Consider the following 72,089-nt stretch of genomic DNA (forward strand, 5'->3'; position numbering starts at 1 on the left):
TGATTCATTTGTACTCTCCTACTAAGAGCATTTGCAACCATGCTCTCCTTTCCCTTAATTTACTTTATCTCAAAATCAAACTATGTTGGGCATGGAATCCCCCCACAGCATGGTTTGCGGATCAAAGCCCGAGTTTTCATCAAATGTATTGTATGACTCTGCTAATTGCAGGAACAGAGAAAAAAGTATAGGTTAAGTGATAGGGATGTCCACCCTAAAGTATTGTAATGTAATGTAAAGTCATGTCGGCCTACCCATGGTCTGCAGACCATGGGATTGTATAAATAGAGTGAGGCACTAAGTTATAAAGAGAGGGAAGGAGAGAGATGAATAGGAATGGTTCAAGCATAGAGTAAGAGTCTAAGTGTATTGGGTTGTAGTAGTAGGAAGAGGCTTTGCAGCTGAGTGCGTAGAGGCCTAGTAGAGTCTGTAGCTGAGTACACAAACCCCTATAGTTGAGTGTGCAGGGTGGTGTTGAGTCTGTAATCTTGAACGAATAATAATAAAGAGAAGTTGATTCCAGTTTCGGTGCATCTAATTGTGTATTGCATTCTTTATAGTTATGTTGTTTTGTTTATTGCGCACTTATATGATTATTGGATATAGTGTTAATTATCACTAATATTTCACTGATTACTTAAATAATTGAGTAGTAAAAGATTAACTAGAAATTTACTTGAGTATAACACAGATTGCACCCTGGGTAGGGTTGCGTAAAGGTGGCCTTACAGGTTGGGAAGGACTAATAGATGCGCATAGTGACATGACCATAGGGTCAAACCGCGGACCTCCAGAAGCTCATCAAACATCCCCAGGGTGCGAAAACTTGGTTCTAGCACCCTCCCATACTACTTCGGGTGAGACATTAGTCTGCGCTCCACAAACTGTTGCTAAAACGGCCAGTAGTACTAGGATTTTCTTGGATAAATCACCTATGAACTGGGTCAGACCCATACAAGCCAACAAATGGCTCTGTTGATAGGACCAAAATTTGCATAAACGATGTCTGATGTCGTTCCACTAGAATCCAACAAAGAAGGAAATTGAAGAGTGGTTGGACAAGAAGATTCACGAGTTCGCAGCATAGGAAAACAAAAATCCATGAGTATCTAAGGAACAGTCATCAGAGCACTACTTGTATATGGAAATCCATGAAATTTTCTTTGCATCCTTTCCTTCTGAGTTGTTTGAGTTGATTATGAAGCTAGCAGACAACCAGGGAAGGTGTAGGCTCAACAAACCAATAGTGTGGTCTCCGAAATTAGTGCGCAGACTAGAAGTGTTAGGAGATAAGATCACGCAAGCTATGGACCATTGGCTTGACAAAATAATAGGAGGATTTATCACTATGTTTGTAGTAGACACGACCATCAGCTATAGTGAGGCAGAGTGACATTTCCTCAAGGGACTGTGAGGTAAGTATATTAAATCATTGAACACTTGGATTAAGATGTTATCGTGTGAAAAGCAGGTTATGTGAATAAATTAATGTTTGGAGCTATGTGAAGTGGGAAGATCTATAGAAGTAGAGGTAGCGAAGAATTAGAAACCAGTCCCTTAATTTCACCCTTGTGGGAGAGCGAGGAAGAGCTCGTGAAAGTTTCTCTGAGAAGTGTGGTCAGTTTGATAAGGAAGTGAATTCCATGTTTACCACCTCCACCCACACGGTCACCCATCTCACCCTCCTCACCTCCATCTCCACCCACCCCACCTCCGCCACCACCACAGTTCAGTATGGCGAGTGTGATCAAACTACCAGTGTTTAGAGGAGTGGCGAATGAAGATCCAGAGAAATTTTGGTTTGTGGTAAGAGCAGTATGGCAAGCACAAGGCATCGTGGATGACAATATTAAGAAGGCTACGCTGGTGAGCACATTATAGGATCACGGATTAACGTGGTATATCAGGCATTCTAATGACCATCCAAATGTAGAAATCGCAGAAATCTAGGCCATGGTGAATAGCGAATTTAGCAGGCCAAAGTCAGAAAAACAATCAATCATTGGGTTTAAGGAGATAATGATGCTCCCAGTGAGACTCTCTGGGATTTGGACCAAATACTGAAGGGTATGATTTGCGAAGACAACATGATGTTGATAAATGGACAACATCGCACATGGTTTGTAGCATCACTGACACCACACTTAAGGACAGTGCTGTCATAGTAAAAACTTTCCACCCAGGCCGAAGCTTTAGAAATGGCGATGACATTGCATGAGACCCCTATACAAGACCCTGGTTTGGGAGTCGAACAAATCCACATGCAATTACAAAATATGTGTCTGGAAATGCAAATTTTGAAACATGACAGGACACCTCGATTGAAGGCACATGAGGAGGTATGGTGCATAAAATGCAAAGGCAAAGGGCATGACAAGGATCATTATCCAGTGTTCACAAATTACTTGCCAGGAGGAGGGCCAATGCCATTAAAACCTAAGGCACAGGCAGGGCCGAGTGCGGTGCTTGCATTATAGTGCACGATCTGTCAGATAAGAGGAAAACACACTATAGATAATTGTCATCTATTGCAGAAATACATGTAGACGTCCCAACACTTATTTTGTAACTTCTGTAGGTCAGTAGGTCATGATGAAAAAACGTGCCGAAGCTACGAACTAATTATGGATCAGGCTCCTGCCTACAGGATGTAGACCGAAATGCGAGCCCTCGACCAAAGTCCAGGGATGATGCATGCTAGACTTCAAGGGCACGGTCGAGGTCGAGGTGGAATGGGACAAGAATGGGTCGTGGAAAATTAATTTGTTATAATTGCGGAGGGCCAGGGCACTATGCCCATGATTGTACAAACCCAACGAGGACATCATGTTTGTACTGTACTCAATTTGACAATGAGGTAGAATACTACCCTACAATAATAGCAAGACTCAAATTTTACAGATGATGACGTCTGAACCACGCGAAGAAGACATGAATATAAACATGATGCTCATGAGTGGTATGACCACTAGTGGTGATAAAGGTAAGCAACCAAAAGAAAGTGCATGGGTTGGCAAGGCTCCTACTAAGGAACTTGAATTTGATTTAAACCACATGAAGGAGACATTCATGGAAGCTAAGAAGAGCTTCATGGAGGCCTCCACTTTAGGTAGTAAGGATCAACTAGAACCAGGGATGGATCCTTCAATGCTCACTACCTTTCTGGAGACATGCATGAAACTATTGCACGACAACAAGGCAGTCAAAGAACTATAGGTACTTATCACTAGGTTCATGGGGTCAGGAGAACCGTGTGTGTTCCGGAAACTTAGAAACCACGCATTGCGCACAGGAAGGGAAATGAGGTTGACTGTGTAAATTGGTGAGTGAAATGGATCAGGTAATCCTGGATCTCGGATCAGACTTGAATGTACTGCCAAAACAAACATGGGAATGCATGGGCAGACCTGCGCTACAGTGGTCCCCTATCTAGTTACGAATGGCGAACCAATAGAAGATTTGGCCCATCGGAAGACTGCAAGGGATAATAGTAGATATTGAAGGTGCAAGCACGCAAGCAAATTTTGAAGTGATAGAGATTTTTGATGACAGTAATCCATATCCCACACTACTAGGAATAAACTGGGCCACCGACATGAACAGAGTCATAAATTTGAAGAGGTGCAAAATGATCTTTGAGAAAAGTCACTACACGTAGTAGTACCGCTAGATCCAGCCGAAGGAGCGTGATACACTAAACCGATGTGTGATAATGATAGTGATGACGATCTCGACTGTATTTACAAGGTAACTATGTGGGAACAGGATTGGGTGAATCTCACTACAGATGGAAGAATTTCATGGGAGCGCGAAAGCTCCTACAATTCAAATTCAGATGAAGAATTAGAAGGACGGCACAATCGGTTGGACATAGTAACAACGCTTAATTGCAACATGATGATTATATCACTGCATTGCGTGACAGTAGAGGCAAGGGAGTTGCCGACATATGATGGATTAATAGTGGTGGATGAATTTCTGAGCAAATTTAAAAGCGTAGTACCAGAACAGTAGTGATTCGATGCTCTGAAATGGGCGCTGCACGCAATGCCTGCATGATGGTGGGGTACACATCAAGAAAGTTTTGAGGACTGGAACAGATGTAAAATGATGATGCGCCTATGTTTTAGAAAACCCCATCTCTAATCAGCAGGGGCAAAACAGCTTGCGTGCCCACCTTTCTCGATGGGTACAGACATATGTTGTACAACCTGCACAAGCGCACAACACCCCAGAATAGAGAATTGAAGCAAACCGCAACAACAGGAAAGGAAACATGCCCTACTAACTATCCATGATGAAGCATTCAATAGGGTGTAGGGAGTACTAAACAAGGTCCACTAGGCAATACGCACTGATTGGGACCTCCGCATACCAACAGTTCAATGGACCTATAGGACCATTTGCAAAATCCTGACCACGAAAATGATTCCAAAGGTGTGAAACAGAGTAGGGACCATAATTTCTGAAGATAATGCAACTAGGGATTGACACGTAATAGCTCCCATAGTTGTGACAGTATGCAAAGACTAGGAAGAGGAAATCACATGGCTACGCGAGGTCGAACACATAGAGATTCTGGAAGCCATTCGGCAAGGGACCATTAGATTTCGCGAACTTGAAAAGAACTAGATACGACTGCGGAAGAAAAGCATTTTGATGGATACTGAGATCAAAAGGCTGGAAAATGAGATCAAGCAAGAAATTCTCATCGAGCAACCAAGGATAACAAGACAAGGTGTGGATGATAATACAACTAGACTAGAAGATTATTGCTTGGAATATATGACTCTACTGCCATGGCTACAACTGCACCTCAGCAAACGCAGTAACCAGGGGAGTGCGCTACATATAGTAGAACGTGTGGCACTAGTTGTTGCGAAGGAAATTGAGGATTTTCTGCGGATAATACTTAAAGTTGAGTTGAAGCGTTGCACAGGTGGTACAATGACCTGACTAGCCGTAGGGAGCACAGTCTCAGTGCTCCAAGCAATTGAAAGAGAGCGCAGGACTATAAAAGAGTCTATTTGGGAGCTGCACGATGAGGGAGGTGTGTGAAGAATCAACATGTCACAAGGGTTGCGACCACACACGGGGGGTTTTTCTGCCGCACGGTTAGGCTAGGAAGTGACCGTTGGTGTCACTATTCATGACAAGATGTCTGATTTAAGGAGAAAGCGAGTGGGTGGTGGGCATTTAAGACACGAATTAAGGGCGAGATTTGGGACAATCTACTACCACGAAAGTAGTGATGTCCTAGAATTGGTGGGAATGGTCGAATTTGAATTCAAAAGGCACTATAAAACTCCAGGGGCTAGCCACGAGACAACACTTGTTCACTTGAGATTTGAGCAGCTGATTAGAGCACAAAGCATGGAATGCAGAGAAATATTTGAGCCCCAAAGTTCACAAATGACCACAGACAGTTTAGACAAGATGACGACTACCAGGAGAGGTTTGGGCTCTACAGAAGGAACCACTAATGAGGCCACACAGAACCCCATGGTACATGATGTTCCCGGAGACAATGGGGTTGCACCGGAAATCCCTAAATCACATTGAACATTGAGGCCCAAGAAAGATAAGCAAGTAGCAGGACCAGTTCACATGTCCCTAAGGAATCCACGGTTCAGTAAACTCTCAATGGAAGAAAAGGGCAAGGCTATTACCATTGAGACAAATGATGAGGAGGAGGACTTACAGGCTGTTGTCGATGAGATAGAGGAAGTAGAAGACATGGAAAAGGACATCCACTCGGTGCGCTCTCCAGTGAAATTACTCAAGTACGTCCCTCCATGGAAAGGGAAAACTAAGATACCAAAGGACCTAGATGCCACTAAGACCGCAGTCCAGACCCCACTCGTCCTCGATAGAATTGAGTTTGAGGGCTCGCACTTGGGTCACGTGCCCACAATAAAGTTCGAAGATTGGGACCTCACAAATAGCGAGAACTTCCCACACTTACAGACGGAGAGCCTCATGAAGCAGAGCACGGAGGGGCCAATCACAACACTAGAGACACAAAAATGGTTGCATGGTGTGGAGAAGGCTGATTACTTCATCTACTGTGGATTCTGCACTTCCACGATATGCCTATCACTATTTTTGTCATCAGGTGGCTACTTTTCCTTTTACGCGATGGGTCCTTATGGCTAGATGAGCCTGCTCCCATCACGTGGATCTCATTCATACAAAGTCCCGCCTCACTTGTAAGGGAAAGGACCTCGTGGCGATAGCAGGAAAAAGTGAAGATTTGGCACTCACGGAGGCCATGAAGGAAAAATACAAGCTCGAGAAGGAAAACAGGGGTTACACAATTAGTAGCATCAAAGATAAAGGGGTGCGTGTAGCCACCCAACTCCTTGCTAGGAAGGTAATGAGAAAATGTCGTGGTGATGAGGTACCAGTGATGGTAGTTGTGCTAGCCGAAAAATGTGCAAAAGGGGTCCAATTCAACTAGACTGAGTTCCTTTGCAAGGAATTCTTGACCAACTACAAGGAAGCCTAGGAGTAGGGCAAGACCTTCCACTATGCATGGTTGCCCTTGTCCATTTTGCTGGTAACAGGAGAACTGCCCGAGGACAGTCAGTTCCCTAACATTGAACAGGACTTACCAGAGGTCGCAAAGTACGCATCGCTTTGGGTCACCAAGGACACAAAGAAAATTCGTGAGACAAATATCTTCTGGGTACTCATGGAGGTGAGCATCTGGATGTGGAACAATAGATGGCCGTGCATGTCCCACACAGTGCACAACAGTCTATAGGGCTTTGAAGACTTCAAGGCGGACATGCATAATTTTTACATCAAGGCATGTAAGGATCCGATAGAGCAATGGACCAAGCTCCCCTTCATCGCCATTAATGATGCAATATTTTCAGTGTTAGAATCATGGCCCCACGAGTGTCACACCCCAGATCTGGCGGAGCTGGATAGTACAACAGCACAGAAACAAAAAGATGAGGCTGATTTGCACATCACAAATTTGGCCGAGAAGAGGTGCAATGAAAAAGTGGTTGCGGAGGTAAGGGATGTTCGCGAGGAAGAAAGGGCAGCCACGGAGCAGGCAAAGGCTGCCAAAGAAAAAGTAGCAGCGCAGGCAATAGGGGCCACAAAAAAGGTCAAGGCATCCAAATTGTCCATCGACCCGATCACGTTAACGGAAGGCGACCTCTATGACATCGGTGACATGATTTGTGAGGTCACCAAGGAAGTTCTCCAGGAAGCCATGTCGGAGCACTAGATTATGCTAGGGGCCCTAAGGGCGCAACTACAGGAACTATAGATATGACCCCAATAGTAAGGAATCGTAGCCACCTATGGTGCAGCAGGCACATCAGCAATAGAGCAATTGCTATGCGCAAAGTTTGCCAACACCATAGTTCTACCAGAGGGAACACGGACATCAGAGAAAGAGGATGACAGAGCCGCGGTGGGCAGGATCAAGGGACTTGGCCTTAATTTGGCTACCCTTCCATGAGACACATCGTACCAACTGTAGGATGGCATAATAGCAAAGCTCCACACTAGGGAGGTTTGCACAATTCAAGTGATGAGTGAGAAAAAGATCAACATTGAATAGCTCAGCCTGTAGCATTATGAACTTGTGTCACAGAACCAACAGATCATGTAGACAGTTGATTAAGCATGCCAGCAAGTCCCAGATTTGTCCATCACCATAGACCTACCAATAGAGGTGTGGATCCACTGTCTAGCAAGTAGACTCTGAAATGCTCATGAAGAAACAATGTGTCTGCAGTTAGAGCTGAATCTCCAGATTGTCGAGCTATGGCTGAAGGCGCAACCTTCCACTCCTCTAGAAGTTAAAGAGGAGCGCGTTAGTGCTATTCAAAAAGGATTGGAAGAAATGGGATGGGCAGTGCAAGACTATAATGGTATGTTGGATGAAGCCTTTGTTATCCTCACATCCTTGTAGGAGGACCCCAACATACAATGCCCGGAAACAGGGGTGCGCAAACTCCAGGAGAAATATGATAATGTAAGGGGAACTGTGCAGATAATCATCCTCACCCAACAACTGGCAAAGATGAAGCAAGCAAGGGCACTGGAAGAGCAGGTGGATACAACAAGATAGAAAGAGGCACTTCTCAAAGCACGCGTCCAGCCATGGATTGATGAGGCCTTCACCATTACGGAAGACATTGAGAGCAAGCTCACACAGATGCAGGGAATCTATACGGTAAGGCAGGTAGTTGATCCTCACAAAGAAGCATCGGAAGAGCACATGCAGTAGGTCCAGCAAAGCATAGAACAGTGCACCGCAGACCTTTGAGCAGTACGGGACTAGTTGGAGGGGCACTGCGCCAAGATCGCCACACCAATAGAGTGACTCAGGACGAGCCACGATGATTGTATTGGGGGCTTTTTGGGCATGGAATCCCCCCACAACATGGTTTGGGGCTCAAAGCCTAAGTTTTTGTCAAATGTATTGTATGAGTCTGAGAATTGCGAACGCTGAGCACGAAGTATAGGTTAAGTCATAGGGTTGTCCGCCCTAAAGTATTGTAATGTAATGTAAAGTCATGTTGGCCTATCCATGCTTCACGAACCATGGGATTATATAGATAGAGAGAGGCTATAAGTTGTAAAGAGAGGGAAGAAGAGAGATGAATAGGAACGGTTCGAGCATAGACTAAGAGTCTATGTGTATGGGATCGTAGTAGTAGGAAAAGGCTCTGCAGCTAAGTGCGTAGAGGCCTAGTAGAGTCCGCAACTGAGTGCGCGAACCCCTACAGCTGAGTGCGCAAGGCGATGTTGAGTCTGTAATCTTGAATGAAGAATAACAAAGAGAAGTTGATTCTAGTTTTAATGCATCTAATTGTGTATTTTGTTTTTTTTATTGCATGCACTTATATGATTACTGGATATACTGTTAATTATCATTAATCTTGCACAAATCAATTAAGTAATTGAGTAATAATAAATTAAATAGAAAGGAAATTGAGTTTAATATGGACCGCACCCCGAGTAGGGTTGCGCAAAGGTGGCCTCAGAGATTGCGAAGGGCTAATAAATGCGCGTAGTGACATGCATGTAGGGTCAAACTGCAGAGCTCCATAAGCTCATCAGACACCCCTAGGGTGCAGAAACTTGGTTCTAGCACCCTCCCATATTACTTCAGGTGAGAGCTCGGTCTGTGCTCCACAGACTATTCTCGAAAGGGCCAGTAGTACTAGGATTTGCTTGGCTAAGTCACCTCTGACCTAGGTCAGGCCCATACAAGTGCACAAACTCATTGAGGGTATCCAACCATCTAGCTTGCTTGACATTTAGATTGCGTTTGTCAAAAAATTACCTTAACCAACTATGATCACTCATCAAGGTGAATCTCCTATGAGGAAGATAATATATACACATATTCAAGGCATGAATGATAGATACCAACTCAATATCATGAGTAACATAGTTATGCTCGTGGTCATTCAACTTCCTTAACTCATAGCATACCACCTCTCCTTTCTACATCAACACTCCACCAAGTCCTCTCTTGCAAGAATTTGTACAAACCACAAACTCTTTATCTGGATATGTAATATTCAATACTAGATCATTTGTAAGAAAATGCTTCAACTTCTCGAAGATAATTGTACACTCCTCATTCAATTCAAACTTCTTTACTTTTCACTACGAAGATGTAATAGGATAGGCAATCTGTGTTCAATTCCTAATGAAACTCTTGTAATAACCTGTTAGTACCATGAATGATCTGATGTCATTGACATTCCTAGGAGTTGGCCACTCCATGATAGCTTTAACATTTTTCGGGTCCACTTTTATTCCTTCCTTAGAAACAACATGTCGCAAGTATTGAATCTAAGATTGAAAGAAACTACACTTGCTAATCATGGCATACAACTGATTCTCTCTCAACACATTTAATACTTTTTCCACATTTTTTGCATTCTCTTCCTCATTATTATAATATATCAATATATAACCAATGAACATTATCACAAACTTGTCTAGATAAGGATGCAACACACTATCCATTTAACACATGAAATTAGTCGGAGAATAAGACCAAATGGAACCACCACAAACTCATAATTTCCATACCTAATAAGGAATTTGATCTTGTAAATGTCCTCTTCTTTGGTGTGTACCTATTGATATCATAATCTCAAGTCAATATTTGAGAACATTGTTGCTCCCTTAAGTTGATCAAACAAGTCATCAATCCTTGGTACTGGATACCTGTTCTTGATCATCACCTTCTTCAATTGCCTGTCATCAATGCATAACCTAAGAGTATTATCCTTCTTCTTTACAAACAATATTGACCCACCCCAAGGTGACACACATAGCATTTAGATGTGTTGAGGTAGACATACCATTCAGCTCAAATGTAGATGATCTCACCTAGTGATAAACTCTTTTCTTAGTACTTGTATCCACGTGCACCATCGAAGGTTTTGCATGCATTTCTTTATTCAAGAAACACTTATCCACTAGGTCAGGATTGATATAACTATAGTTAGTTCTAGGGTCAATAAAAATAGAAACAAATTTATTTCAAATCATACCTTCCATGTCAATAATAAATTCTCGATGATCAACCTCCCTACTATCAAATGCTTCTTGAATTCGAGGAATGCTCTGCCCAACATCTCCAACTGCCTGTGCCTCTTGAGCATTATAAATCTGAGATATTTCACCCTGATGCTATGGACAATATCTCCTGCAATGATATCCACCTCAATTACAACATCGGAAAGACTTCCTGCCATCACCCTTGTTCTGCTCCTCAAGAAAAGACTCATGTCCTTTGTAAACAACATTGAACTTCTTATACATTGCTACATTGTCCTTGTTATCTGCATCCTAAGATCTTTCTCACTTCTTATCCGAATTTCCTTTAGTATTTTCGTTCAATTTCGAATCACAATTAGGTTAATACTTACACTTAGACTAACCATAACAATATTTCAACTTCCCAATCACTTCTCCTAATGACCAAGGCTCATCATATTATTTCATATCTATAAATCCTAAGGGAAATCCACTAGCAAATATTTGAACGTTATTTTTCTCATCGTCAAGATATGGTACATACCCCAAAAACTACATAAACTAGTCTTTGTACTCCTCATCTGCCATAAACCCCATCTTTAGTTCATAGAACTCCTTAGCCTTACCATCATAGTATCTCTCTAATAAGTTGTTCTTCCTAAATATTCTTTTGAGCTCATGCCAATTCAATTCCTTTATCCTAATCCTTCTGACATGCTTCACATCTTCCCACCAGATGCCTGCTTTTCCTTTGAGATTTAATATAGATATCTTGGCCTTCAGATTTTATGAATAGTCATGCAACTTGAAGAACTTCTTCATTCAAAGCAGCCATATTTATTCATCTTCTGGTTTCCTCAACTCTCCATCAAAGGTAGGAGGCTTGTCTTTGTTAAAATCATCCAGCAATTAATACTTCTCACTCATGCTATAAGGATGATAACGATGATGACCATGATGCATCTCTAAACCAAAACTAGAATAGAACCCATAACCACTACCTCTCCTATCAAGGGTATCAATCCATGTGCCACGTCTCACCATGTCATCCTTATCTAACCTATGTATTGCATGAGACCTACTAGAAGATGCCCCATTACTCCTTTCCTCCTATCGATAAGTGATCCATTTTTGTCCCTATATTTGAAAATATGATAATATTTCAAGGATCTTTTCATTGACCTTTGCTTTATTTTCTTTAGCTTTCATATTCCTTTCCTGTGACCAAATTATCCTATCATTATCCACCTTCCAACTTCTAATTTATGCCTTCAATATTCTCATTGTATCTGTTATGTTAGGAGATTTATCTTCCCTATGTTGCTTCACTGATCTATAAGGAGAGCCATGTGAACTGTAATCCACCATTTCTCTTGTCATATCTGATATTAGTCTTATTGTAAACATACGATGTGACATAAAACAACATAAACATATTAGATATCATTTTTGGGATTCGAACATACCTTAGTGTGTTCCAGGGGAGGAAATTTCATCTTCCCAATCAATTTGAATTAGTGAAACATATGTATGTAATGAAATCAACATATCAATCATCATAACATAACAACATCATCAACCTCAACATGATGACACAACTACAAAAATGTCTATCACGAGAAATAACCAAGATGCATGCATGATAAACATAGAGATAGTCGAACATGTATGCATAACAATCACGTCTACCCTGAGGTCCATTATTGCAACCTTGATTTGATACCACCCCTTGACCACTAATATGATAGGAAAGGTTGCATGGAACATAAACCCTCCGATACCACCCTGTAACCAACTCATCCCATATTTACCCAAATTCACAATTTCACGAGGGTAAACATGAGACGAGTTTCACTATGACCTGAACCACGCACCTAGTTCTAGTTAAGGAAGTGGGGCCCACACCTGAGACTTATTTACCTCCCTCGAGAAAAACAAATTATTCTAAAGCTAAAAATCCACCTTAGGTGGTGAATCCCTACGTTGGAACCCCTTTTCTCCAACTTAGAATTATAGTCACGCCCTTAACACTACCCACATGTAGTTGTGAGTCCCCAATGACACTCACAAGTCTTTTTCCATGTGGTTATGGCCTCAGATCTCCAAGTATGTGTCTACAGTCACAATATTTTAGAAAATTTTCTAGGTTAGTCTCAACAACACTACCCAAAACATCTTGTAACTTTCTAGAATCATATTTCTGATAACGACAATGCTAATCATTCAAACATGAAACTAGAACTTGACCTATAATGCCTATAACACATTAGACATTTCATCAAACATATGGAAAACATCTAATCTATAGGTCATGAATTAATATTTCATCATAAATTGAAAGCCTTCATCTAAGAATCATCAAGAAGTCTCTAATCCCTCTCTAGCTAGCTGCAATAACACTTACTACTTCATACATTCATTAGCCATTCTATAATGAAGAAACCATGCCAAGAGCTATAGATAACATATATCATGTAAACAACATATAACCAACAAATAACCCACATAGAAACCATGAAAAATCAACCATAACATAAGCGAGATAATCACTACAAGTATTCATAAATCACATTTGGAAGATATCACTTATTAATATATGAAAATACCAACCAATTCATGGACTTTGATGTACCACCTGACCATAGATTGTGTTGAACCAAATTTCTCTTACAACCAATCACCCTTGCACCATAATCCAAGCATGAATGTGGGATCTCATGATATAAACCAAGACTAAATCAAATGAAGGCTTTCAGAGTCCAAACCACCTCAACTGTTAACCACATCAATTCCAACTCTACGGTCGAGTAACACTAACACCAACTAGATATTTTTGTACGCAATTTTTCCAGGACTCCAGGGACTAGTGATCTATCCCACAACATTCCAAGGCTCCAAATAATTTTTCTGACCTAAATCTAGGGACTAGTAACTCACCCAACAAGGGATCCAAAGTGTATGTCCTAACTTAGGCTCTAATACTAGTAACTCAATCCAAAATTTGTTCTAGGTCTTCCAAAGTATTTGTTCCAACACACATCCATAAGGAACTTAAGCACCAATCAGAAAAACCAAAAGTGGAAAATTCACAACACCATGGCTATTTAGGAAATAGAAAGGAAAGGCTAAGAAGAATTTGAAAACAACAAAATATCCATGCCAATGACATCGCATAACCAAAAAATCACATGCATATCCCATGCATCAAGATATCAGCAAGGAAATCACACATAAAACCTATTACCTACCATGAAATCCATATGTACCTATTGATCCAATTGTTCCCTTGCACTCCCTACTCTCCTTTGCTTTCTATCTCCAAATCCATCACTACAAGAAAAAGGACACTGGTGATGGGTGAAAAATGTCACCATAAGATCATTGGTGATGGTTAAAAGAACCTTCATCACCAAAACTAAACGTCACCAAAAGTATAGGTGTTGTAGTGACATTCAAAGTCCGTCACCAATAATGATTTATAATGAAAAATAGTGACTGTCACAATTTCATATGAGCAATGGTGATGAACAATAGTCTCCGTCACAAAAAACTAAGCGTCACCAAAAGTATAGGTTTTGTAGTGAAATTCAAATTACATAACCAATAATGATTTATAATGATGGATATCGATCATCACCATTTCATATGAGCAATGGTGATAGACCATAGAATCCTTCACAAAAAACGGAACATCACCAAAGGTGGCGTCGCCAAAAGTATAGGTGTTATGGTGACATTCAAGGTCCATCATGAATATTGATTATAATGATGGATAGTTACCATCACCATTTCATATGAACAACAATGATTTATTCTGATGGATCTTTCATGGCCATCACTATTGGTGCACATATATGGTGACGTTCATTTACCGTCACCAAAAGCCACATTGCCGGAAGTATAGGTGTTGTGGTGACATTCAACATTTGTCACGAATAATGACTATAATGACGGACAACGACCATCACCATTTCATATCAACAACAATGATTTATGGTTACATACCGTTTAGAGTTGTCATTATTGATGCGTATATATGGTGATGTTCCTTGATCATCACCCTCTCATATTTTGGTGACGGTCGAAAAATGTCACCAAGGCTCATTGGTGATGGTCAAAAGAGCCTCTGTCACAAACAATTGCTCGTTGCCATTCCATATGGAGGTCATGTTGAAAAATGTGCAACAAGAAATGCTAAAAATATAAGTTCTAAAAATAGAACTACTATAAATAATAGTTTGGGTACCACTACCAGATTGGGAAACAGGGAATGAAAAATAGAAGTGCTAAAAATAGAAGTTCTATTTTCAGCACTTCAGGATGGATTCTTATTTTAGCCAGTCCCTGGACTAAACATAGGAAGTAAAATTCAAATTTGACATCAACAGCAGTTTGGAAATTAATTAATTAATTCGTCTTGACTTAATTAGTTAAGGAAAATCAAACTTGAAGTCTATGTGAGGACATGCAACAGTTTCTCCTTTGATTGAGGAATTTGACCTTCAGTTAAAGAGATAAGGATGAGTTGTAATATTGAGTTTTAATTAGTTGACTTAGTTTAACTTAGTCAAGTCCATTTAGATTAATTTAATAGTTTTTTAAATTAATGAGAGTTGAGTTAGTTAATGCTTGCATGCATGTAACTACTGTAATTCAGATAACTAAAGATTCACTCATGGATAACTCATGCATGTTAGTTCAGACAGAGTCCCATTTGAGATCAGAGAAGGACAATGTACTATCCTTTGGATGAATATTTTTCCTATAAAGGAAGCTCATCCATGATGAGGATTTATCTCCTTCAGGACTGCGTGGTTGGATCACAGGTTAGTGAATGTGTGAAGAGGCCAATTCACACAAGTGGCTGCACTGGACCCCAATCAAAATTTCACAAGGAAATAGGAGGCTTCGAGAGCTTGAGGAAGATATATTCTATGTCTATTGAGTCTATGAGCAGTATTGTTTGAGTGCAGAGAGATCCAGAGAGCTTGAGAGCTAATTGTTTTTGTAACTTGAATAAGATTTCCACTTGTATGATAATACAAAGTTGGGGTTTTAGGCTAGTGATTTCCCCAGTGATATATCTTCTTTGTTATGGTTGATTACTTCTCATTATCATTTATATATGTTCATGATTGATGATGCTCATATCTGTTTAAGCTTCCCCAAATTTTATGATAGAAGTAGATCAAGTATTATGCTTTAGGACATTGCCTATATTAGGTTGATATACAGGTGAAATTTCTACAGGTTATCGGAGAAAAGGTGATCAAGTGAGAACAATATACAAGAAGGAGAAGTATGAAGTTTGGTTTCTAGATATGGAATTGAGTTCTTATCACATCTATTTCACTGATGGAATTCAGTGGCTTAAGACTCAAATATGCCCTTGATGGCAGTTCGAATTATATACCATGGAAGGATCACATGGAGGCAGTATTGGAAGATAACAGTCTCAAGGACTTCATTGATCAAGAAGTGCAAAAGCTGACTGATGCTACTCAACTGGTGGAATGGAAAAAGTGTGTGGCTAGAGCAAGGAGAATCCTCCTGGAGGGAGTTCGAGATCACATTGTCTTGAGCCTCCATGGGAAGGAGACTCCATTTTAAATGTGGAAAACATTGAAGTATCTTTATCAGAATAGCAGCGATCAGAGGAAGCTGGTGTTGAAGGACAAACTTCGCAAGATCAAGTGCGAAAAGGGCAACACAATATCTACATTCCTGAACAAGCTCATCACCTGCAGGGATGAGCTTGCAAGTATAGGGGTTGTGATTGCTGATGACGACATGGTGAGTCTAGAACTCCTTAGTCTTCCTAGGAGCTGGCATAGCTACCAGGACTCGGTTAATGGAAGAGAGAAACTACCAGATTGGGAATGACTTTGGTCAGACCTAATGTAGGAGGAGATAAGGTAAAGCACCAGGGATGGATCTTCATCAAGACATGATGATGAAGAAAATATAGCTTTAGCGAGTAAAGCTAAGAAAGGGAAAGGGAAGGTGTCCCAATCCAAATCTTCTCATGGTGGGAAGAAGGTTGAAAAGTCAAAGGTGCGATGCTTTCACTGTCATGAAGTGGGCCATTATGCTATGCATTTCCCATAGAAGAAATCCAAGAAGGGTTCCTCAAAGGGATCTGATGGTGATGCACTAGCTTCCAATTTGAGCTATATTTCTTGCTTATCGCATGCATGGTTTCATCCATGGTGGGATGTGTTTGGTACCCAGAAAGTGGACCTTCTTTCCACATGTTGGGTGGCAAGAATCTTTTCAGTACATTGGAGGAGAAGGATCTCCAGATGTAGATCAAGATGGGTGATGATGGAAAGTACTATGTCTCAGGTGAAGGTACAGTTGTGTTTCAGAGGGAGCATGGTGCTCCTCTCACCCTATCTACTATTAAATATGTACTAGGTTTGAAGAAGAATCTTGTGTATGTTGCTATGCTAGAAGATAAAGGTATGATGTAGTCTTTAGTAAAGGAAAAGTGTTCCTGAGGCATATCGACACTGGACAGACCAAGTGAATAGGGATTCGAGTAAAGAATCTCTACAAGCTGGAGGTAGTTGATTGTGCTGCACTGAGTTCCAAAGCATAGGTGGTGCAAAGCCAAAATTTTACCGAGCTATGACATAGGAGACTGGGCCACTTGCATCACAGGGCCTTGAAGATCATGTAGCAAATTTCTGTTGGCTTACCCAAGGGAAAACTGGAGTAAGTAGACACATGCAAAGGATGCACCCTGGGTACGTATGCAAAAGCTTCCTTTCAGGATTGAGATAGTGGAGTTGGAGCAATCCTGGAGCGAGTTGACTCAGATGTATGTGGACTATTCTCTATATCCTCCACCACTAAACAAAGGTACTATGCTATTTCCATTGATGATTTTTCTCATAGATGTTGGATCTACTTTATGTAGAAGAAAGATCAAACCTTCTTGAGGTTTTACGAGTTTAAAGCCTCGTCAGAGAAAGAATCTGGGAAGAAAGTAAAAGCCTTGCATAGCAACAATGGTGGAGAGTATATCTCCCAGTAGTTCAAAGACTTTTGTGCAGCAGAAGAAATTAAAATGGAACTGACGTCACCCCATAATCCACAACAGAATGGGGTGGCCGAAAGGAAGAATAGATCTATTGTGGGAGCATCTCAATCGATGTTGCATGACCAAGGCCTACCACTTCATCTATGGGTGTAGGCATGCAATACAACAGTGTACCTTCAGAACAGAAGTCCTCATCATGTTTTGGGGATGAAGACACATATGGAGGATTTTTCGGGGAAGCGACCAGATGTGAGTCACTTCCACATCTATGGATCACCACCTTTCTGTCATGTGACCAAAGATGCTTGGAAGAGGCTAGACCCAACAGCTAAGTTAGGGATACTTGTGGGGTACATAGATACATCCCACAACTATTGTGTGTTTTTTCCTGCCAGTCAGAGGACCATAGTCTGCAGGGATCTAAAATTTGACAAGCAGAGAGCCATGCGAGTGTCACTTGAGAGGGAGCTCAAGTTGCATGGCAATGAGGAACTTTTAGCTCCAAAGGAGGAGGAGCCTCCTAATTATGTGGATTAGCCACATGTAGAGGATTCAGTAGTGGAGACCACCACTCCTAGAGAGTCTTCGACAGACGGGCAGAAACGCTCATGGGAAGCTGACAGATTGATGCAGTATGTGAGAGAGAATGTGGGGCAGCCATCCTCTCATCGTAAATAGAGGAGATATCCCGAGAGATACACTAGCTACATGGCCCTGGTTGGGGAGTCTGTAGTGACCGAACCTTCTTCTCTTCAAGAAGCAGTGTAGCAAACAGTCTGGGATGATGCAATGGTAGAAGAGTACAATTCTGTCATGCAGAACAGTGTGTGGGATGTTGTCTCTAGACCTGCGGACAAATTAGTGGTTAGTTCCCAATAGATTTACAAGGTAAAGCAGGCAACCGATTGCAGTGTTTAGAAACACAAGGCAAGGTTTGTTGCCCAAGGTTTCTCACAGGCAGAGGGATCACATGCATCCATACCTCCAGGGAGGAGGTGGGGCAATGTGGAGTGATCATCCCAAGGAGGAGGGGCAAGATGTTGGGTCCCTATAATACTAGTGATTACCCCATTACTATTGTAGTTATACCCCTTATTAATATTGTTGTGCCCCTATTGCCCCCATATTGTTATTACTGTGCCCCACAGAATCCCTCTATTGTTATTTTTGTGGCTTTATATTATTATTGTTAGGTCAGCTGGGTTATATTGTGACTTCTTAGACTCTTATATATAGAAAAGAGGTTTTGTCATTTGAATCATCGAAGAATTGTTCATTTATGTAATGTAAAGGAGGTTTCCCCCTCAAAGAGGCTGAATTCGAAGGCGTTGATCTATCTTTTCTATCTTTTCTTGAGTTGGTTTCATAACATTTGTTATGAGAGCTTTGGATTCTAGGGTTTCATTGCTCCAAACAAGTTATTGTCATATTTTTGCTATAACGTTTTTTATTCAGAAGCTTAAAAAAAACCCATTTGAGAAGAGATCATGCTAAATCTCGGTTCCGAATTTCAAAGCTTTTTGTGCTATATTTGAGGAGATATGATCCGAGGAAGTTGGTATTTTTGCAGACTCCTGAATTACATTCCAAACATCTGACCTGGGGAAAATAATCATAACCTTTTCCCTGAGCATTGGATTGAAATTTCGTAAGAAGGTGCAGAAAGAGGACAAACTTTAGTTTCTTGTATATATTTTTTAGAAGACAAACGATGAAATAAGAACTCGTGGCACGTCATACAAGTTCTCTCTACTGAACTAGTCTATAATCGGGTCACTATGGGAGATTTCACATAACTCTTCCTTGGAGAATCCAAATTGGATCATACTGGTGGCATTGGAAGAAGGAAATAGAAGGATACCACAGGTTGAAATTTTAGAACTGGATGATCTGAAAGTACAGAGATACATCAGAGGAAATATCGAGCTCCTACAAAGTGAAGAAAAAGGTGTGTAGATTCTTTTAAATTTTTACTTAAGAGTGGTTTGAAAATTTATTTTGAAGGAATTCAAAGGGCTAGTAGAGCATTATTATCGGTAACTGATTCCCCGAGGAAAGAAAATGCAAACACCTAGTAAGGAACCTGAAATCTCTAGCATGACTCATGAAGAAGAAGAAGAAATTCTATATGATATATCAAAATTACAAGAATAAGTGCAACAAGTGTTACTTGAACAAAAAGCAACAGAATCTAAGATGGATGGTTTAAGGAAAGATGTAGAAGCTAAGATGGATGGTTTAAAGAAAGGTGTAGAAGCTAAGATGGGTTGTTTAAAGAAAGGCGTAGAAGCTAAGATGGATGGCATGGAAGCTAAGGTGAATGGCATGGACGCTAAAATTGATGGCATGGATGATAAGATGGAAGAATTGAAGATAAATATGAATAATTTGCTACAAGAAATGGTCACTAATGGTGAAATGGTACTAAAGGAAACTCATGATGAGAACAAAATAAATGTTAATCATGATTCCATAGACTCTAATGTTGGATCGAAGACTCACCATATTCCAAAAATCGATATGAGGAAGTTTGATGGCAAGGATCCCACCACATGGATATTACAAATGGAGCAATTCTTCGATCTCAATAATGTGCAAAACACACAAAAGGTACGTATGGAAAATTTATATTTGGAACCAAATCAGTTTGTATGGTATCAACGGCTTTGCTCTCATAAACAATTTATCACTTGGGCAATTTTTACGGAAGAATTGATAGCACATTATGAGGATACAAAAAGCAACACTTTTTTTAGCCAATTGATAAGTCTCAAACAAAAGGGTTCAATAATGGAGCACATTGAGGAGTTCCAAAAATTGAACATAAGCATAAAAAGATATTCCAGAGGAGCACAGGATTGATTTGTTCATAGGGTCTTTAAAGGATAATACCCAACATGATGTTCACCTTTGGGAACTTGATTCATTAATGAAGGCATTCAGGTTAACAAGAAAAATGAAAAGCAAAATTATGGCAACGAGGAAGCATACCACTCATAACTATAAAGACGGAAGTGTTGCTGCCTTAGTCTTCCACAACCTATAAGGTTGACACCACAACAATTGGAAGAAAAAAGAGCAAAAGGGATTTGTTACAGTTGTGATAGCAAATACACTAAAGGTCATAAGTGTGGTGAGAAGAAATTATTCTACATAGATTGTGAAGAGGAAGAAGAAAAGGAGCAAGAAAGGTCAAACGAAGAGGATATATTCCAGGAGCAAGCCTAGATGAAGAACAAATAAATCCTACCATATCTTGTAATGCATTGGCGGGAATTGCCGCTCCTCAAACCATCAAGATAGAAGGACAAATCAAGAAGAAAAAGGTAATAGTGTTGATTGATTCAGGAAGCACCCACAATTTTATTCATTGTAAGGTAGAAAAAGAGTTGAATTTCTTCCTATAACTAGCACCAGAGTGTCAAGTGATGATTGCAAATGGAGGAACAATAAATTGCTCTAGAAAGTGCCATAATATCAAGCTATCCATGGGAGAATATGTATTGACTAGCCAAATGCTTTCCATTCCAATGGGAGGTGCTGATGTTGTACTAGGAGTCCAATGGCTACAATCCTTGGGTACAATAGCTTTTAATTTTCAAGAACTTTTCATCAAATTTTTTATGGAAGGAAAGGAAGTTGAATCAAGGGGTATTGCAGGGATACCGAGAGAGATAATCAACTCTAATGGTATGAAAAAGCTTCTAAAAAAGGAACAAAGAGGTGTAATTGCACAATTATGTTCACTAGATGTTTCCACATCGGAATCATCTATTTCTCCAGATCTCCAAAAAGTCTTGGACAATCATTCCAAGGTATTTGAGACTCCCAAAGGTCTCCCACCTATGCATGATCATGATCATGCTATTCATCTGATTCCAGGAAGTGTTCCTCCAAACATCAGGCCATACAGATATCCCTATGTCCAAAAGAGTGAAATTGAACGTATGGTTGCGGAAATGCTAGAGGCTGGTATAATTCAACCGGGTCAAAGTTCTTTCTCTGCTCCAGTAGTATTTGTGCACAAGAAGGATGGATCATGGCGCATGTGTCTAGATTATGGGGAGCTCAACAAGCTCACTATTAAAGATAAGCTCCTCATTCCTGTCATTGATGAATTTCATGGATAAATTTACTTCACCAAGTTGGATCTTCGTTCATGATATCATCAAATCAAATGAAGACTGAAGACATTCCGAAAACAACATTTAGAACTCATGAGGGTCATTATGAATTTTTTTTCATGCCTTTTGGCCTTACCAATGCACCTTCAACATTTCAAGGTTTGATGAATTCAATTTTCAAACCATTCCTTAGAAAATTTGTGTTAGTATTTTTTGATGATATACTAATCTACAGCAAGTCTTGAAAGGATCATGTTGAACATGTTGACAGGGTGCTACAACTATTGGAGGAGAAAAAATTATATGCAAAAAGATCCAAATGTTTCTTTGGAGTCCAGGAGGTGGAATATCTGGGTCATATTGTATCTCATGAAGGAGTTAAGGTAGACGCTAGCAAAATTAAAGCCATTAAGGAATGGAAAATCCCCACATCCATAAAGCATCTACGAGGATTTCTCGAGTTGACAGGGTATTATCACAAGTTTGTTAAGAATTATTGGAGAATAGCAGCACCTCTAACAACTTTAATGAAGAAAGATGCATTTTCATGAACTCCAGAAGCAACAAAGGCGTTTGAACATCTTAAAGAGGCAATGTGCCAAGCACCAGCCTTACCTACACCGGACTTCACAAAAACCTTTATTGTAGAATGTGATGCTTCAGGAAATGGAATTGGTGATGTTCTAATGCAAGATGAAAGACCCATTGCCTTTGAAAGTCGTCCAATGAAGGGAAATTTTTTAAGCAAAGCTATTTATGAGAACGAAATGTTGGCAATACTCCATGCACTTAAGAAATGGCGACCCTACCTAATGGGAAGACACTTCAAGGTAAAAAAGGATCATGATAGCCTTAAATACTTTTTAGAACAAAGGTTATCCTCTGAAGAGCAACAAAAGTGGGTCATAAATGTGTTGGGTTATGACTTTGAACTCATCTACAAAAAAGGGAACCAAAATGTGGTAGCAGATGCACTCTCAAGAAAGGATGAGGATGTGGAAGCATTACTGTGCGCCATTTTTATTATCCAACCAGATTGGATAAATGAAGCAAGGGAGGAATGGAAGACTGACGAAGAAGTGTGGGCACTTATTCGGAGGTTACAACAAGATTCCAGTACATCTGATACATTTAGCTGACAAAATGATTCATTATGGTACAAAGATCACTTATACCTCTGTAAGAATTCCCAGCTAAAACAAAAGATTCTTATGGAATTGGACACTTCTCCCTTAGGAGGGCATTTAGTATTTTTAAAAGCTTACCATAGGGTTAAGAAGGAATTTTTTTGGGATGGCCTTAAATCATATATTCAAAATTTTGTGGCAGAATGTTTGGTTTGCCAACAAAATAAAGTGGAAACAATTAAGACACCGGGTCTATTACAACCTTTATCCTTTCCAGGCCAACGTTGGGAGGAGGTTTCAATGGATTTTATCACAGGTTTACCCAAGTCTGAGGAAAAGAGTGTGATCATGGTGGTAGTTGAAAAACTTACCAAGTATGCACACTTTTGTGCATTATCACATCCATTTAAAGCCAGTACAGTTTCTAGTGCATTTATGGAAACAATTGAAAAGCTACATGGAAACCCAAAGATTATTGTAAGTGACAGAGATCCCATTTTCACTCGAAATTTTTGGACAGAATTATTTTCTTGTATTGCTACTCAGTTAACTCACAGCTCATCTTATCATCCTCAATCTGATGGGCAAACTGAGATAGTAAACAAATGTTTGGAAGGATATCTTCATTGCTTTGTATCTGATAAACAAATACAATGGGTCAAATGGTTGCCTCTGGCTGAATGGTGGTATAACACTTCCTTCCATACAACAACAAAAATGACCCCATTTATGGAACTTTATGTGTATCAACCACAATCCATCACATCATATTTAAGAGAAAATTTTAAGGTTCAGGCAGTGGAACATCACATCGAACATCAACAACAAGTCCTCCAACTCTTAAAGGATAACCTCGTGTTGGCACAGAATAGAATGAAACAACAGGCAGATCAACATCGCAGTGAAAGAAGTTTTGATGTAGGTGATTGGGTATTCCTACGGCTGCAACCATATAAGAAAATGTCCCTCAAGCAAGCTAAGAAGGATAATAAATTATCACCAAAGTATTATGGTCTGTACAAGGTGTTGCAAAACATTGGTACTATGGCATACAAATTGGAGCTTCCTGCAGCTTCTTGATTGCACCTAGTTTTCCATGTTTCATGTTTAAAGAAGGTTATAGGAGACAAGCTCCCAGTTCAAACAATATTGCCAGAACTTGATGAGGAAGGAAAAATTATATTGGAACTGGAAGCTGTCACAGAAATAAGAACTCGATAGCTACGAAATTGATCAATTTCGAAGTATCTTATCAAGTGGAAGAACTTAGTTGCTGAAGATTCCACATGGGAGGATGAGAATTTTACACAGAAGTATCCAGAACTACTCAAGCGTCGAGGACAACACTTTTTTGAAGGAGAGGGGCATGTTGGGTCCCTATAATACTAGTGATTACCCCATTACTATCATAGTTATACCCCTTATTAATATTGTTGTGCCCCTATTACCCCCATATTGTTATTATTATGCCCCATACAATCCATCTATTGTTATTTTTGTGGCTTTATAATATTATTGTTAGGTCGGCTGGGTTATATTGTGACTCCTTAGGCTCCTATATATAGAAAGGAGGTTTTTTCATTTGAATCATCAAAGAATTGTTCATTTATGTAATGTAAAGGAGGTTTCCCCTCGAAGAGGTTGAATTCTAAGGTGTTGATCTATCTTTTCTATCTTTTCTTGAGTTGGTTTCATAACATTAGATCCTTGAGGTACCCAACTTCTTTGATTTGAATTTTCTACGGGAGCCCCGATGAGGAGTAGTAGGACTGGCTTATTGGGTAGAGACAAATATGGATGGAGTGGCAAAGAGAGCTATAATGTAGGAGTCTGAGGAATGTGTAGAGATAGGAGGCTGCAATGCTACGAGATGCATGGAGTGTTGCAACAACTCAGAGGTCAGAGAGGGAGAACTTGTTAGCAGCAGGTAGAGCTTCAACATCACAGTATGTTTCTAGCCCAACAGAGAGGTCAGTGGGGAGTTTTTTTTTGTTCCGAGAGTTGTTGGAGCAACCACACTTGGTAGATGTGTTGCATGCGGAACATTCTAGAGGTACAAGATCTCGTTCGTGGTGAAGCTTTTATTGTTGAGAGTAAGTGTTAAAAATGTGCAACAAGAAATGCTAAAAATAGAAGTGCTAAAAATAGCACTGCTATAAATAGTAGTTTCGATACTAGTGTCGGATTGGGAAATAGGAAATGGAAAATGGAAGTGCTAAAAATAGAAGTTCTATTTTTAGCAGTTTAGGATGGATTCTTATTTTAGTCAATCCCTAGACTAAACCTTGGAAGTAAAATTCGAATTTGATATCAACAGCAGTTTGGAAATTAATTAATTAATTAATCTTGAGTTAATTAGTTAAGGAAAATCAAACTTGAAGCCTATGTAAGGACATGAAACAGTTTCTCCCTTGATTGAGGAATTTATCCTTAAGTTAAAGAGATAAGGATGAGTTGTAATATTGAGTTGTAATTAGTTGACTTAGTTTAACTTAGTCAACTCCAGTTAGATTAATTTAACAGTTTGTTAAATTAATGAGAGTTCAGTTAGTTAATGCTTGCATGCATGTAACCACTGTAATTCAGATAAATAAAGATTCACTCATGGATAACGCATACATGGCAGTTCAGATAGAGACCCAGTTGGGATCAGAGAAGGGACAATGTACTATCAATTAGATGAATATTTTTCCTATAAAGGAAGCTCATCCAAGATGAGGATTTATCTCCTTCAAGACTACGTAGTTGGATCAGAGGTTAGTGAGTGTGTGAAGAGGCCAATTCACACAAGTGGCTGCACTAGACTCCAATCAAAATTGTGCAAGGAAATAGGATGCTTGGAGTGCTTCAGGAAGATATATTCTATGTCTATTGAGTCTCTGAGCAGTATTGTTTGAGTGTAGAGAGATCAGGATAGCTTGAGATAATTCTTTTTGTAACTTGAACACGAATTCCACTTGTACGATAATAAAGAATCGAGGTTTTAGGTTGGTGCTTTCTGGTGAGCTCCAGTATTGCAGCAATAATGTTGCAACTCCTCAGACTCCCTTCTTTATTTTTATCAACCCGGTAGTTCGTAACAAACTTGGAAGCGATGGTGTTGTATGCACAAGAACTATCTCTTGCCGCAGCTGTCACTTGGTCAACTGGCACAAGTCGGCTAGGATCTTAAGCCAACCTCTATGAGATCTGAGAAGAAGCTTTTTAAATAATGGACGAAAGCTAACTCACAGAAGGCTATTCTATTTGCAGAAAAAAACTCGAACGCTGAAAGGAAACGTAAACCCTAGCAAACCCGAATTTTACCAACTAGCCCTACTGATGCAAGAAAGAGGACGCAACCTACTGGAAGAGATGCCATTGACTTATAGAAAGGTAAATACATGTATCTAAGCTACTTTTACAATAACATCTGAAAAAAACATCTTTTTTTATTTTTGAATCAGGTTACAGAATTATCATGCATGCGATTTGATTGTTTTTGACTGTGCAGAGATGGATTGGTGAGAGGAAATGCTTGGAGGAGGTCGAGAAGGTTTAGAGAGGGCCTAATGGGTCCCTAACACCCTTACAGAGAGTCTCACAGAGTTTGGCGATCAAGAAACCTCATTCGTGAGCTTCTACAGGAAGTCTACAGGGGTTCTACAGGATGTCTGTAATTTTCTACGGGTTTTTCAGAAATGGGATTTTGGAGGATGGATGGAGAGAGAAAGGTGAAGGGGTGAGTATGGAGGTAGAAAAAGGGTTTGAGGTGGTCCAGGCCTTGGTGGATGGAGTTTAGGAAAGATGTAGATGGTTGGATTTGTTCAAGGAGGACTGAAGCAATGTTGCACAAAAATTAGGGTTATGTGAGCAAATGGAAAACGTGAGGCAAGAGTCCGTGTTAGGGGATGGAGCATATGGGATTGATGGAGTATGGGCAGATAGAGAAGTGGTACAGGTGCTCTGCAAGTTGTTTTTCCAACTGAACCAACGAAGACTTGTAAAATTTGAGACCTAGTTATGTTGACCTAATCTGATCTTGCTAACAGTAAAGAGAATGAACAAAAGTTTTATCCACAAGGAAACCATGTATATTAACTATGCAACAAAGCATTCAAGAATCTAAACATGTAACCAACTTCTGCAAATGAAAATCAAACACTAATGGTTGCATGGCAAAGCAAAGTCAGTGTTTTTGTTGGCAGCAAGGTCACCTTGATCCCAGCTCCTGATCCCACCGAGGGAGAGGTGAAATCAGAGGTGCTTGATGGCCCTTTTCTGAAGCTTTTCCCTATTAACAACCTATCAACTCAATCTGAACATCAAAAGTCTTTCTAATCATCAACAGTGACTTAGCTAATCAGCAAGATTTAATCTATTTAACAGAAATGATTTTGCAAAGACATAAACAACAAATAATAATACATAAAGGAGGCCTTGGCACTCGGGTTGGGCCCAACCATAAGAGCTGCCGGCTCCTATAAAGAACTCAGATCTGATGCCAAGTAGAGCTGCTTTCCATTACTCAAAAATAATCATCACAAGAAAGTTATACAACAGTAGATACAAGAAAACGAGCTGAGAAAATGACAGCACTATAGTGCAAATACCAATAGTTCCAAAAGTAAACTACGAAGGCTGAAGCCTTCCTATTTATACACTACGAGGGGCCTAGCAGCCCTCCTAAATTCAAGGGACCCGGCTGTTCCAACTACTAGTAAACAATCACTCTTCCCAAAGTTGCTTGACTGCCTTTAGGATTCATTTTGGTGGCCTGTTGAGCTCGGAGTTGAGGGTCGAGATTTTGAGGAAGGGCCATTTAATGCCAAAGAAAACCCACCTATGAATCCTCACCTCAAGCTTGGATGTCACCTGGCCCATAATTGCTTAGTTTTGCTCCAAAATTTGTCCAAAAAACATGAAATAACCGTGTATTATCCTCCTTGGTAAAGTGACCTCCCTTATTCATTCAAATAACATAAACATACTAAAAAACATACATAATCTATGAAAAATGGAGGATTGAAAAAGGAAAATTATGAAAAATGAGCCCAATAAGTTACCCAATTCGGGGCTCATCATCACCCCCCTGATAAATGGGTTGCTCATCCTTTGAGAAACTAGTACAGCTCATCATCCTGTATGGCTTTGACCACTTCCCTCATGTCCCAGGCCTCTGTGGTGATATCCTCTTCCCGGTCATGGAATCCTGCATTCCTTTCCACTTCCTCCCATTGTCTACCTTCCTCCTATTCCTTAACTCTTTTTAGCAATCCCAAAAGCAAAGGAGGACTGAATTTCATGCCAATCCAATTGGCCTGTAGATTCTGCATCAGCTGTTTGTAGAGAGGTACCCTTGCCAAGGCTTCCCTCATCCTAGTGGGAGAGTGGTATTCCTTTATCTTCAAGCTGTGAGGCAGTGTGTTCCACTGCCTTGTGCAGGCATGCAGGCAATTTTCTCCCAACAATCTCTCCATGTCCTCAAAGTGGGCAATAGCTTGAGCCTATTTCTCAATGTATTCCGGTAGATCTTGAGGGCTATTGGCCAAGTTCTAGTGGGCGCTTATCACTGCTGAGGGGTCATCCGTCTCTGCTTTGATCATTAATGGCTCACTGAGTTCACTGCCTATGATGCTGCAGACCTCTGCTTCTCTCTTCTCCTCATGACTCATCCAAAAGGCCATGGCCATAAGTTGGACATCTCCTATCACAGTGTTGGGATCCCATGCATTCTTGTTTGGAAGGGAAAGGTTGTGCAAGTAAAACTCTGATAATTTGGCCCTGTCCTCTAATGAACTACTACCACATAGAGTTGCAAATTGATGATAATTTTGGAATGGGGTAATGCCCCTTTGGGCCAAGGTGTTGATATGAAACTGTAACCACTGATCCTTAAGGTATAGGGCATAGGATTTGGCAGGCTACCTACACTGTAGAGCTTCAATTGCCCAGCTGGCCATGTAGGCCAGTTGGCCCTCCTTTTCTTGCACCTGTTGTTTCAGAGACTGTATCTCCAGGCCTGCTTGCAATTATTTTTCCTGTAGTTGTATATTCAGTGTCTCAATTTCGACCTGCATCCCTTCCCTTCTCTACTATTCACCATTGGTATCTTTGGCTATTGTGGGCTCTTCCTGTTGCTATTGTTCTCCCAAGATGTGGGGCCTGTCTTCCTTCCTCTGTCCCTGTAACTATAGTTGTTGTCTAAGCAGCTCATTTTCTTCCTATAGCTTGACCCGCTGGCTGCTCTCCACATGTCGTACCATAGCCAATTCCCTTCTTGCCTCTTTGAGTTCTTCCTCCAGAGGACCTATATCTGCCACACCCTTGGACTTAGCGATCTTCATCCAAGTGTGGGTCCTCACTCTCTCTTCTTCTAGTGCAAGGAAAAGTGGCACTGTGAATTTTTGAGGAATGATCTTTCCGGCCTCTAAGAAGTTATAGAAGGAGCCCAAGCTAGGCTGGGGGCTAAGTTCCACAATGTTCTCCACCTTTTCTTCCTCCTGTGGTGATTTAGCTGCCTCACCTTCCATTTCTTCGATCTCCTTTAGCCTAGCCAGTGTTTCTGGTAGAATAGTCTCAGCATCCTATAGAGAGGCCTTTGTGTCCAACATTTTCATTCTTTCTCTCCAGGTGGATGTCTTCCGGCTTCCCCATTCATAAGTGATGGATGCCTTGGAGGGAGACCTCTCATTTTATGTAGCTGGGGTGTTGTTGTGGTAACCAACAACCCCCCTCTTTGTTTGGTATTAGCAATAACATTAAGCAAAGGGGGACCCTTAAAAAAAAATCCCAAAAACATTTTTATCAAAATTTTTGTATTTAACTCCCTAAAAGCTATATCGCATCGCAAAGAGAGAGTGAAGCGTTTTCATATGCGCATAAATAAACTACAAAGAAGCGATGCGAAATTCATCGCATCGCATATTTTAAAAGCGCCATTAAAAGGAAACCTAAAGAATCGCCGACGGTCGATATGCGACATCGCATATCGCAACGTCGCATACGCAGCGCACAGTGATCAAATGAAAAATGCGATCTTGCGATTTGCGATCTGCAATCTTACAAACTGCGAAATTGCGATCTACGATCTGCAATGAATGAGACCATCAATTGCTGCGATGAGAATCGCAGAAACCACTCATCACAAAGTTTCTTCGGCATGATCTGTAAACCCAAAATTGAGCGCGCACCTTAAGGGAAATTAATGATTGCACGCCTGAGTATCCAGAGATGATCGTGTTGTGTTTTTCGAAGAGTCAAGTCATTATGAGCGTCATGATTATGTATTCATTAGAACTTAAAGCTTTAATGTCAATCTTTTCATCATTTCTCTTTTCCTTTGCGTAAATTTTAAGGCAGCAACTAATATAAATCTATATGCAGGAAACATCTAAGGAAAAGGGGAAAGCACCAATACTAGAAGAAGAGAGAGGAGATGCCTTCGCATATGGATGCCGCATGCAGCAGAGCCGCGGATTCTAGAGTATCACTCAATAGACACTGATGAAAATAGACTATCCAAGACTCAGAGTCAAAGGCGCACAAAAGCAGCATGTTTGCAAAAGATCCTGAAGCTCAGACTGGGTAAAGCAAAAAGAAAAAAAGCTAAAGAGGGAGGACGCTCCAGAAAAGCCTGGAACAAAGAACGGAAGCAATTTTCAATACGGAAGATTGTTCAGGCAACGAAATCCCTAACTCATTGAGTCATTCGCACGGCCAGAAACCGAAATAGCAACAACAAAATCAGTTTGAAAGAAATCTGGGTTATACTAAGTATACACACAGCAAATACACCCAGCCAGAGGAAGATTTTCGAAAATATCTTCTAGTTTGTCAAAAAGAGGTGCTAGCTTTTGTTATTTCTACTTTTATCGCTCTAAAAAAAGGAAAAGACAACCAGCCGACTCTTTCCAAGCGAACCTTGCATTGCTTACAGCACTAAGGAGAAAATATAGAAACGGTTAGAAATTAGATTCAATTTTTAGAAATAAATTTGTTTTAGTAAAAGGGTGGTAATTTGAAGTCGTTTCCTAAATTTGTGTAATTAAGATTAGTTAGTTAGTAGTATTTAACCCTTCTCATGGCATTTGGAGAGGGGTCTGGAAACTTGTCAAAAAACTTGTCCTTAGAACATGCACTTTTGCACCCTCGGTGGGGGTTTTTGATGAATGGATGGATCGAGATTTATTTATGTTTGCATTTTAATGTCTGCTACTGATGTTGCACTTCTGTACTCTTAGTAGATGTTAGAAGTAAGTAGAGATAAATCGTTATTGCTTGAAGTTTGTGAGTGAAATCAGTCATAAATGGTACTTTTATCTCTTGATTAATTTCTGCTCATATTCTTAGAGTAATATACAGCTGAGTTGTTTATATGTTAATGTATGAATGTGTGGGTTACCATTTGGCACTTTTGTACGGTGGAGTCATTTGTTTGTGCTTGACATATGAATAACTTATTATGCGATATGTTGTTCACAACTGTTTTGCCTAACTTATGCAGAATGGTTTATCTTAATTGATTTATATTCTTATGATAGCTGAATGATCTTTATTACCAGTTATTGTATGAAATCTTTTTAGATCGCATAATAGAAGAATTCTACCCCAGGTTAGTATAGATTAGATGTGCTGTTTTTGTTAGATTATAGTAGCATAGAGTCAATTTAGAGTTTAGAATTAAATTAGCTTAAAATTACCTCTATATTAGCATCATAAAACTCTACACACACACACACACATCCTTTAGATTGGGAAGCTAGTCCCATTATCCCCAGTCGGACCCGCTACACCAAACGGGCAAGGAGTCGCCAACCAGGTTCCGGACCGGGTGGGTATCCACCTTGTTGTTGACCCGATTTTAGGGCCCTCAACATATTTGGCGCTAGAAGGAGGGCACGAACTATGAATGGCAACTAAGTCAAAATCCAAATACCATTCTCAGAGTAAATCACCCTCATCAACTCCCCCGACTTCTCCAGTACGGTCAAACCCGGAATTAGAAGTCGCTGGAGTATCCACCGCTGCTACCTACCCTAATATATCAGACCAACTCATCATTGAACCCCCTGAAATTCAAACTTTGATTCGTAAACTCCAGGGATTCTCTATTTTTGCTCAGAGGTCTGATAAATCTCACAGCAGCGTGACTTCACAGTACAACCCTGCTCATCCCCTGACCAGATTAAAGAGTGAAAAAATTGGTATTCAACCAAGTGAACTCCCTCTTCGTACTAGGAAAAGAGCAAGGAAAACACCACTAGAGTTTGACAGTGAGACTCTTTCATCTACTACGTCCATTTCAACCCCCTCACCGCGGAGTCAACCACCCACATCCTCATCCCAAATCACTCATCCATCTTCCACAACCCTTCCTCTTCAATCATCAAAGATCATAATATCTTCATCTTCTCCGCATCATGGACCATCTTCTGCACTTTCATTAACTAGCGGCTCAACGATGGCCCAGACTCCATGGAACAATCCTGGGGCAGTTTTAATGCCTCCACCCCTGAGCCCAATACCGGCCCATCCTGAGAAATGGCTACCTAAATTCAATCCAGAAATAGGCATGCTAGCTGAAGAGCATATCAATAATTTCATGCTTTCTGTTAATCTCAATGGAGTTACCAACGAGGATGCTGTTGTCCGGCTTTTTCCTTATACAATGCAAGGAACAGCCGGGTCATGGTACTTTTCATTACCTTTCGGGTCCATCACAAGTTGGGACATTTTTCGAAGTCAATTCGTCACCAAGTTTGGCGATGACAGATCAACAGTGACATTGATCAATGACCTATCTAATCTTAAAGTTGAGGCTAGAGAACCCATTAAAGATTTCAATTTACGGTTCAATAAGATCCTCAACAAAATTCTCGCTGCTTCTCAACCCAGTGAGGAAGTAAGATGTGAATGGTACATCACGGCCTTACCATCAAACTTGTCTATCTTCGTAGATAGGGCAAACAAGACGACCTTAGTTGAAAACTTGACAGAAGCGCTAGTAGTAGAAAAGCGCGTAGTTGCCCTAGAAAAGAGATCTGTAATAGAAGAACGCAAATCTAAGAAAATCTCTTTCAAAGAAGATACCAAGCAGAAGCAAACGAAAGATCCTTTTGATATGGAAGGATTACAAAAAGTGTTAAAGGCCATGTCCAATGAGATGATTGACATAAGAAAACAAGTAGTAGAAACTTCTTCTAAAAATCCGTACAGATCTTTTAAAATAAATCCTCCCATGGAGGTGAAATCACCCAATGTTGTCTCAAACGTCGAATCCGAAGAGGAAGAAGAAGAAGAGAATACCACTGAAGGGCAGACCGATGATGAAGAAGTTGTGGAACTACAAGAAATGTGGGATTTCATCCTCCCACAAGAAGAAGATCAAGAAGCATTTCCGGTTAGCACACGAAGCAAGAATCAACTTGATCCTCCCCAAACTACCCCTAAACAGAAGGGCGCAAGCCCTGCAACAAAAGATAAGGTCGCAACAAAGAAAACAACTGCTAGAGCGACCCAATTTAGCCCATTCCAATCAGATCAAGCACCTCCATCAAGAACACTGATAGTGTCAGATGAAATGGAGTATAACATTATCAATGATATGAAAAAGACTAGGGCTAATATCACTCTTTATGAATTGAGCAAATTGGAACATCAACAGAAAATAATGATGAAAGAATTACATGCCGTGCCTACTACATCTTTACCTACAGCTGTAGCTTCCCACAACATGGGAAGGCCTCCAACCAACATGATCAATAAGATTGATCCGAATGACATTGCCTTGATTGGAGGAAGATCAAGATCCCATACTCCTCCTTTTCTTCTCACTTATGAAATTTTCAATAAAAACGTGCACAATTGCTTGGTTGATTCTGGTGCTTCAACGAATATTTTACCCAGATCAATATGTGCGAAATTGAATGTTCAGCCTCAAAAATCCGCAGTGCGCATAGTTCAACTTGATCGATCTCAAGTCGAAGTGATTGGTGAACTTAACGAGGTGACCATAAGATTGTCGTCTAACCCGAAAGTGTGCCAGGTTATCGACATTCTAGTAGCTGATATCCCTGAATTCTATGGTTTAATTCTTAGCAGGGATTGGTCCGAAAAACTCCACGGATATTTCTCAACCGACTGTTCGCACATGTGGTTACCCTACAACGGTAAACCCAATCAAATAAAGTTGAACGAGAGTTGCACCAAAGGTATATAGTGACTGAGTTGGAAGGAGAGAATGAAGCAATAGCATACAACAGCAGTATCATAGGCAATTACTCGGTAGATTCTTTCCTCGGCAATTTCAATGCTCACACCTCACTTACTTAGAAAATTCAGTTTTGTCCCAAGTTGAAATTTTTTTCCAAACTGATGATTCAAAGTGTTTTAATTTTTTAGATAACTCTGTAAATACATCTTTATTTTGGAAATTATATTTTGATGGCTCTAAATCTAACGAGGGAGCAGGAGCAGGATGCGTTCTGATTAGCCCAGATGGAAAAAAGATCATGCTTACATGCAGACTTGAGTTCGATTGCACAAACAATACAGCGGAGTACGAAGCCTTGGTGCAAGGCCTATACAAAGCAATCGGGTTGAGTGTTAAGTATCTCCAAGTCTTTGGGGATTCTGAAATTGTCGTCAAACAGGTACGTAACACCATACATTGCCTGTCAAGTCACTTAAAGCACTATCAATCTTTAGTACAAGATCTGACTTCACATTTCATAGCATTCAATATTTCGTCGATCCCAAGACTCCAAAATGCGAGCGCAGACCTGTTAGCTAACGTAGCCTCTGGACTTATTCCCTCCAAAGATTTTAGTCCCGATAGGTTGTCAATAGAATTAATCTTTAGACCATCCATCCCTGACAACATCACCAACTGGAGAGTATTCAACGACGATCATGACATTGTAAATTTCCTCACTTCTGAAGGATCCTACTCAAATCAAATAATTGACGAAGACCATCATGATCACCAAATACACCAAAATAGCACTGATAATGCTATACCGAAATCGATGGTTAAGTTAGAAGATTTATATGATCTAAAAAGTCGGTTTAAAAGGTCTGCCAATTCTAAACTCTACAGTTCAACTCTAAATTATGAATTAGTGAACCTAGGAACCGATCAGAAGCTGCAAAACGTTAATCTGGGCCACGGCCTAGCCCCTGAAGAAAAATCAGCATATATCCATCTTCTCAGACAATACAAAAACGTTTTTTCATGGAATTACGATGAGCTGAAGACATACAACACTTCTATCATTCAACACACTATCCCTATGATTGACAATGAAAAACCTGTCCAGCAGAAGCTCAGAAAAATCCACCCCAACTTAGAAAATCAGATAAAGACTGAGCTAAATAAATTGTTGAGAGCCAGAATAATTTTCCCCGTCAGACATTCCAAATGGGTATCCAATATGGTGCCCGTTAGAAAGAAAAACAGAGATATTAGAATCTGTATTGATTTCCGGAATCTCAACAAAGCCTGTCAGAAAGACAATTTTCCCCTCCCACCTATGGAGCAAATACTACAGGCAGTAGCGGGCTCTGAATTAATGTCTTTCCTGGATGGATTTTCAGGATACAATCAAGTGCTAGTACATCCTGATGATCAGTTGAAAACCACATTCCGAACCAAATGGGGCACATACGCATATCGGAAGATGCCATTTGGTCTGATCAATGCTGGCGCTACCTTTCAGAGAGCCATGGACATCGCGTTTAAAGGTTTAGTCAATAAATCGGTAGTGATTTACCTAGATGATATAACAGTGTACTCCAAGAAGCGAAGTGACCATCTCAAAGACATGAAACAAATATTTCAAAGATGTTTAAGGTATGGAATTTCACTTAACCCAAAGAAATCTTTTTTCGCATTAAGTGAAGGGAAATTGCTAGGATTCATAGTGTCGAAATCTGGTATTCACATTGAACTTGACAGAATCAAAGAAATTTCCGAAATATCCATGCCCCATAACAAAAAGTCCATGCAATCTTTCCTTGGACAAATCAATTTTGTAAAAAGGTTTGTCCTGGATTTTTCACGTATTATTTCTCCTTTACAAAATATGATAAAAAAGAATTCAAATTTTAAATGGGGTTAAGATGAGCGCGAAGCATTCAACTTAATCAAACAAGCTATCATCAACGCTCCATCTTTAGCTACCCCAAATTTTTCAGAATCTTTTATCTTATACACTTTTGCCTCAGAGAAACCTTATGCCGCGATTTTAACTCAAGTAAATCAAGAAAAGACGAAAGCTCCAATCACATTCTTTAGCTTGAACTTACAAGGTGTTGAGCTCAATTATTCAGACGTGGTGAAACAGGAATATGCTGTTTTCAAAGCGATCAAATATTTCAGACCTTTCTTACTTAAAGCCCACACCAAAGTCGTAGTGCCGTTTCCAGCGGTAAGAAACCTTCTGGTACAGAAGGATGTGGGCGAAAAGAGAGCAAATTGGATTACCGCTTTACAAGAATACGATCTTGAGATCAAGCCGGCGAACATCGTAAGAGGTCAAGGCTTTTGCAAGATGTTAGCTGGAGCATCACAAATTCCTGGGAACTCATCTGAAGAGGTACATACATATGAGGTAAGCCTAAACGACGCAGAATCATTATATGCAGACACCATTTATTATCTTAAGAACGTGTATGCTCCATCACACCTGGATCACACCAAGAAAAGAGCTCTGATATTGAAAGCTAAACAATACCAGCTCATAAATGATGTTCTGTTTAAAAGGAATTACGATTCTGTACTTCTTAGGTGTCTTGAGAAAACTGAAGCCGAAAAGGTTTTGTAGGAACTCCACGATGGACTAGCAGGTGGACACTATGTTGGAGAAGCTACCGTGCATAAGATCTTACGTGCATGATATTATTGGCCCACGTTGTTCAAAGACTCATACAATTACGTAAGGAAACGCCAAATCTGCCAGACTGCTATAGGGAAACAAAAGAAATCGTCCATGCCACTACAGCTGGTTAACATTGAGCAACCATTCAGCCAATGGGGCTTGGACATAATAGGTGAGATCGTTCCTCACTCTTGTAAGCAGCATAGGTATATCCTCACGGCAATAGATTATTTTAATAAATGGGTAGAAGCAGTTCCTCTCAAGACAATTAATTCTGAAAACATTATTGAATTCATAGATCAGTTTATCATCACTAGGTTTGGATTGCGAACGGCCTTAATGTTTGATAATGCATCATACTTTTCTGGAAATGCAATGACTGAGTTTGCACTTAAAAGAGGGTTCAAACTGAAGTATTCTGCCAACTACTATCTACATGGTAATGGGTTGGCTGAATTAACAAACAAAAACCTAATCAGGATTATTAAAAGAACAGTCGACCAAAACCAAAAGAATTGGCACAAAGCACTGGTAAATGCTTTATGGGCAGATAGAATTACGAAGAAAGCTTCAATCGGCACTTCTCCCTTTAATTTATTTTATGGGAAAGAAGTGGTTCTTCCAAGTCACTTAGTCATTCCCTCTTTGTCCTTAGTACAACACATCGATGAAGTATCTACTTCCTCCTTACAATTGAGACAAATGGAGATAATCCAACTAGAAGAACGACGAGAACAAGCTAAGAAAACCCATGCTCACCACCAAGCGCTAATAAAATCCTCTTTTGACTCAAGCATAATGACCAGAAAAAGCTTTCAGATGGGAGATTTAGTTTTGAAATGGGATAAGGCTCATGAAGAAAAGGGCAAACATACGAAATTTCAGAAGCTGTGGCTTGGTCCTTTTCAGATTGTAGAAGTCATAGGCCCATCGACGTTTGTGTTGCAGGATTTTCCAGGTAGAAGAGATTCTTTGCCTGTGAATGGATAGATTCTTAAAATGTATTTTCCATAGAAGATCATTCTTCTATTTTTGTAGGATAGTTTTAGTTTTTTTTATTATTTTGTTTTTCTCTTTCTTATAAATAAAACTGGTTGTAAATGATCATTGAAAAGGATTCATGAAAGAGCACACCAACTCTCTATCAGATTTTGATTTCACTTGTACAAATAGCAAAACTTTTCGAAAGATCTGATTTTTATTATTGACAAATAGAGTTAACTTTAACCTGAATTTGATATTAGTTTTAACCTCTCAAAAAACTTTGATGAAAGCAACATTTGGTAAAGAATTGTTTTATGTCAGCACAATGAAAGGTATCATCAATAATAAAATAAATATTCTCTGTAAAGCTGTTGTTTTCAAACTCTATTATTGTCGTCCAGAGCTTTCTTAAGGAAAAACAATGACTTCCTCCCTGCTAAAGGAAACTGCAGCATTCAGAGAAACAATCTGAGAAAACACTATATCTCAAAGAATAAGAGGTCTCATCACGAGCCGGCTTATCATGATCACAGATATTATAACTTGCTGACTTTGCCAATATTGTCTATCAAAACAGGGCAAAGACTCAAGATTGTTGCAATCAAAAGACAAGGGGTCTCATCACGAGCCAGCTTGTTCAGCAAAAGTGTAAATCAAGTGAATGACTGTGTCATAATTTGGCCACCAAACCAAGACATTGTTCTTTAGAGAATAAAAAAGGAAAAAGTGTCAAAAAGGATTTTTCTCTGAAATGTTGTAAATAACCTCAAGCAGGAAAAAGGATCATTGCTGGATAAAATGGTAACCCTGTCAAGGCTATGGACGCTTGTGGGCAGCAGAGGCTCTACCTATGACAAATGAGCATATTTTAAAGCCAGTACGCAGAGAAGACCTTATTTTATCTTTAAAAAAGGACCGAGTAATGTCTGGTGTGAATGCAAGAACTAAGCCTAAGGAAGCAGACAATTGGAATAAAAGAAAGGTTGAGACAAAGTATCATTGACAGGATAAGGGGTAATCTACTCTATCTGTCCACAACAAAATTTAGACATATGAAAAATTTTCTGTTTCGGAAGTGGAAATGTCAATAGAAAAGAAGAGATAACTAGTTCTTCACAGTGAATCGCCATTGTTGTGGTCACCAACAACCTCCCTCTTTGTTTGGTATTAGCAATAACATCAAGCAAAGGGGGACCCTTAACAAAAAATCCCAAAAACATTTTTATCAAAATTTTTGTATTTAACTCCCTAAAACCTATATCTCATCGCAAAGAGAGAGTGAAGCGTTTTCCTATGCGCATAAATAAATTGCAAAGAAGTGATGCAAAATTCATCGCATCGCATATTTTAAAAGCGCCATTAAAAGGAAACCTAAAGAATCGCCGACAGCCGATATGCGACATCGCATATCACAACGTCGCATACGCAGTGCACAATGATCAAATGCAAAATGTGATCTTGCGATTTGCGATCTGCGATCTTACAAACTGCGAAATTGTGATCTGTGACCTGCGATGAATGAGACCATTAATTGCTACGATGAGAATCGCAGAAACCACTCATCGCAAAGTTTCTTCGGCGTGATCTGTAAACCCAAAATTGAGCGCGCACCTTAAGGGAAATTAATGATTGCATGCCTGAGTATCCAAAGATGATCATGTTGTGTTTTTCGAAGAGTCAAGTCATTATGAGCGTCATGATTATGCATTCATTAGAACTTAAAGCTTTCATGTCAATCTTTTCGTCATTTCTCTTTTCCTTTGCGTAAACTGTAAGGCAGCAACTAATATAAATCTATATGCAGGAAACATCTAAGGAAAAGGGGAAAGCGCAAATACTAGAAGAAGAGAGAGGAGATGCCTTCGCAAATGGATGCCGCATACAGCAGGGCCGCGGATTCCAGAGTATCACTCAACAGACACTGATGAAAATAGACTATCCAAGACTCAGAGTCTTATGAAACCAGCTCAAGAAAATATAGAAAAGATAAATCCACGCCTTAGAATTCAGCCTCTTCGAGGGGGCAACCTCCTTTAGATTACATAAATGAACAATTCTTGGATGATACAAATGACAAAACCTCCTTTCTATATATAGGAGTTTAAGGAGTCACAATATAATCCAGCCGACCTAACAATAATAATATAAAGCCACAAAAATAACAATAGAGGGATTCTATGGGGCACAGAAATAACAATATGGGGGTAATAGGGGCACAACAATATAAATAAGGGGTATAACTACAATAGTAATGGGGTAATCACTAGTATTATAGGGACCCAACATGCCCCTCTCCTTCAAAAAAGTGTTGTCCTCAACGCTTGAGTAGTTCTGGATACTTCTGCATAAAATTCTCATCCTCCCATGTGGAATCTTCAGCGGATAAGTTCTTCCACTTGATAAGATACTCTGAAATTGATCGATTTCGTAGCTGTCGAGTTCTTGTTTCTGTGACTGCTTCCGGTTCCAATATAATTTTTCCTTCCTCGTCAAGTTCTGGCAATATTGTTTGAACTGGGAGCTTGTCGCCTATAACCTTCTTTAAACATGAAACATGGAAAACTGGGTGCAATCGAGAAGCTGCAGGAAGCTCCAATTTGTATGCCATAGTACCAATCTTTTCAACACCTTGTACGGACCATAATACTTTGGTGATAATTTATTATCCTTCTTAGCTTGCTTTAGGGACATTTGCTTATATGGTTGTAGCCGTAGGAATACCCAATCACCTACATCAAAACTTCTTTCACTGCGATGTTGATCTGCCTGTTGTTTCATTCTATTTTGTGCCAACACGAGGTTATCCTTTAAGAGTTGGAGGACTTGTTGTTGATGTTCGATGTGATGTTCCACTGCCTGAACCTTAGAATTTTCTCTTAAATATGATGTGATGGATGGTGGTTGATACCCATAAAGTGCCATAAATGGGGTCATTTTTGTTGCTGTATGGAAGGAAGTGTTATACCACCATTCAGCCAGAGGCAACCATTTGACCCATTGTGTCTGTTTATCAGATACAAAGCAACGAAGATATCCTTCCAAACATTTGTTTACTATCTCAGTTTGCCCATCAGATTGAGGATGATAAGATGAGCTATGAGCTAACTGAGTACCAAGACAAGAAAATAATTCTGTCCAAAAATTTCCAGTGAAAATGGGATCTCTGTCACTTACAATAATCTTTGGGTTTCCATGTAGCTTTTGAACTGTTTCCATAAATGCAGTAGAAACTGTACTGGCTTTAAATGGATGTGATAATGCACAAAAGTGTGCATACTTGGTAAGTCTGTCAACTACCACCATGATGACACTCTTTCCCTCAGACTTGGGTAAACCTGTGATAAAATCCATTGAAACCTCCTCCCAACGTTGGCTTGGAATGGATAAAGGTTGTAATAGACCCGGTGTCTTAATTGTTTCAACTTTATTTTGTTGGCAAACCAAACATTCCGCCACAAACTTTTGAATATCTGATTTAAGGCCATCCCAAAAAAATTCCTTCTTAACCCTGTGGTAAGTTTTTAAAAATCCTGAGTGCCCTCCTAAGGGAGAAGTGTGCAATTCCATAAGAATCTTTTGTTTTAGCTGGGAATTCTTACAGAGGTATAAGCGATCTTTGTACCATAACGAATCATTTTGCCAGCTAAATGTATCAGAAGTACTGGAATCTTGTTGTAGCTTTCGAATAAGTGCCCACACTTCTTCGTCATTCTTCCATTCCTCCTTTGCTTCGTTTATCCAATCTGGTTGGATAATAGAAATGGCACACAACAATGCTTCCACATCCTCATCCTTTCTTGAGAGTGCATCTGCCACCACATTTTGCTTCCCTTTTTTGTAGATGATTTCAAAGTCATAACCCAACATCTTTGTGACCCACTTTTGTTGCTCTTCAGAGGATAATCTTTGTTCTAAAAAGTATTTAAGGCTATCATGATCCGTTTTTACCTTGAAGTGTCTTCCCATTAGGTAGGGTCGCCATTTCTTAAGTGCATGGAGTATTGCCAACATTTCCTTCTCATAAATAGCTTTGCTTAAAAACTTTCCCTTGATTGGACGACTTTCAAAAGCAATGGGTCTTTCATCTTGCATTAGAACAACACCAATTCCATTTCCTGAAGCATCACATTCCACAATAAAGGTTTTTGTGAAGTCCGGTGTAGCTAAGACCGGTGCTTGGCACATTGCCTCTTTAAGATGTTCAAAGGCCTTTGTTGCTTCCGGAGTCCATGAAAATGAATCTTTCTTCAATAATGTTGTTAGAGGTGCTGCTATTCTCCCATAATTCTTAACAAACTTGCGATAATACCCTGTCAACCCAAGAAATCCTCGCAGATGCTTTATGGATGTGGGGATTTTCCATTCCTTAATGGCTTTAATTTTGCTAGGGTCTACCTTAACTCCTTCATGAGATACAATATGACCCAAATATTCCACCTCCTGGACTCCAAAGAAACATTTGGATCTTTTTGCATATAATTGTTTCTCCTCCAATAGTTGTAGCACCTTGTCAACATGTTCAACATGATCCTTCCAAGACTTGCTGTAGATTAGTATATCATCAAAAAATACTAACACAAATTTTCTAAGGAATGGTTTGAAAATTGAATTCATCAAACCTTGAAATGTTGAAGGTGCATTGGTAAGGCCAAAAGGCATGACCAAAAATTCATAATGACCCTCATGAGTTCTAAATGTCGTTTTGGAATGTCTTCAATCTTCATTCTGATTTGATGATATCCCGAACGAAGATCCAACTTGGTGAAGTAAATTGATCCATGCAATTCATCCAGTAATTCATCAATGACAGGAATGGGGAACTTATCTTTAATAGTGAGCTTGTTGAGCTCCCTATAATCTGGACACATGCGCCATGATCCATCCTTCTTGTGCACCAATACTACTGGAGCTGAGAAAGAACTTTGACTCGGTTGAATTATACCAGCCTCTAGCATTTCTGCAACCATACGTTCAATTTCACTTTTTTGGACATAGGGATATCTGTACGGCCTGATGTTTGGAGGAACACTTCCTGGAATCAGATGAATAGCATGATCATGATCACGCATAGGTGGGAGACCTTTGGGAGTCTCAAATACCTTGGAATGATTGTCCAGGACTTTTTGGAGATCTGGAGAAATAGATGATTCCAATGTGGAAACATCTAGCGAACATAATTGTGCAATTACACCTCTTTGCTCCTTTTTTAGAAGCTTTGTCATGCCATTAGAGCTGATTATCTTTCCTGGTTTCCCTGCAATACCCCTTAATTCAACTTCCTTTCCTTCCACAGAAAATTTCATGAAAAGTTCTTGAAAATTAAAAGCTATTGTACCCAAGGATTGTAGCCATTGGACTCCTAGTACAACATCAGCACCTCCCATTGGAATGGAAAGCATTGGGCTAGTCAATACATATTCTCCCATGGATAGCTTGATATTATGGCACTTTCCAGAACAATTTATTGTTCCTCCATTTGCAATCATCACTTGACACTCTGGTGCTGGATATAGGAAGCAATTCAATTCTTTTGCTACCCTACAATGAATAAAATTGTGGGTGCTTCCTGAATCAATCAACACTATTACCTTTTTCTTCTTGATTTGTCCTTCTATCTTGATGGTTTGAGGAGTGGTAATTCCCGCCAATGCATTACAAGATATGGTCGGATTTATTTGTTCTTCATCTAGGCTTTGTTCCTGGAATATATCCTCTTCTTTTGACCTTTCTTGCTCCTTTTCTTCTTCCTCTTCACAATCTATGTAGAATAATTTCTTCTCAGCACACTTATGACCTTTTGTGTATTTGCTATCACAATTGTAACAAAGCCCTTTTGCTCTTTTTTCTTCCAATTGTTGTGGTGTCAACCTTGTAGGTTGTGGAAGACTATGGGCAACAACACTTCCGTCTTTATAGTTGTGAATGGTATGCTTCCTAGTTGCCATAATTTTGCTTTCCATTTTTCTTGCTAACCTGAATGCCTTCTCTAATGAATCAGGTTCCCAAAGGCACATCATGTTGGATATTATCCTTTAAAGACCCTATGAACACATCAATCCTATGCTCCTCTGGAATATCTTTTACCCTTATGTTCAATTTTTGGAACTCCTCAATGTGCTCCATTATTGAACCCTTTTGTTTGAGACTTATCAATTGGCTAAAAAAAGTGTTGCTTTTTGTATCCTCATAATGTGCTATCAATTCTTCCGTAAAAATTGCCCAAGTGATAAATTGTTTACGAGAACAAAGCCATTGATACCATACAAACTGATTTGGTTCCAAATATAAAGTTTCCATACGTACCTTTTGTGTGTTTTGCACATTATTGAGATCGAAGAATTGCTCCATCTGTAATATCCATGTGGCGGGATCCTTGCCATCAAACTTCCTCATATCGATTTTTGGAACATGGTGAGTCTTCGATCCAACATTAGTGTCTATGGTATCATGATTAACATTTCTTTTGTTCTCATCATGAGTTTCCTTTACTACCTTTTCACCATTAGTGACACTTTCTTGTAGCAACTTCTTCAATTCTTCCATATCTGTCTTCAAATCTATCTTCAAATCTGTCTTCGAATCATCCATCTTAGCTTCCATGCCCTTTATCTTAGATTCCACGCCACTTATCTTAGCTTCTGTTAGCTTTTGTGAGCGTGACATTTGTTGCACTTGTTCTTGTAATTTTGATATATCATGTAGCATTTCTTCCTCTTCTTCATGAGTCATGCTAGAGCTTTCAGGTTCCTTACTAGGTGTTTGCATTTTCTTTCCTCGGGGCATCAGTTACCGATAATAATGCTTTACTATGCCCTTTGAATTCCGTTAAACCAAGCTTACACAAAAATTTAAAAAAAAAACTACACACCTTTTTTCACTTTATAGAAGCCTGATATTGAATCTGATGTATCTCTGTAATTTCGAATCATCTAGTTCTGAAATTGCTACCTGTAGTAGCCTTCTGTGTCCTCTTTCCAATGCCACAAGTCTGAGCCAAATTGGATTCTCCAAGGAAGAGTTATGTGAAATCTCCCACAGTGACTTGCTTTTAGACTGGTTCAGTAGAGCGAACTTGTACGACGTGCCACGAGTCACTGTTTCAACCTTTGAATCTGAAACACACATACAAGAAACTACAGTCCGTCCTCTTTCTGTACCTTTTTACGAAATTTCAATCCGATCCTCAGAGAGAGAGTTATGACGATTTTCCCCAGGTCACCTGTTTTGAATGTAATTCAGGAGTCTGCAAAAAGGCCAACTTCCTCAGATCATATCTCCGAAAATATCGCGCGAAAAGCTCTGAAATTCGGACCCAAGGTTCAGCACCAATTCTTCTCAAATGGGTTTTTTTTGAGACTTCTGAAACGTCACAGAAAAAACGTTATAGCGAAAATTCCACGATGACCTGTTTGGAGCAGCGAAACCCTAGAATCCAAAGCTCTGATACCAAATGTTATGAAACCAGCTCAAGAAAAGATAGAAAAGATAGATCCACGCCTTAGAATTTAGCCTCTTCGAGGGGCAACCTCCTTTACATTACATAAATGAAAATTTCTTGGATGATACAAATGACAAAACCTCATTTCTATATATAGGAGTCTAAGGAGTCACAATATAATCCAGCCGACCTAACAATAATAATATAAAGCCAAAAAAATAACAATACAGGGATTCTAAGGGGTACAGAAATAACAATATGGGGGTAATATGGGCACAACAATATAAATAAGGGGTATAAATACAATAGTAATGGGGTAATCACTATTATTATAGGGACCCAACACAGAGTCAAAGGCGCACAAAAGCAACATGTTTGCAAAAGATCCTGAAGCTCAAACTGGGTAAAGCAAAAAGAAAAACGCTAAAGAGGGAGGACGCTCCAGAAAAGCCTGGAACAAAGAACGGAAGCAATTTTCAATACGGAAGATTGTTCAGGCAACGAAATCCCTAACTCATTGAGTCATTCGCATGGCCGGAAACCGAAATAGCAACAGTAAAATCAGTTTGAAAGAAATCTGGGTTATACTAAGTATACACACAGCAAATACACCCAGCCAGAGGAAGATTTTCGAAAATATCTTCTAGTTTGTCAGAAAGAGGTGCCAACTTTTTTTATTTCTACTTTTATCGCTCGAACAAAAGGAAAAGACAACCAGCCGACTCTTTCCAGGCGAACCTTGCATTGCTTACAGCACTAAGGAGCAGATACAGAAACGGTTAGAAATTAGATTCAATTTTTAGAAATAAATTTGTTTTAGTAAAAGGGCGGTCATTTGAAGCCATTTCCTAAATTTGTGTAATTAAGATTAGTTAGTTAGTAGTATCTAACCCTTCTCATGGAATTTGGAGAGGGGTCCGGAAATTTGTCAAAAAACTTGTCCTCAGAACATGCACTTTTGCACCCTCGGAGGGGGTTTTTGATGAATGGATGGATCGAGATTTATTTATGTTTGCATTTTAATGTCTGCTACTGATGTTGCACTTCTGTACTCTTAGTAGATGTTAGAAGTAAGTAGAGATAAATCGTTATTGCTTGAAGTTTGTGAGTGAAATCAGTCATAAATGGTACTTTTATCTCTTGATTAATTTCTGCTCATATTCTTAGAGTAATATACAGCTGAGTTGTTTATATGTCAATGTATGAATGTGTGGGTTACCATTTGGCACTTTTGTACGGTGGCGTCATTTGTTTGTGCTTGACATATGAATAACTTATTATGCGATATGCTGTTCACAACTGTTTTGCCTAACTTCTTATGCAGAATGGTTTATCTTAATTGATTTATATTCTTATGATAGCTGAATGATCTTTATTACCAGTTATTGTATGAAATCTTTTTAGATCGCATAATAGAAGAATTCTACCCCGGGTTAGTATAGATTAGATGTGCTGTTTTTGTTAGATTACAGTAGCATAGAGTCAGTTTAGAGTTTAGAATTAAATTAGCTTAAAATTACCTCTATATTAGCATCATCAAAATCTACACACACACACACACACATCCTTTAGATTGGGAAGCTGGTCCCATTATCCCCAGTCTGATCCGCTACACCAAACGGGCAAGGAGCCGCCAACCAGGTTCCGGACCGGGTGGGTATCCCCCTTGTTGTTGACCTGATTTTAGGGCCCTCAACAGGTGTCCATAATCGTGATTGGTTCTTTTGATAGTGGCTGGGGTCTGCTAGTCTTTATCCTCACTCTCCTTCTTGCCTTAAAATACATGGAAGGCTCCCTCTTCCACTTCCCTTTTTGCTTTGGAGATGTGCTTAGGGTGGCCAGCACAGCTGCTGCCTCCCGGGCTAAAATCTCAGGTGATTTTTCCTTCTGTTGCCCTTTTTCTAGACTTCCTGTAGAAAGTCCTGTGTTGACTATTTTCTGGCTTCCTGTAGAAACGGTTTTCACTGTTTTGGCCTACTTGGCTCGGGGTGCCTTCTCTTTAAACATTGTTGTGGTTGCCTTGGGTGTGCCGTCACTTACTTGGACTTTTTCAGTCCTCTCTACCCTGATTTGCAATCGTTTCTCCCTTGGTGTTTGTGCCTTTATTCCACCCACAGTTTTGGACTCAGAAGCTTGGCCTTTCCCTCATTCCTCTTCTTGTTCCTTCTGTGGTTGTCTGTCCTGGGTTTCCTCACCCTTAGATTTCTTTTCTGCCTCAATATGATCCCTTTCCTCACTGTTGGATGAAGTGAGCTCCTCGGCTAGAATCTAAATATCATCATCCTTGGACATATTGCAAAAAATCTCCCAGGAGAGAGAGATAGTGTAGGTATGGAGGGCATCTTCCACTAGAAGCTTGATAAGCCCATGATGGGCCAACTAGTCCGGTGTCCCTTCCTTCAATTTTGTGCCACACTCAATTAATGATTGTAGGAGGAAATAGGGGATTCTTAACTTTTGTTCTGGGGTTAAATCCATCCTATGTCTGAGTTCAGTTAGAAAACAGAAGTGGTAACCATAAACAATACTAAACCGCCCATCACAGGTAATTTATTTCATGATCTGAGGGTTGACCTCGCTCCAAAAAGGGTGTAGGCTAGCTCTCCGGACCCCATTCTTATCTTCTAAAAATTGTTCCTCTGGTAGGAACAATTCTTTCTTGGCCTTTTGGCCCAATGCCCTCTCCTCTTTGTTCCAGGGTATCCCCAATGGCAAATCAATGACTCGACTAATGAGTTGTGGGGTAAGCTTTAAGGTCAACCCTCTGAAATTTACAGTGCCCAGTGTCTTAGATTTAGGCTGCAGGGACATTAAGAACTCTTTTGTTACCTCATCGTCATGACCTTGAATTCTGTCACAGAAGGTCATCCAATTGGCACGGGTAAATAGGTCTACCACCTCGGGAGTTTCTCACAATTTCCTGGAATCTGAGGGTTCCTTTCTGATAAACCATCCTGGCATGGTGAGAATGCTCTGTTTTGGCTTGTGCTCTGATCAGAAGGGGAATTCTGTGTATGTTTTTCTCCCCATAACTTTGAAGACAGTATCCCTTAGGTGTTTATATTTCACGTTACACCAATTCCCTGGTTATAATGTTGTTGTTGCCCACAACTCGACTGTCAAAATGGAATTAGGCTCCCACAGACAGAGTGCAGAGCTTAATTTTCATCTCCACCCACATAAAAGTCACATTCTTTACGCACAAGTTAGCCCTCACAGTGTTTTATCATTTATAGGGGAGGAATTTCTTAACAGGAACTGTAGAGGAGAATTTGACGCGGAACCAACCGAAAAATTCCATGTATCACACAGGCAATGTTATGATGTTAACCTGCAAAAAGATACCCAAATATAGAATATGCGAAGAAAGATACCCAGAACATATAATAGTGAGAGACAATAGCAAATATTTTATTATTCAGAAAGTAATGTTCACTGGCCTCTTCGAGGGGGCAACCTCCAATAGAGCGGAGCTCGATACAAAAATAAGACACGATGCTCCTCACAGGGAGTCTCTATCCTTTATATATGACTCATACATGCAATACCATGGATCATTACCATGGGTTTTATTAATACCGTCTATCTAATACCATGGCCCATTTGCAACTAACTGTGGTCCCATCATTAATTGAGGGTTAACCACTTACAATTATTAATATGGGCTTTATTGACTCTTTACTATGACTCGATCCCACTACATAAATAAGGGGGTTAGGGTGGGACCCTAACATGCCCTCCCCCTTAAGAATAGCCTTGTCCCCAAGGTTGAAGTTGTGGAAACTGTTGAAGAATAGTGGCTGCTTCCGTAGTTGCATCTTCCAGAGAGGTGTCTTTCCACTTGATGAGAACTTCCCTAATCATGTGGCCACGCAGATGCCTTTCTCGTGTGTCTAGGACCTGTTCAGGATGGAGCCAGATTGACCCTTACTCGTCCAATTCAGGTAGATTGGTTTGAATTCTGCAATTGTTCCCAGTCACTTTCTTGAGGCATGAGACATGGAAAACTAGATGGATTTTTGCAGTAGGCCGCAAAGCTAGCTTGTAGGCTACTTCTCCAATACACTGAAGTACTTGATATGGTCCATATAATTTTGGAGATAGCTTCTCACAACCCTTGTCTTTGAGTGATGTTTACTTATATGGTTGCAGCCTCAAAAGGACCTGATCCCCTTCTTGAAATTGGCACTTTGAGCGATGCTAGTCTACCTGTTGCTTCATCCGGTTTTGAGATTGATGAAGATTCTCTCTAAGATGGGCGAGCATGGTTGCGAGTTTATCCACTTCTTGTACCTTTGAGCCCCCCTTGATATAAGAAGTAGGGGAAAGAGGGAGTTGACCATATACTACTTCATAGGGAGTCATTTTGGTGGTGGCATGATAGTTGGTGTTATACCACCATTCAGCCAGAGGTAACCACTGTACCCAAAGATGTTGCTTTTCTAAAGTGAAACACCTAAGGTAGGTTTCTATACATTTGTTGGCGGCCTCCGTTTGACAATACGTTTGTGGATGATAAGAAGTACTCAGTTTTAGTTGGGTGCCTTGTAGCCTGAAGAGTTCCTGCCAGAAATTACTGGTGAAGATCGGGTTGCGATCGGACACAATAGAAGTGGGCATGCCATGTAATTTGAAGATCTGATCCATGAAAGATTGAGTGACCAAAGTCTGTGTAAACGGGTGGGGTAGGGCGCAGAAATGAGCATACTTCGAAAGTCTGTCCACAACCACCATGAAAACTGACTTGTTTCCTGAATTTGGAAGACCTGTAATGAAATCCATAGAAACCTCCGTCCATATTGCTGCCAACATGGGCAACGGTTGTAATGTGCCTGGTGCTTTGACGGTCTCCCCTTTGTGGCATTGACAGACATCACATTCTGCTACAAAAGTGAGGATGTCCTTTTTCATGCTTGTCCAAAAAAATGATCTTCTGGTGTGAGCATACGTCTTCTAAAAGCCTGAATGTCTTGCAATGGGGGATGAGTGTAATTCTGCCAAAATGTGACTTTTCAGGGTGGATGTTGGTGATATTATGACTATGTCCTTGTAGCGAAGAATCTCATCCTGCCACGAGTAGCCCTTGGTGGAATTTGGATCCACCTGCAATTGAGAAATGAGTTGGGAGAGCCCGGGATGTGAAAACCATTCCCTGCAAGCCTCTTCAATCCATTCTAGAATGGGAAGGGAAATTGCTAGCAGGCTACTTCCCTCCTCAAATTGGCAAGATAATGCATCTGCTACACTATTTTCTTGCCCTTTCTTGTAAATGATCTCATAATCATATCCCAAAATTTTGGCGAGCCATTTATTTTGTTGTGGGGAGGATAGGCGTTGCTCCAAAAAATATTTAAGACTGTGATGGTCTGTGCGGATTTGGAAACGTTGACCCAATAAGTAAGGTCTCCAGGTCTCTACTGCATGTAAAATGGTCGTCATTTCCTTCTCATAGGTAGATTGGCCCAGATTCTTCCCACTTAGTTGTTGGCTTGTGAAGGCCAAAGGTCGCCCTTCCTGCATTAAGACCGCCCCAATACCCATAACCAAAGCATCACATTCAATGACAAAAGATTTGGTGAAGTCAGGTAATGCTAAGACTGCAGTGGAACACATGGCATTTTTGAGAGCTATAAATGCCTGTTGTGCATCCTCATTCCAGAAGAATGAATATTTCTTCAGGAGTTGAGTGAGGGGCTTCACTATGCGACCATAATTGTGGACAAATTTGCGATAATAGCCTATGAGACCCAAAAATCCTCTCAGGCTCTTCAAGGTCTTAGTTTGAGGCCAATCCTGCATTGCTTGGATCTTTTTGGGGTCCACCTTGACACCTTCATGGCCCACAATGTGGCCCAAAGACTCAACTTCTTCCATGCCAAATGAACACTTGGACATCTTGACAAATAATTTATGCTTGTGGAGTAGTTGCAAGAGTAGATCTACATGCTAAAGATGTGCGGCCCAAGTGCAACTATAGATGAGGATGTCATCGAAGAAGAGAAGGAAAAATTTCCTGAGATATGGTTTGAGAAGGTGGTTCATAAGGCTTTGAAAAGTATATGGGGCATTACAAAGACCTAATGGCATGACCAGGAACTCATAATGGCCTTCATGAGTTCGGAAAGTAGTCTTTGGAATGTCAAATTCCTTCATGCGAATTTGGTGGTAGCCTGAGTGAAGGTCCAACTTAGTGAAGAATTGAGTGCCATTGAGTTCATCCAGAAAATCATCAACCACCGGGATGGGAAATTTATCTTTGATTGTCAACTTATTGAGGGCCCTGAAGTCTGGACACATCCGCCACTCCCCATATTTCTTGAGCACCATGACCACCGGTGATGAATAAGGACTAATGCTGGGACAAATTACACCTACTTCCAAAAGTTCCTTGATTATTTTTTCTGTGTCATTCTTTTGGGTGAACAGATATCTGTATGGGCAAACATTTGTGGATTGGGCCCCTGGAACCAAGGTGATGCTATGATCATGTTCCCCTCTCGAGGGTGGAATCTCATGAGGCTTGTCAAAGATCGGCAGATGGTTATTTAAAATCTGTTGCATCTCAGGATGAATCGGCAGAGACTTGATTTTGACTGCCTAGATGGCATTAAATTGAGCTATAACTCCATGATGGCCCCTTTTTAGAAATTTTTCCATCCTATGCAAGCTGATGATAGAGGGAGCTCCCGCCTGGAGTCCACAGAGGGTATGTGTGGAGTTGTTCTACTTAAAACTCATATATAACTCCTCGAAATCCATTGTGATTTATCTAAGAGTGCGAAGCCATTCAGCACTGAGGCCAATGTCGCACCCTCCCATGTGCATGGCAAACATGTGGGTCTTCAACTAATAATCCCCCATTTTAAGTTTGACATTTTCACAGTGGCCTTCACATTTCATTGTGCCCCCATCCGCAATTTGGACTTGGAAGTTAGAAACTGCTCGTACAAAACAATACACTGCTTCTCTGACTTTTTGATGGATGAAATTATGTGTACTTCCATTATCAATAAAGACTACTACTGGGCGATGTTTAATAAAACCTCTGATTTTGAGAGTTTGAGGTGAAGAAATCCCTGTCAAAGCATGCAACGAAATAATTGGTTCGTCAGGGACATTGTCCTTTTGATTGTCCTCTTCTACCGCCTCATGTTCCTCCAGTGGTGGATCTTCCTCCAATGAGCTGTAATCAGTGGCATCAGTTTGAAAACATTTGGGCTCCTTGCATTTATGGCCTGGGGAGTATTTTTCATCACAGTAATAACATAATCCTTGCTTTCTTCTTTCAGCCATTTCTGCGGGTGACACCTTTTGAACCTTAAGTGTTTGAGTCGTGCTGTGAGCCTGTGGGGGGCGACCCTTAGCGGTGAAATTTGGGCAACTGTACTGGGATGTTAATGCATGTTCCACATTACGAGCTACCTTGCAAGCCTCCATCCATGTGGGAGGGTGGTACAGTAGGACGTGGGCTTTTATGGCTTCTTTAAGACCGCTGATAAAAAATTCCATGTAGAACACATCTAAGAAACCCATAGTGCGGAAGGCTAAGGCTTCAAAGGCTGTAACATATTCATCCACTGTGCCAGTCTATCAGAGCTTAGTAAGACGACCCAAAAAAGAAGATTCCTGGTCAAAGAGTTCTTTAAGAGATTTTTTGAAGGTAGTCCAAGTCACAAAAGTTACATTGCAACGTTGATGCCATTCCCACCATTTCCACCTTCCATTGTCCAAGTAAATATTCCCCACCATAAGCTGAGTCTCATTATCTAAGATGTTATTTGGATTGAAATACTGCTCCATCTGTGCTATCCATGCTGCCCGGTGAGAACCATCAAATTTATGCATATCCAACTTGGGAGGTCGCGGACAGGATTGTTGGTGGGGGACCCAGAGGTGAAGAGAGTGGCTAGACTCACCCTCACTGTGTCCATTGCCAATATATGCCTCCTCATGGGCTTCCTCCTTTCCCTTCGGGATTATGCTAGTTAGTCTGTGAAGATGAATTTGGAGGAATTGCAAGGATTGTTCAAGTTTTTCCATCCTCTCATTGGCCATAGCTTGAGCTCTAGTTTCTACCATGCACCAACCTGATGTTCTTGAAATTTGGGACCGCCCAAAAAAAATAAATTCACGAAGAATTGAATGGTACCACCATGCTCAACTCGTCGTCCTGATTTTGATGGGCTAGATCACCAATAAGCGCCCCGGGAGATCTCAGACTTTTTTTTTTTGAAAACTCCTAACGGAGTTTTACTCCTTTCTTAGGAATACTGCAGTTGCCGAATCCTCAAAATGTCAATGCTGCCAAAAGTCCTATGAAAATCATGCCCCGGTATAGGAACCCCACACGACTACTCATATCAGGTGGATCTGAGAGATCTGAATGGCTGATCAGATAGCTCTAAGTGGCGGAACAGATTGCTATTGTGGATCTGATCGATCTAATAGATCGGAATGGCTGGTTTGCTAACTCGGAACTATGGGACTGATGTCCTGTTGCTGCACCCCTTCGCATGAGAGGATCTGGCAGAGATGATGCATGATCCCAAGATAGAAAAGGGAACTATGGTCTCGAGGAGTGTCAGGAGCTACAGATCGCAATATACATAAGGGTTTAACAGTAGTACTCGACCCAATGTTTCATGGCTCTAACTAAGGAGGATCAACCATACCCTTAGTCGTACAACTCGACCACCCTATCATACGGGCGAGTAATCTCTTCGAGTGCTGTTCTTGGTGTACTGTAGTAGCAAGATGACCGACGGTTTATCTATGACTAGGTTGCAGAGGAGCTAAAGGGATTCCGATATACACATAAGGTGCTTGGAAGACAGTCCGTACGTGGTTCTGTCTAATGTGCTACTAATTGAAGGGGTACCCATAGGGGTTACAAGGGAGTCCAACAATCGTGACCACCTCTTGTGTTTCCTGCATGCATGCCTCCCCAAATCCGCAGGTTTATGCGCTCAATGACAGATCCCGTAGTTCAAAGACGTCGGAACACGTCTCTAGCCAAAAAAAAATCTGCTAAGAAATAGAGATCCCACCAGCCCTGGAAAGTGCTCTGATACCACTTGTTATGCTCTTAACCTGCAAAAAGATACCCAAATACAGAATATGCGAAGAAAGATACCCAGAACATAGAATAGTGAGAGACAACAGCAAATATTTTATTATTTAGAAAGCAATGTTCACTGGCCTCTTCGAGGGGGCAACCTCCAATAGAGCAGAGCTCGATACAAAAATAAGACATGATGCTCCTCGCAGGGAATCTCTATCCTTTATATATGACTCATACATGCAATACCATGGATCAATACAATGGGTTTTATTAATACCATCTATCTAATACCATGGCCCATTTGCAACTAACTGTGGTCCCGTCATTAATTGTGGGTTAACCACTTACAATTATTAATATGGGCTTTATTGACTCTTTACTATGACTCGATCCCACTACATAAATAAAGGGGTTAGGGTGGGACCCTAACATGAAAACTACTATTCTTGACCCACAGGTAGACTTGCTTCTAATTCTCCTACTCTAGATAGTTTAATTCACCACCTTTCGAAATATCATGCATGGGAAAGGTGTTTCCGAGGGGGTGAGGTCTCCAGGCCGATCCGTTAGCCAACGTCATGCCCATCATTCCTCAGTGTGTCTCTAACTCCCATTTCCTTTCTCTGCCATTAATCGTCGCCATTACTACCAATCCGCCGATTCTCCCCGACTGGACACTTCCCACGTGTCGGTTGCACATCTCTTTGGCGTAACCGAGCTCATTAGGATCCCACGAGATCATTCGACTGACTATGGGTGGCCAGTTGACTGGCTATCAAATTCGTTCAATCCAGACCATTTCACAGACATGTAGTTTTCAGAGTATAGTCTATGCAATTTGACGAATAAGGTTAGACACTTACTTGTGTGGGCGTGGACGTGTTCTGCAGGCTTTGGGACGTTGAATGATGGCTTTGCTCACTGTTTCTTTGTGCACAGGCACTGGAACTCCATCTTTCATTAGCTGATGCCGTATGCATGGATTCGGGACCCAATCCTCTGGTTGTAAATGCTGCATGCACAGGCTCTGTCTAATTTCAGCTATTAAGGAGATGTTCACGTCTAAGCAGAGCTTGTTACATGTCCCCTGTGTTGATTTCAACTGCTATTGACTCCATAGTATGTGCTCCAGACGGATCAGCAGCTACAGGATTCCTGTAGGACATCCTGTAGTTGCTTCTCCTCCTAGGATGCATACTGAAACGAGCAAGGTTGTATTCATGGATGAAGGTTCCTGATGGAGCTTTGACAGGTAGAGTGTGTGAGCCTTTGTGTGCTTGATTTGTCACTTGGGAAAAAAAAAATCAATCTGAGGAAAACAGGACTCTTTGTATGACTGTGTAGGAATACATAACCAGACTGTTGCAATGGCGGTGGAAAGAGATGAAACAGGTGATGGATGGAAGAGAGGGGTGGCTGCAGGCCTCATCAACAGACTTCAAGCTTTAAATCCCTTTCCAGAATCGATTTTGGCCTACCTGAACGCTCTATAGGATGTTTCCTGTAGAAATGCAGAACTTCCTGTAGAAAGCCCCAAAACTTCCTGTAGAAAGCTCAGAACTTCCTGTAGGAGGTTGAATCTCGACCCGAATGTGTTCAAATCCTCAAAAAAGTGAGTGGCCATGGAGGGAGTGTCTGTGATGATGTCTGGTAGCTTGGTACAGACCCATGTCCTCGTTTTGCGCGACCTTCTTTATCTGCACTATATTCCCTGCAACCTGTAATAATTCTAGAGATTAGACCTGTTTCTTTTACTTTTTCTCTTTTTTTCCTTTTTTTCTTAATTTTTTCTTTTTTTTTCTCTGAGAGAGAGCAGGGGCGCTTCCATGAGTTTTTCACCCCCACTATCTGCCATGGGTGCCTCAGAGAGATTTTCATCCAAGGATCTTTTTTATTCCATTTCTTTATTTTTTGAGAGATAGCTGGGGCGCCTCCGTGAGGTTTTCACCCTCACTGTCTGCCCTGGGTGCCTCAGAGAGGTTTTCACCCAGGGATCTTTTTTTTATTCCCTTTTTTCTCTCTTTTTTTTTTTTCTTTTTTTATTCTTTTTTTTTTTTGATGCTCAAGGTATGGGCGGAATATAGGCAGAACCCTACTCCACTACCAACACTTATTTTTCCAAAGTTTCAATGGACTCCTGCCTCGAAAAGGGGTTTCCTGTAGATTTTCAAATGATGCCCATTGACAAGCATGGGGATGGCTTCTTCATCAATGGTCCTGATAAGGACTAAACCATTGTCATTGCATTTCTCCACTGTATATGGTCCTAACCATCTTCTCCTCGGCTTTCGTTTGAAATCCTTGTATCTTGAGTCATATAGCAACACCCAATTTCTTGGCTAGAATTGCTTTTCATTAAGGTTCCGGTCATGCAATAATCTTTCACGTTCAGCATGGCTGAGATCTAGGTCCAGCTGAGCTGCCACCCTCAATGTGTTGTACTCAAACTCTATTGACAGCAAAGCTTTCTTCCCGTAGGCCAGCTCATAAGGTGTGAAACCTGTTGTAGTCTTCCAAGTGGTGTTGTAGGCCCAGGTGGCCTCAACCAGGCGATCTACCCAATCTTTTCTTCTTCTGCTCACCACCTTAGTAAAAATCCCTTCCAATGCTCTATTAGTGACTTCCACCTGCCCATTTTCTTAAGGATGATATGGAGTGGAAGTTTTGTGCTTGATCTTGTGATGCGCGAGCAAGTCTTTAATCAGGTTGGAGGTGAACTGGCTTCCTTGATCTGTGACTAACTCTCTTGGGTAGCCAAACTTGTAGAAGATATTTTCCCTTTAAAACTCAACCACCTTTTCTTCTATTGCTTCTTTGATTGCCTTCGTTTCTGCCCACTTGGTCAAATAGTCGATGCACACAATGATGTAAGACCTTTGCTTTGAAGGAGGGTTGATAGGACCCACAAAATCCATGCCCCACTTCTCAAATGGCTCGAAGGTCACTTGAGGTTGGAGAGGCATTTCATCCCTTGGAGTTGGTTTCCCCATCCTCTGACATCGGTCACACTGGCTGATGTATCTTCTGACATCTTGATGAAGAGTAGGCCAATAGTAGCCTGCCTGCAGAATTTTGAAGGCAGTCCTTTTTGCTGCGAAGTGGCCTCCACAAGGTCCGTCATGATAGGTTAGGAGGATGTAAAAGAATTCCTCCTCCCTAACACAACACCTCAAGATTTGAACTGGGCCAAGTATAAATAGGTTGCCCCCGATCCATGTGAATGGGGCACTCTTCCTTACGATTCTGCTCTTCTCCTTTGAGGATAGATGCGGAGGGAATTGTGCTGAGACCAAGTAATTTTCTAGATCAGCAAACCATGGAGAGAGTACTGAGATAGCAAATAGATGTTCATCTGGCATCTGGTCATCCACTGTTCCTTCTTCACCTGCAGGCAAATCCAATCTAGACAAGAAGTCAGCAACAACATTTTCCTTACTTGGCTTGTCGACAATAGTCAAATCAAATTACTGCAACAAAAGTAACCATCTAATGATACGAGCATTTACATCAGGCTTATTCATTAAATATCTAATCACAGCATGATCAGTGTGTACAAATGTTTGATAACCAATGATGTAGTGTCTAAACTTGTTTAGGGAATGGACTATAGCCAAGAACTCTTTCTCGGTTACAGTATAGTTCATTTCTTCCTTGGATAGGTTTTTGCTAACGAAGTATATGGCATATGGCAGTTTCTCCTCAACTTGTCCTAAGGCTGCCCCTATGGCTTTGTTCGAGGCATCAGTGTGGATGTGGAAAGGTAGGGCCCAGTTTGGACCTCTCAAGATTGGGGCAGACACCAGCTTATCTTTCAACTCCTCCAGTGCCCCTTGACAATCGTCAGTCCATTTGAGCTCAACATCTTTCTCTAAGAGGCCAAACAATGGCAAGGGTAGCTTACTGAAATCTTTAATGAATCTTCGATAATATCCTGCTAAGCCTAGGAAACTCTGAACATCTCTTACCTTTTGAGGAGGTGGGACCTTTTGAATGATAGCAATCTTGTTAGGATCCACCTGTAATCCTTGCCGAGAAATGGTATAACCTAGCATGGTCCCTTCAGTCATCAGGAATTCACATTTTTCAGGACTGACGGACAAGTTCATCTCAATGCACTTAGTTAGGACTTTTCCCAGATTAGTCAATGCTTATTGGAAGTTGGACCCATAAGGAGTAAAGTCATCCATATAGATTTCTACCGAATCATGGACCAACTCAGAAAAGATGCTCAATACTGCTCTCTGGAAAGTGGCAGGAGCGTTGCATAGCCTAAAGGGAAGGACTCGGTAGGCAAAGGCACCCCATGGACAACTGAAGGTGGTTTTACCTTGGTCCTCCGGGCTTATTTGGATCTGGTTATACCTGTTGAACCCATCTAGGAAAGAGAAGAACTTCTTCCCTGCCAGTCCATCCAACACTTGGTCTATGAAAGGCAAAGAGAAATGGTCTTTCTTGGTGGCCTTGTTAAGTTCTCGATAATCTACACAGATTCTCCACTTCCCATTCTTCTTGGGCACAAGCACTAGAGGTGAGACCCACTCACTATTGGAGATAGGGTAGATGAATCCTGCATCCAACAATTTTTGCAATTCTTATTTGACAATGTCTTTAAGGGCTGGATTCATCTCCTCTGAGGCTGCCTGACTGGTTTACAATCTTTTTTAATGTATATGTGATGGGTACAGAACGAAGGATGGACTCCTTTAATCTTCTTATAAATCCAAGCGAAAGCCTTCAGCTGATTGGTCAGTAAGCTACACAGCTCCTTCTCCTGGGAGGGAGATAGGGAGGAGCAGATATTCAAGGTTCTTTCGGGGCCAAACTCCACATTCTTAATTTTGGGAGTGATCGGATCAGTCACATAGAGGTCTACTAAAGTGCTGGCTTGGGTATCTTCCACCAATTCCTCTAAGGACAGTGTAGTGGGAGGTGGATTTTGAATCAAAGTCTCAATCAAATCATCCTCAGTTGGAAGGCCTCCCCTAGCGGTTTCTACTATGCAAAATGGTGCAGAGTAGACCTCATCCTCATCTCCTTCTTCCAACCAGAGTGGTAAGTCATGTTCTAGCAGAGGTTGGGCAGGAGGATATAGGACTAGCTGCTTGGACATGGGACCATTCTTGATGGTCATGCTTCCAACTTGACAACTAATGTAAGCATCCACAGTGGCTAACCAAGGCCTTCCAAAAATGATGGGGTATCCAGTGAGCTTTTCCTTTGGCTGAAGGACCAAGAAGTCTGCAGGGTACTCCCAAGAGTCAACAGAGACCAAGACATCTTCCACAATCCCTTCGGGAGTCACGGTCGAGCGATCTGCCAACTGCAGAACTGTCGAGGTCTTCCTAAAGGAACTCTGAAGGTTGACTTTAAGCATGGTTTCCCTGGTCATCACATTAATGGAAGCCCCTAGATCGATCAACGTATGGGGGATTATAGTGCCATTGATGTGGACATCAACTACAGGACTCCCAGGGTCCAAATACTTTGGACAGATTACTTGCCCCAAAATTCGATCGGACAGTTGTCCTATGACATTGATAGTCGAGGCATCTCTCTTTCGCCTACCTGGGTGCCTGAAACACTTCTCCTTAATCAATTTCTTGTATATTGGTACATCTTTGATAGCCTGGAGAAGTGGTATTTTCACACACAACCGTTTAAGTTCTCCCAGAAGTTCAGTCTCCTCTATTTGTTTGTGTGGTTACTCTTAGTTGCTCAGGAAAGGGTGGAATGGCTTTGGGTTCACTCTCCTGTTTCTCTTCCTTGTCCTCTGGGGGAGGAGGTTAGCGATATGGAAGGGTCTTCCCAAATTGTAGGTTGATCTCCTAGATATCCACTGCATAAGTAGGGCATGTTGTCTCCCCAGTATGTACCTGCTGGGCCTATCGGTTGTTGGGGTTCGGGTTCGGTTGGCCAGGCATTTGGGGTTGTCTTAGCGGAGTAGGAGGTAATGGTTGTGGCTGAGCCGGTGGTGGAGGCAGAATGGCAGGAGAAGAGTTGTATTGGGGCCTCCACCCCGGTTGAGGTGCATTTTACTGACGTTGCGGCTGGACATGTGGGTGAAACAAATGAACAGTGGGTTGAGTATGGTATTGAGGTGGATAAGACCACGGAGGAGGTACGGACCAGAAAGGATGAGTAGGGGGACCCCAAGAAGGCATGTGAGAAGATTGGTTGAGGCTATAATAAGCTTGGGATGTCCCTTGCATCCCCTGCTCGTAAGGTCTGGGCCCATGCGGCCTCCTTTGGTTGAGGAAGTAGAGAGGTTCAGTGGTTGCCTTAGTCCCTTGGTACATGGCTTTAAATCTAGGCAAGGTTGGGCATTGGTTTGTGGGGTGGTTTTCCTCACAAACGAAAAATACCTCTACTGAGTGCAATGGACACTCGTTCTTAGGGTGCTTCCTCGTACATCTAGGACAAAAAATGGCCAAAGCCCTCTCAGCTTCCTCTTTCTTTTGTTGGATTCGAAAAGTATCAAGTTGCATGGCAATGGTCTGTCTCATCTCACTTTTTAGGTCTTCCATCTGATTAGCAAACTCATGCTTGGATAAGGTAGTACTAGCTGAAATTGGATTCCCCCTACCTCTTTTTCGGGCTGCCCTAGAGTGGTTTCCAAACACAGTCTTTATGTCCTCATAAGGTAGTTGGTAAATGTCTCCTCCAGCTAGCATGTGAAGGGTATCTAGAAGGTCTTCAGGGACTCCTCGGAGCAGAACCAGCTTTAGAGATTCAGGGTCAAGTGTGCTCCTAGCCCATTAATAGCTGAGTTGGAACCTTTCCTCGTAGTCTTCTAAAGACTCATCATTTCCCATGGTCATCCGAAGGATTTCTCCCTTTGTTTCCTTTGATCTACAGTAATCCCGGTATTTGTTGTTAAAGGCTTGCTGCATTTTAGCCCAAGTGGTGATAGTGTTTCTAGTTAACCCCATGAACCAGCGTAATGCTGCATCCTTGAGGGTAGAGGGAAAGAGTTTCAACTTTTTCTCGTCTTCTGCATAGTCATAAGTTCGACAAGGGACAACAAACTCAAACAGGAAGGTATCAGGGTCTTGAGTGGTCAATCCACGGAAATGAGGCAAGGCTGACAGACTTATGTTCTTCATATTCATGTCCCTATTGGTCTCTCAGATGGGGAAGGTACCTTCTATCCTCTCATCATCATCTCTATCGTTTCTGTTTTCAGCCATGGTCTCAAAAGGAATGTTTTCTTGCTCTTCTTCTGTTATAGGATCTTCATATATCTCAGGAGGTTCACCTATAGGTTCTTCTGGGTCACTGCCACCAAAGAAGAGAGAAGGGTAACTCAGTGAAGTGGTGGGGGTGTTGGGTAGGAATTTTTCGGTATTATATCTGTTCCTATGAGGCATGAAAAGATTTTTGGTTGCTTTTGCTTTTTTCTACTTTTACTTGCAAAATGGAAACAGATGGAATTGCAACGAACTAAAATCTATCTTGCGGAAATGAAAATGTAGAATTGAAATGAAAGCAGGAAAGGACTAATCTATTTTGTTGAAATCAAATTGCAAGAATGAAATGCTACACTACGCTTGCGGAATTGAAATTGCGAAATTGAAAGGCTAATCTATGAAAAAAGCAAATGTCTAATTTACTTTTGCAGAAATGAAATTGCAGAAAGGAACTGAAATAAACTACTTAGCAGAAGGTTAGAGTAGGAAAATAAAAGAAAAGCAGCAATCACAAATACTCTGACGCTTCCCCAGCAATGGCACCAAAAAGAGTGGTGAGCTCCAGTATTGCAGCAATAATGTTGCAACTCCTGGGACTCCCTTCTTTACTTTTATCAACCCGGTAGTTTGTAACAAACTTGGAAGTGATGGTGTTGTATGCACAAGTACTAGCTCTTGCCGCAGCTGTCACTTGGTCAGCTGGCACAAGTCCGCTAGGAGCTTAAGCCAATTTCTATGAGCTTTGAGGAGAAGCTTTTTAACTGATGGACGAAAGCTAACTCAAAGAACATTGTTCTGTTTGCAGAAAGAAACTGGAACGCTGAAAGGAAACATAAACCCTAGCAAACCCTAATTTTACCATCTAGCCCTACTGATGCAAGCTATTGGAAGAGATGCCATTAACTTCTAGGAAGGTAAATACATGTATCTAAGCTACTTCTACGGTAACATCTGAAAAAAATATGTTTTTGTATTTTTGAATCAGTTGCCAGAATTATTATGCATGTGATTTGACTGTTTTTTACTGTGCAGAGGTGGATTGGCGAGAGGAAATTCTTGGAGGAGGTCTGGAAGGTTCAGAGAGGGCCTAAGGGGTCCCTAACACCCTTCTAGAGAGTCTCACAGAGTTTTTCTATCAAGAAACCTCATTCATGAGCTTCTATAGGAAGTCTGTAGCGGTTCTATAGGATGTTTGTAATTTTCTACAGGTTGTTCAAAAATGGGATTTTCGAGGATGGATGGAGAGAGAAAGGTGAAGGAGTGAGTATGGAGGTAGGGTAAGGGCATGAGGTGGTCTAGGGATTGGTGGATGGAGTTGAGGAAAGATGTAGATGGTTGGATTTGTTCAAGGAGGACTGAAGAAATGTTGCACAAAAATTAGGGTTATGTGAGCAAATGGAAAACGTGAGGCAAGACTCCATGTTAGGGGATGGAGAAGATGGGATTGATGGAGTATGGGCAGATAGAGAAGTGGTACAGGTGCTCTGCAAGTTTTTTTTCCAACTGAACCAACGAAGACTTGTAAAATCTGAGACCTAGTTACGTTGACCTAATTAGATCTAGCTAACAGTAAAGAGAATGAACAGAAGTTTTATTCGCAAGGAAACTGTGTATATTAAGTATGCAATGAAGCATTCAAGAATTTGAACATGTAACCAACTTCTGTAAATGAAAATAAAAAACTAATGATTGCATGGAAAAGCAAAGTCAGTGTTTTTGTTGGTAGCAAGGTCACCTTGATACTAGCTCCTGATCCCACCGAGGGAGAGGTGAAATCAGAGGTGCTTGATGGCCCTTTTCTGAAGCTTTTCCCCATTAATAACCTATCAACTCAATCTAAACATCAAAAGTCTTTCTAATCATCAACAGTGACTTAGTTAATCAGCAAGATTTAATCTACCTAACAGAAATGATTTGAAAATACATAAAGAACAAATAACAATACATAAAGGAGGCCTTGGCACTCGGGTTGGGCCCAACCCCAAGAGCTGTTGGCTCCTATAAAGAACTCAAATCTAATGCCAAGTAGAGCTGCTTTTCATTACTCAAAAATAATCATCACAAGAAAGTTATACAGCAACAGATACAAGAAAACTAGCTGAGAAAATGACAACACTATAGTGAAAATACCAACATTTCCAAAAGTAAACTATGAAGGCTAAGGCCTTCCTATTTATACACTACGAGGGGCCTAGCATCCCTCCTAAATTCAAGGGACTTGGCTATTCCAACTGCTAGTAAACAGTCACTCTTACCAAAGCTGCTTAACTGCCTTTAGGATTCGTTTTGGTGGCCTCTTGAGCTTGGAGTTGAGGGTGGAGATTTCGAGGAAGGGCCATTTAATGCCAAAGAAAACACCCCTACAAATTCTCACCTCAAGCTTGGCTGTCACCTGGCCCATGATTGCTTGGTTTTGCGCCAAAATTTGTCCAAAAAACCTGAAATAGCCATGTATTAGCCTCGTTGGTAGAGTGACCTCCCTTATTCGTTCAAATAACACAAACATACTAAAAAACATGAATAATCTATGAAAAATGGAGGATTGAACAAGGAAAATTAGGCAAAATGAGCCCAATAAGTTACCCAATTTGGGGCCCATCACTTTCCCCAATGATATATCTTCTGTGCTATGGCTGATTACTTCTCATTCTCAGTTATATATGTTCATGCTTGATGATGCTCATATCTGTTTAAGCTTCTGCAAAGTCTATTGTAGAAGTAGATCAAGTATTATGCTTTAGGACATTGCATATATCATGTTGATCTACAGGTGAAATTTCTACAGGTCAGTGCATGATGGAATCGAACCACCAACCTGCTACTTATGAAGCAAGTGCTCTTCCTTTGAGCTAGCACCCTTTAAAGAATTAAACTTTTAAAAATTAGGCCTTGAAACTTCATAAATTGTAAATTATACAACTTTCAATAGATTTAAAGTTTCATAAATATTTTACTAAACAAGAAAAGCAACATTAAAGTTGTAGGTCCCTACCTAATGATTAAGGATGTTATGAAAAGTGGATGGAGGGAAAAATAATTATGTATAAGAGAATCAATATATTCAGTTGAATACTCAATTAGAAGTGAAACTCTGAAGACGTTTATAATATTTAAATGGCCTATAACTATCAAATGCACCAAGTATTGCAAAGGAAATGCCATAAGTCGATAGGATATGGAAGAAGAACATTGATGAAGACAGATGAAATATGTTATAGGTTGAGTGAAAGAAAAATCTCAATGTTGTTGTTGTTTAGTGTTTATATATTTGAATGATATCTAAACTTCTGTGCAAATGTAACACAGATCTCACGAAACCATGAACAACATATGATAAAATAAATTATATTCAGTTGAATACTAAATTAGAAGTGAAACTCTGAAGACGTTTATAATATTTAAATGGCCTATAACTATCAGATGCACCAAGTATTGCAAAGGAATGCCATAAGTAGATAGGATATGGCATAAGAACATTGATGAAGACAGATGAAATATCTTATAGGTTGAGTGAAAGAAAAATCTCAATGTTGTTGTTGATTAGTGTTTATATATTTGAATGATATCTAAACTTTTGTGCAGATGTAACGTAGATCTCACGAAACCATGAACAACATATGATAAAAAAAAATTATATATATATATATATATATATATATATATATATTGAAATTTCACAAGTACGCACTCAAAACATGACAGAAACCAACAAATAAAGAAATTGACTTGGACAGAAAGCAATAGCTTCACCTTCATTCTTGAGTTTCTTCTATTTATTTGAATTTGAATTTGACATTCTTTATCTAAAAAGGAATCAAAATCATCACTAGTATTAAATTCATCTAATGCAGACTTTGGATATCCCACTGACATCTGCGTTTTTGTTGCCATGGCTAAAAACCATGGAGTTTCCTGTCGATAATAGAATAAGATATGTTCCTGCTATTCAAGAAAACATTCCTTACTAACCATTGTTACTCGACAGAAACCAAAGAGACAACACAATATCAGTGTACACAAAACCCCCTACCGAAATCATAACTTAGCAAAGAAGTCTAAAAGATGTTCTTAATTAATAAACTTTGTATTTGGAAGTATTGTTTGTTTAGATTTAAAAAAGATTATGTTGTACACAACTTATGTCTATTTATCCAACAATTATAACATAGCATATGTCACATAGTAGCAATCTGCAATACCTAAAATAAAAAGACAAATTTGCTCAAGAAAATAGATTTGGAAAAAAACTTTGAAAACTATAATTTTGTCATCATGCAAGTTGTGCAGGCTATGATAGTAGCCATTATTTCATAATGGTTTATGTTTCAGCCCTAACAGTTATTGTGAAAACCACAATGAGCTAATCAATATAGAATCTAATTATGTATTTTAGTGTGTAATATTATAGCGACAACAAGGTAAAAATACCAAAACTTGAAAGGATATGTCAAATACTTAAGAAGTTTTTAGTTTACATATAAATAGAAAGGTATAAAATCATGTTTAACAACAAAAGGGGATTAATAAATATGGGAGCTACTGTAGTCAAAGTAGTGAGACTTTTGTAAAGGTAATTTAATTACAAGGCTAAAAAAAGATGTCTACCTATAACAGCACAACACCATTTCCATCCCCAAAACTAAGGCATGAGATTTGGTTTGTCCAATCAACATATCTAGAGAGAGCATCTGCTCCAATAACCAAGACATTTTTAAATCCACCACCTGTCATTGGTCCAAGAATACTAACCATAAGTAAATTAATTATACAAAAAAATTGGATTTATCAGCAATCAGAATAGACACAACAACTCACCTTTTAGGAAACATGTAGTTGTTACAAGACCCAACACAAAGCCATTACAAGAAGTTGTACTGTTGAAAGCCAATGATTTTATACAACCCATGTCACTTTGTACCTGATATCAAAATTTCATTTTTTTTCTAATATAGAATCATGAGTATGAGTAATTAATGCAAAACTTTAGAGACAAATATCTAAAATCCACATGTAGTAAATTGTATTTGCTAAAATTAGACAAATTGTGACAAAAAAATACCAATTTGATATGGTTAAGGGAGAAAAAGGTTATACACAAAAAATACCAAATTAATATGGTTAAGGGGAAAAAAGGTTATGTCCTAAAGACATAGGTTGCCAGCATGCAAAAACTTAATCCTAACAATAACATGAAATCCAAAAAAATTGGAACTTTTGAGAGTTGAAAACAAAATATTTTATAGAACCTTGGTTGGATCCCTTTTGAAAACTAGAACAATTATATATTTCCATACAATAAACACATGCACAATCATTAATATCAATTACTTTGCATTTGGATATCACGTGGCAATCCACTTTGGGGTGGCTGCCGCATGCAATTTTCATTCAAACCCAATAGGAATGTAGTTGTAGAAAGATGTTCATATACCAACATAATTATCGATATATATGGAATACTTTGTGGTACCATTTTATTACTTATGTGAGAAGCAAATACTACTAATAGAGAACTGGTAATTTTTTAAGAAGATAATACACACATCCATGCAAGAACAAGTTTTGAAGACACCAAATCATGCAATTGATTGCAAAATGTATCCCAATGTGAAACTCTTACAGTCAAATTCTTTGATTAAGTCTGTGTAAATACATTTGAAGTTGGTTGCTACCTTGCATAGGAAAAAAATGTAGCCTCAGTCACAAGGCCTGCAACACTGAAGCAAACTCATTTGCTGAAAATTCAAAACATTAAACCTGGCTATTGACTGAAGGGTGCTTTACTGACCATGGGACATGTGGGTTAGAGGGCCATCAAATTGTACTGAACAATTAAAATAGAATCTTCTTAACTATGATATTTTGTTTGTTTTGTTAGTTAGTTTAGTTAGTCATATGAAAAATATGCTCACATTCTCGTCTTGGTTATGGTCTAGTTCTAGTTTTCCTATGTTCTAACCTCCATCTAGTATCAATTATTTCAACCATTTCTAATTTTTTTCCTTTATGCAATATGCAAAGAGGTTTTTAATACCTTTTCAGATCAAATAGGCGATGCGTAGATCACCATATATAAATTCTATAAATTTTATAGAATTTTATATATAGTGATATAAACATGCCCTATTTGATCTGCAAAGGTATTGAAAACCTCTTTGGATATGCTAGCAAGTAGAAACTCTCAGATATGAGGGTTTCAATGTCCAAGAAAAAATTCAACTTTAAAAAAGGGAAAAACAAAGTCTCCTTAGGGAATGAAAAAAAATTTACAAGCTTCTTTTCTATACATCTTATAGGTTATTTCCTTAATGATTTTTTGATCGGATTTTGAATTGTTGTGAGACTCAACTCAAACAAACTCATGAATAGGTGGCTAAATGGTAAGTATAGGTATTCTCCAAAAGGGTAGAGGATACTAACGGTGATGTTGTTACGAAAAAGTCTCTTCAATCATTAAGAAGCAAGCTAATAAAATAAGGAAAATAGGGATGCTTACCATGTGGAAAATAAGGATGCTTTGTGTATATTATGAGAAGGCACTATAAACTAATTGCAAGGAATAACATACTAAAATATGATAGGATGATCATATTTTACTCATATATTTGTAAACGGGATGACAAGTTCATTCATAAAGCAGAAGGATTTTCACAAGGCAATACAAACTATTTCTGAGAAGCAACAGACTAAGCTAGGATAATAATCATATGCTTTAAGTCATAAATTTGCGCAACATGTACAGATTCCTCTGCATGCAGCAAAATAATTTTTATAAGAGTAATTATATATAGGACTTACCCTATATAAGAGAAATTATATACAATAATATCCCTCAAATTTTCCAGGAATTTCTCGGGTATGGCCAACAAGTCCCTTCATCCCCAATGAAATCCATCACACAAAGGGACATTTCCTTACTCCCCAAAAAACTAGAACAATGGGTATGACATTTTCCTTTTCTTTTCTTTTTTGTGGGGGGGGGGGGGGGGGGGGGGACACAAGAATAGCAAAGGATAATGTCAGCAATTTTATCATCAACTTGTAGTTAACTTCTTTAGATCCATGTTCAACTCAATGTTGCCAAAATTTGAAAATGGACAATCCAAACTAGAAGCAACAAGTTTTAGTACTGCTTTAAGCATTTCCAGTCAGAACCCACACATGGAACTAGAATTGATCAATTTTTCCCAAAAATTCCAGTTCAAGAAAAAACTGATCAAACTAGATAGTTTGACCAATTTTGTACCATTGCAACCCCAACCCCAGAAATAGGAAAAAATAAACCTACAAAAAATCCTAAAACTGCCATAAACCTCATTTCTCATCTATTTAATCATTCCCCCTATATTTTCTTCACAACCTTCTCATTTCTCATTTGATCAACAAATAGTGTTGATTCAACAATATTCTTGTGCTAATTCATAGTGCTTCTCAGTCTGATTCAGAGAGTTTCGTCCGATGATTTGGAGCACTCAAGATTTCATTGGGAAGTTCCATGGATCTATTACTAAACCTGATTTGGATTAAGACTTGGAGTATTGATTTGAAGATTTTATTGGGATGCTTCTTGTGTTTTTGGTAATGTTGTAAACATCATGTCAGTAAAAATATCACTAAGAATCAGGAAAATGAAATATTGACAACATCAAGAAAATATCACAAAATATAGGCAAATTTAAAAAATACAAAATTATTCGAATGCACAAATAATTGACTTTATGCCCCTCCATCGATGAGTAGGGAAAATAATTTCATGCAACTCATGATAATATTGAGATATTTACAATATTCTCATGCTAGTATCGAGAATGAAAACACTACGCAGTTTATCAGTAATAATATCGTTCTAGGGTAGAATTTGTGACATTGCAATAATATCAGGGCCATGATAATCACAATGTTTGCAACACTAGTTTTTGGAGCTACTCTTTTGTCGATTCTAGATGTTGATTCAATCTATTCCTGCAAATGGTTTAGATCTTCTCCTGGAATTGATTCAGACTGAAGACTTGGAACTTGTAAATTTATTTAAAAATATTCTTCAAACCCTATTTCTCTTAAGAAAGTTTGTTAAAAAAATCTAGAAATTAAATGTAAGGCTTTAATTGCAAATTATTTATCTGGTCAAAAAAATTCCATGATTCCCAAACATAAAAAGGATCCTACATGGAACCATTGCCAAATAGTTGGAGATGAAATGGTATGCAACTATTGTCCCATGGAAATTGGTGGGGCGGTGGTTATACCTAAACTAAGATTCAAAACAACACCTAGAAAACATACTATGGAAAATTCAATATTTATCTGAAAACTCAGCCAAATTATAACTTGACATTCAAGCTGCTATTGAAAGCTATAACATGAGGCAAAATATATGCAAGAAGAAATAAGAAGAAATGGAAGTGAAGATGATAGTGAAAACCATAGTTCCGAAGACTCCACTACTCATCCTGCTAGGGATAGCTTGAGAATCCCAATCTATCCAAAGCATGAGGGTGATTATGGCACAAACAACACAATCCTAACAGGCAAAGAGTTGACTCAATATTTGTATCCAACAAGCAACAACAACCTTAGTTCTTATCCAAGCATTGATAACAAATGGAGGAAGTTGCTTGGGAATGCATTGCTATATGGTGACATGATGCAAAGATAAATACCAATCTAAGTTCAATAGGATATAGACAAGGATCTAGACACAGATTTGCCAAATTTTTTAAAAGACGGGATCCAGAAATACTAGGAAAATGTCAAGTAGACAAATATTTCGTAATATATATAAAGAGAGGCAATTAACAAAAAAAAAAATCAATAATCAAAACCATTCAGGAATGACAAGAGTAAAACTACAAGTTTATAACCAAAACCAGAAAATAAAATTCTAATGCATGTTACTATAACTGTTACTATAGCCATCCATTTATTATAACTGATAATTTGATAGTCATAAGCACCATTGGCTATTGATAATTTTGAAGACCATATCGACATGAGAACATCATAATTCATAACAATATTTTTGTAAGAGGCACCCACATGTCCATATTAACAGTGAATAAAGGGGTGTCTTCAAGTCTATGGCAAGGCTAAATAACAATGTTAGTGAATTGACCAACATTGTAGCACATAAGGGTAGAATAGACATTGAGAACAAACCTTGAACATGATGTAGATAAAACCTTATCAAACCTTCACACTATACAAAACATAAAGTAAAATAATTGGCCTCCAGTTTCTCACCATTTCCCATCTATTCCTTTAAGAATAAGCTTGATCAAATCTACATTTACCTGCTCCCCAATGTGCCTATTTCCAAGGATTTTCAACATACCCCAAGGAAACACTTACATGAATTCAAGACACATTTCTAGCCATTGAAATGGTAATTATAAAAAAATAACCCAACATCAAAGTGATTCCCTATAGAAGAAACTAACGTTAACAAGTTAACGAATAAATGCATGCAAAACTTCACATTTAAATTCAATGTCACTACAACTCGTTTTAGGTTAGGCACATTCTTCTCTTTTAATCAATGCAACAAAGGTAATGAGTTTAAACTTTAAAGGCATACCCTTATATCAAATTATACAAAAAAATTGTCACGACAAAGCCAAAATGTTGGCTATAAACATCATCTCAAAACAAAAAACATAGTAATACGAGGGGTTTTCATATGAACAAAATTCTGAATTGTATAATTTGAAAATTCAACAGTTACGAATTGAGATTAGCCTAGACAAATGTAATTGCTCACCAAGCCAATGAATACATGATAAAAAAGAATTGTTTGCCACTCAATGAAATGCATCTAAACTATATGTTAACTGATATAACATCAATACAATATGATACCATCATGATATAGATTCTATAACTAATAAATTCCCATAAAAATTATAACAATATTGCATAATATATCTAGTCCATGTAGCTCCCATATTATGGAAAACATTCACTCAAACAATTTTAACCAAGTAGAAACATGGGAAAACAAAAAAATATGGAGCACAAATACATTAAAGTGTCATAGCAAAGTTAACGATAATTATTCAACTATATATTGCATAAATATCATATGATACTTACTTAGGGAGCACAACCAAAAAGATCATCTCAAGTAGATGTACACATCAAAACCAAGTCAACATCCTCTGGCTTGAATTTCGCCATTTCAAGGGCTCTTCTAGATGACTCTACAACTAAACCAATTAGTGTTTCACCACATTCAAAACAAAGTGAGCTTAGTGACGTTTTATTCCATGTCAGTGAGGAGGTTTTGGTAGGCCGTTTTTTAGTATCCACAAAAAAATATCAATTCTAGACTTTCCTTCATCTATTCCTTTGAGTACAATTATTCAATCCCCTTTCTAGCACAGTAAGCCTTATTTCCTTCCATATGCAAGAGTTCCTAATTAAGTGTTCCTTATAATGATGCTCATTAAGTATAAGAACTAGTACTACTTGGAGCTTCAATATGTAGGGAAAATATGCTTTCAACTTATAGAACTTTAAATTTTCATTCCTTCAAAAACTTTGTAGTCGTTGTTGTTTCTAAGTCCTTTGGGATTTCACATATAGTACCAAGCCCTGTTGGCTAGGGATAAGCTTTCCTAATAGCCTATTAGTTCTACATCCACTCACGTTCCCAACATCAACATCAAATTTGAGGTACCTCATTTGATTAATCCACAAAAACTGAAATGATTTGATTTCTTGGTGACAATGTGTTTG

Source organism: Pinus tabuliformis, chromosome X (assembly GCF_031772625.1).
Source record: "Pinus tabuliformis cultivar Carrire ecotype Pingquan chromosome X, CPIR1, whole genome shotgun sequence".
NCBI classification, from domain to species: Eukaryota; Viridiplantae; Streptophyta; class Pinopsida; order Pinales; family Pinaceae; genus Pinus; species Pinus tabuliformis.